Source organism: Microcaecilia unicolor, chromosome 3 (assembly GCF_901765095.1).
Source record: "Microcaecilia unicolor chromosome 3, aMicUni1.1, whole genome shotgun sequence".
In the NCBI taxonomy this organism is placed as follows: domain Eukaryota; kingdom Metazoa; phylum Chordata; class Amphibia; order Gymnophiona; family Siphonopidae; genus Microcaecilia; species Microcaecilia unicolor.
The window spans coordinates 297,289,833-297,361,921 of record NC_044033.1 but is presented as its reverse complement, the minus strand read 5'-3'; the positions used below and the strand labels follow the sequence as shown (position 1 = coordinate 297,361,921).

At 45.9% G+C, this 72,089-nt stretch overlaps 1 protein-coding gene across 3 annotated transcripts; it reads right to left on the bottom strand.

Annotated features, from left to right (window-relative positions):
• Positions 1–28,121: 28,121 nt before the first annotated feature.
• Positions 28,122–63,217, bottom strand: LOC115466737 (keratin, type II cytoskeletal 8-like). 3 transcript variants are annotated; one of them, XM_030198200.1, is made up of 9 exons: positions 62,778–63,217; positions 53,950–54,158; positions 42,331–42,391; positions 42,093–42,188; positions 41,211–41,375; positions 38,286–38,411; positions 34,093–34,313; positions 31,189–31,238; positions 28,122–29,222 (listed from the first exon to the last, which is right to left on the bottom strand). In XM_030198200.1, exons 1-9 carry the CDS (start codon positions 63,114–63,116, stop codon positions 29,005–29,007), a joined length of 1,485 nt encoding a protein of 494 aa, XP_030054060.1. In that variant the 5' UTR covers positions 63,117–63,217; the 3' UTR covers positions 28,122–29,004. The 3 variants fall into 3 exon arrangements, with proteins under 3 accessions (XP_030054060.1, XP_030054061.1, XP_030054059.1); XM_030198201.1 differs by lacking the exon at positions 62,778–63,217 and adding an exon at positions 60,165–60,575 and having other exon boundaries at positions 28,122–29,180; XM_030198199.1 differs by lacking the exon at positions 62,778–63,217 and adding an exon at positions 60,165–60,572.
• Positions 63,218–72,089: the final 8,872 nt, after the last annotated feature.

The following is a 72,089-nucleotide window of genomic DNA, read 5'->3' as shown; positions in this document are numbered from 1 at the left end:
AAAAAGAAAAAAATCCTTGATATTGAAAAAAGATGATATATGCCAATCTATCTCCGCATATCTATGTATAAGATATAGATTGGTGAGTAAAAAAACTATAATCTAAAAAGGACATATACATATATGTGCCCAATAGGTTTACAAAAAAACATTTTGTCATAAACGTATATATAAATATAAAAGTACAGAATAAATAAAAATACATATATATATATCTGTATATGCGCTCGTACATGCTCACGCATGTCCATGGGATTAAAACAGTGCATCCGTATATAATATCTGATAATCCATTTTGAGATGAAAAAAACAAAAAAGTAAATAATAAAAAAATAATAAAATAATAATAACTTCTCTATTAATGAGATGTTTCTAAGGGCATCATGCCTAAAAATTTCGAAGGTTAGAGAATTGTTATAGATTGACGGAAAGATCTAATTCACTATTGAGTCCTTCAGGAGCGAGGGTTTTAAATTCAAAAATCAATTTTTGTTCCTCTCTCAAAAGTTGAGTATCAATATTTCCACCTCTCTTGTTGATTTGTAATGTTTTAAAAACCAAAAATTTAAGATCGGTGATATCATGATTGGCAGTAAGCCAATGGGTGACCAGTGGAGCACTTTCAATTTTTCTATTGATACAGCTGCGGTGTTCTATCAATCTTGTTTTTATGGCTCTAACAGTCTTGCCAATATATAGCTTAAGGCACGGGCATTGTATAATGTAAATGACGCATGCAGTATTGCAATCTGAGGTGTGACGTAAATGGAAGGTCTGAAGGGTTGTAGGATGCAAAAAAATAGATGTATCCATGGAGTGTTTGCATACACTACATTTACCACAAGGGCGGTGACCGTGGTGGATTAGAGGTTCTCTTCTTTCTGGTAAAAAAGATGGTATTAAATGTTCTTTGAGATTTTTATTCCTTGAATAAGCCACAACTAAGTTTTTATCTTTAAAACAGTCCAGATTATCTAAAATATGCCAGTTGCGTCTTATGCATCTCTGTATGTCTTTTGCTAAATGAGAAAAGCGTAGGGTACATACGATGTCTGGTTTTTCTCTGTGCGTGGTGGATTGTAATAAAGCAGACCTATCTTTGGAGAGTGCTTTGGTATATCCGTCCTTAATGCATTTTTCCGGATAGCCTCTATTGGAGAATCTCTTGCTTAATTGTTCTGCTTGTATGTTGAAGTCATCGAAACTTGAGCAAACCCTACGTAATCTCAAAAATTGGCTAAGTGGTAGGTTTTGCTTCAAAGATGGGTTATGATAACTGGTGTAGTGCAAAAAAACATTTCTGTCGGTGGGCTTCCTGTAAATTGATGTCTGAAAAAAATATGTGCCTTTTGAAATATTCAGGTCTAAAAAATGGATTTGTTCTTCATTATACTCCATTTTGAATTTGAGATTGGGGTCTCGTAAGTTGAGCCAAATAAGGAATTGTTGCAGGGATTCAGTATTGCCTTGCCACAGGATGAAGATGTCATCAATGTATCTTTTATATATCTTAATATGTTCTGAAAAACAACATGCAGTTAGATGTTTCTTTTCAAAGTCTCCTACATATAGATTCGCCAAATCAGGAGCCATGGTAGAACCCATGGCTGTCCCTTTTACTTGTTGGTAAAAAGTATTCTGAAATAGAAAATAATTTTTGGTAAGTGCTAATGTCGCACATGTTAGAATGAGGTGATTTGGAATCCTTTTATGAGTGGTTCTTTTAAGGAGAGTCGATTCTATAATCTGTAATGCTTCCATTTGAGGTATATTCGTGTACAATGATTCGATATCCAGCGTAACCATAAGTGTATCTGTCAAGGTGCCTTCATAATTTTCCAGTATGTTAATCATATCAGTACTGTCACGAACATATGAGGGAATCAGAGGGACAAAAGGTCGAAGGAAGAAGTCTACAAATATAGATAATGGTTCTAAGACAGATCCATTCCCTGATACAATGGGCCTACCTGGTGGATTCTCTAAGGACTTATGGATTTTAGGCAACATGTAAATAGTAGGAATGACTGGATGCTTGACTTGTAGAAATTCTTTTTCTTTTTTTGTCAAAAAACCCATCTGTGAGGATATCTCTATCAGTTCTTTAATGTCATCTTGAAGGTCTGGAGTAGGATCCTTATCTAGAGGCACATAAAATTCCAAATCAGATAGCTGACGTAGGACCTCACTTACATATTGATGTCTGTCCATCACCACTATCCCACCTCCTTTGTCGGCTGGTTTAATTATTATGTCATGATTGCGACCCAATTGTGCAATCGCTTCTTGTTCTCTTCTGGTGGTATTGTAGTAGCGTAAATGTTTTTTCTTTTCGAGTTGGCGGACATCATTTTCAACACATGTGGAAAAGGCTTGAATAAGAGGATTAACTGGACCCGGTGGGATCCAGGTAGAGGTTTTTTTCACTATAGACATGTCATTGGACATAGTTGTAGTATTAGAAAAAGCTTGAATAATCTGTAGTTTTCGATTGAATTTGAATAGGTCAACCCTTGTTTGAAAAGCATTGTATTTGACCGTAGGTACAAACGACAGTCCTTTTTGCAAAACATCTTTTTCTATATGGCTCAACGTCTTACTGGAGAGATTGAAAATTGGGATTAGCTCCTCTAATGTCTGATCGTTACCTAATTGTGTGGGTATATTCTCCTCCGGTTCTGATAATGAAAACTCGTTTCTTGATATGGATGGTCCTGGTGATTGGGTGGATAATCCTGGCGATAGGACGATCCCCTGGGTCTGCCTCTGCCCCTGCCCCTGCCTCTTAGGGGAAAAGGGTGTTTGGTTTGATATTGGGATTCTCTCTCCTTGAAATGATGGTATGTGTTCCTGGAGTTGGACATCATCCTTGACTTCTTGAATTCTGTATCCTTGGTCCACAGCTGCTCTAAAAAAATACGTGTGTGATCACCTTGTTCATTTACTGATGATGGGTAATCTCCATCTGTTGGTAGGTCTGGTTCGTGGATGTTATTCTTCGATGGTTGTTGAAAGTTGGGAATTCCCGTAGGGCTACAGATGGGCGATGTAAATTCATCATCTGATTCACTCCTAATTCTTTTCCGTCTTTGTTCGTTAGATGCCACTGTCTTCGAAGGTCCTGATGCGGTGGGCAAAGTTCCTCTTCTTGTGTCTTCATAAGGAACTAGATGACTGTTCCTATTCTTATGAATTGTTATATCATCAGAGGAAACTGTATAATTGTTCTTATAAGATATTATGTTGTTTTTATCTCTATGATGGTACACCCTGGCTTGTGCAAAAGGATATACATTACCTCTCTTATAATCCAACTCATCTCTTGAGAATTTATGATTTTTGGTTTCTTTAATTTCATTTCTAAATCTGGACATCTTGTAGTCCACATCTTGAGAAATTTGTTCATGATTTGAATCTAGCAACTGAACATTACTAATTTTGGTTTCTAAAGTTTCTTCTAATTGGGTACTTCTTTGTTTAGATGTTTCAGCTAATAGAATCATGAGGTCTAAACTGCATTTATTTAATATACAGCACCACTTGTCTAAAAAAGATTGATCATCCAAAAACATAGTTGGTGCTTTTGTCATTCTGAGTCCCCTAGGGATTTTTTTAGCCTTTACGTAACTCAGCATAGTTTGAAAATGCATGTCATTCCTAATAACATTTTTCTTTAACTGTATAATCTCTAACCATAAGTCCATAGTGGTGGAGTTAGGTTGGGAAGGTTCGTCGTCTTCTTCTTGTTGTTGTTAGAGCACTGGCCTGGGAATCAGAAGGTGGCTGGTTCAAATCTCCCTTTTACTATTTTTTTAATTTGGACGTCCCCAACTGCACTTGCATGTTTTTTTTTTTCTTCCGATTTTTGCTCTCTGCATGGGTCCGGGCAGCACCAACTAAACTAAATTTGCTCGGGGGACCTGCATACTGCTGTCATGGAGCTTGGGATGATATTTGAGGCTGGCATAAAGGCTGGAAAAAAAAGTGTTTAAAGTTCGGGTTTTTTTGGTGGGAGGGGGTTAGTGACCACTGGGGGAGTCAGGGGAGGTCATCCCCGATTCCCTCCATTGGTCATCTGGTCATTTAGGGCACTTTTTTGGGACCTGTTCGTGAAAAAACAGGGTCCAGAAAAAGTGTCCTAAATTCTGGCTAAAAACGCCTTTATTTTTTCGATTATCAGCCGAGCGCGCCCATCTCTCCTCAGTCGATAACCACGCCCCAGTCCCGCCTTTACCATGCCTCCAACACGCCCCCGTCAACTTTATGCGTTCCCGCGACGGAGTGCAGTTGGAAACGCCCAAAATCGGCTTTCAATTATACCGATTTGGGCACCCACAAGAGAAAGACGTCCATCTCCCGATTTAGGTCGGAATTTGGGCGTTTTTCTCTTTCGAAAATAAGCTGGAAAGTTATTCAAAGTTGTTAACTCGCGAGAGGATTGTGAAAAATTACAGAAGGACCTTACGAGACTGGGAGACTGGGCAGCTAAATGGCAGATGACATTTAATGTGAGCAAATGCAAGGTGATGCATGTGGGAAAAAAGAACCCGAATTATAGCTACTTCATGCAATGTTCCATGTTAGGAGTTATGGACCAAGAAAGGGATCTGGGTGTCGTCGTCGATAATACACTGAAACCTGCTCAGTGTGCTGCTGCGGCTAGGAAAGCGAATAGAATGTTGGGTATTATTAGGAAAGGTATGGAAAATAGGTATGAGGATGTTATAATGCCGTTGTATCGCTCCATGGTGCTACCGCACCTTGAGCATTGTGTTCAATTCTGGTCGCCGCATCTCAAGAAAGATATAGTAGAATTGGAAAAGGTGCAGCGAAGGGCAACTAAAATGATAGCGGGGATGGGACGACTTCCCTATGAAGAAAGACTAAGGAGGCTAGGGCTTTTCCGCTTGGAGAAGAGACGGCTGTGGGGAGACATGATAGAGGTCTATAAAATAATGAGTGGAGTGGAACAGGTGGATGTGAAGCATTTGTTCACGCTTTCCAAAAATACTAGGACTAGGGGGCATGCGATGAAACTTTTACAGTGTAGTAAATTTAAAACAAATCGGAGAAAATGTTTCTTCACCCAATGCATAATTAAACTCTGGAATTCGTTGCCGGAGAATGTGGTGAAGGCGGTTAGCTTAGCAGAGTTTAAAAAGGGGTTAGACATTTTCCTAAAGGACAAGTCCATAAACCACTACTAAATGGACTTGGGAAAAATCCACAATTCCAGGAATAACATGTATAGAATGTTTGTACGTTTGAGAAGCTTGCCAGGTGCTGCTGTCTTGGACAGGATGCTGGGCTCGATGGGCCCTTGGTCTTTTCCCAGTGTGGCATTACTTATGTACTTGTGCAAACGACTTTCATTCCACCAGATATCAAAATTTGCCAGAGAATAAATTCTGTAGGCAGATTACTAGAAAAACAGTAGAGAGGTGTGGTAGCCGTGTTAGTCCACTCTTAAAGGTTATCAATAGAAATCAAACAAAATAAAACATGGAAAAGAAAATAAGATGATACCTTTTTTATTGGACATAACTTAATACATTTCTTGATTAGCTTTCGAAGGTTGCTCTTTTCCGATCTGACGAAGAAGGGCAACCTTCGAAAGCTAATCAAGAAATGTATTAAGTTATGTCCAATAAAAAAGGTATCATCTTATTTTCTGTTCCATGTTTTATTTTGTTTGATTTCTATTGATAACCTAGAAAAACAGTAAATTGGATTCAAATAGATTCTCTCTTCCAAACAGAATTCTAATTCAAAACTGATGCTTCAGAAACCAACATTGAATTTGGTAAAACAAAACCAACAAAATGAATAGAGAGAGATTTTCTAAAGGTTAAGCATATAGAAATAAATCAAAACATAGAAAAGAAAATAAGCTACCTTTTTTATGGTTCAACATTTTTATTGATGACAATTTAAAGGAAACACATCCAACAGTGAGTATATATAGGTGTAAAGTTGTAAATGTACTCAATAAAGACTAAATGGACAATCTGTCATCAAACTTTTAACATTAAATCCCCTCCCCCACCTTCTTATTGTATGAAAGATCGTTTTTATTCAAGACAACAGAACAACATATCCTTAACAGATACAAATAAAAAAACAAAAACCTTAATAGTTCCCTACAGTAGACCATCATAAGTCGACAATGATTATCCAATTTATTTAGCAAAATAGAAATTCTTCCAAGCAGAGTCCATTTATGTAGTCTGTCCTCCTAAACCTGCCCACCCCCATCTTCCCCTGCCTTCTCCTCAACACCCCCCCCATGTTCGTCCCTCTAACCTCTTGTCAAACCTCTCCGATCCCACAACCTCCCCCCCATAAGCTACCTTTTTTATTGGACTAACTTAATACATCTTTTTATTAGCTTTCAAAGGTAACCCTTCTTCAGATCGGAAATAAGCAAATGTTGACAAATTTCAGAATATAAAGTGAAACACAGAGGCAGTCCAATGACAGTCTCAGAAGAAAAGGGAAGGGTAGGTTAGGTGAGAAACAGGAAGAGCTGGGTGGATGAGAAAGACAGAGAGAGAGAGATGTATGGCAGATGAGAGTCCTGACTGGTGGGTGTCAAAATATTTCATCATTTTGACTTCAAAGGTCTTACGTTCCTGGATTGTCTTAAAATTTCCTTTTAGTGTTCTTACCATAAGATCATTTATTTATTTATTTATTTAGATTTTGCTCACACCTTTTTCAGTAGTAGCTCAAGGTGAGTTACAGTCTGGTACACTGGATATTTCTCTGTCCCAGGAGGCATTGATGCAATGTTCTGGTTTTATAAAGTGCTGTCCCACAGAGGTTGCATTCTGGTTGGCATTGGAGTGTTTAATATTGTGTCTGAAACAATTACAGTGATATCTCGGTTTTCGTCGATAATCCATCCGAAAACAATCGGCGAAATCCGAAACCGATGAAAACCGAGGCAATTATCACACAATGAGAAACAAGGCCACACTGAGCAGGAGAACGCATGGGTCGCCCTTTATTTTTGCAAAATTAGCAGCGTGGGCACGCCAACGAAAGCCGAGGCAACCAACAAAATCCGAGACAAATTTTTCGCTGAAAAAAATCGATGAAAACCGAAACCGACAACAACCGAAGTCAACGAAAACTGAGGTACTACTGTATATATATTGGATCTTCAGAACTACATGCACACCTCCATTTGACTAAAAACTTTAAGCCAAGCATTCAGTAGGAGAGGCATGTACTCGTCATTAATCCATTTTTACAAATTAAACTTAGTCCATCTTTTATTCTCAATTTTATATATATTTCTCAGTTTAACAAATAAGAACCTCTTTGATAAGAGGATACTTAGCTTTCCAGCTTATTGGGGTAGCTCTTCCACTTCAATCTGAGCACCTAAACAAAGTTGGAGACCATTAATCACCGATGTGAATATCCATGTTTCGCTCATAGCTGTTTCAAGGTAGTCTCCTATGAAGCCATAAGCATTCATAGTATTCGTATGTATTTTCAAAAGAAATGTTTTATAACCAAGTCACATTCTCTTACTGACTAGATTTTTTCCTATGACGGCTTCTAAAATGGTCGCCACATTTGTTTAAGCTTCCTTATATACTATTGTTAGCATCTAAAAAATTCTTTAATGAAAAACTGAGAAATATATATAAAACTGAGAATAAAAGGATGGACTAAAAGTTTAATTTCTAAAAATGGATTAATGACAAGTATAAATATATAAATATAAATAAATTGTTTCATGACCTTACTGTTAATGAATAAATCTGTAAAACTATATTCAGGGAAGCTGGGCATACGTGTGTGGTGATAGTTTGGCCCCCTTCATGTGATTGAATGTGGAGTAGTGCATTAAAAAACTACAGTTAGCGTGGTGGACTTTGGTCCTGGGGAACTGGGTTCGATTCCCACTGCAGGCACAGGTAGCTCCTTGTGAATCTGGGCAAGTCACTTAACTCTCCATTGCCCCAGGTACAAATAAGTACCTGTATATAATGTGTAAGCCGCATTGAACCTGCTATGAGTGGGAAAATGTGGGGTACAAATGTAACAAAAAATAAATAGTTTTGAAGTAAGACAGGAGAGAGCAATGAAGCTGCCAGTTTAGTTAGTCTGAAGACTTCAGCAGAGCATAGGTTTAGAAAGGGGGCTGGGTGGAATACTGTGTGAAGCATTTCAGCTGGCTGGGGGAGGGGAAGATTGGGATCCCCGTGGCATCAGAAAGGGGTGCTATGAGTGATGTGCCCCTGTGTTAAAAGAAGCAAAGGCTGGTCTATTTAGGTTTGGAGCTATACCTGGAGATAATAAAGATTGTTTAACTGCTTTAAAGAAGTGAAGACGTGTAGACTCTCAGGTTGTCCAGAGAAAGGGTGCATGGGAAACTTGGGGGGGGGGGGGGAGGGGGGGAATTTCAGCCCTACTGCTGGCAACCCAGGGGAGGTGCTACATCACACATAGTAATTGACAGCAGATAAAGACCAGCATGGTCCATCCAGTCTGCCCAGAAAGATGGCCAGGGTTGACCTTGCCACTATGTACAAGTTACCCCCTCCTTGCTTTCTTCTTTATTATGTATTGTGCGTGTATATCTGTTGAATCTGTAAATTGTACGTATGTATGTATGTATGTATATATATATATATAGTATAAAAACAAACAGGATCACACCATGTTCCTTCACGGCGACCCATTCACTACCACAGGTAAGAAACAAAACCCCAAACCTCCCACCCCCTCAATCTATTACAGTACTTCAATTTACAGATTCAGATATACAGGCACGATGGGGAAGATTGTCTTACACTGTTGTCCCACACTGGTATCAAAAGTTTGCTGAAAAGTCCTCCATGCCTCAGGAAATTCCCCTCTTTGCATCCAGCTGCTCCCATCTTAGCAACTAATACACTTCGTTTCTCCATTCCATCACTGATGGTGGATGGGGCTGTCTCCACCTACTGAAGAGGGCTTTAAACTAGAATCATTGGGACAGGGTGATCAAAACCCCAGCTAAGTACAAGCCCTCATGTAAATGAAGCATTGAGGGGCCCTTTGACAAAACAGCACTAAGCCCAACGTGGGCTTACTGCTCACAAAAAGAGAAGTACCACCAGGCTACAGCAGCAGTCTGGCGCTAGTTCCCACCCCCAGAGTGTGTCATTTCCGGCGCTACAAAAATGCACCTTAATATGCATTTCCTTGCCAAAAGGAAGCTTTTGTGCAAAAGAGCACTGGTGCCTTTCCCTGTACCCAACAATACAAATTTAGAAAACAATTGTATGTCTGCATGCAAGGGTAATCATCTACCCAGAATAGAAGCAAGGTAAGCCAGTATCCTCCTCCAAAAGATCTGTATCTCCTGATAGGACCAAAAAATGTGTCAAAGTTGCAGGAGTGACCCGGCATTTAGGGCAGCTTGCTGTATCCGAGATCTGGGCCCAATAAGGTGAAACAAACATCCGCAACAAGAACTTATATTATTGTTCCTCAAGAAGTGGCAAGCAAGTCTGTTTAAGATTCTTCATCAGGTTGCAAATACCAGTTGCAATTAACTACTCTGTAACTAGTTCTGCATTCCACACAGACGTCACCCACTTATTATCCCATGGTGGATCTAGGCTGACCAAACCAGCTTGATACAAGGAAAGACTGGCCTTGGTTTCTCTTGCCAAAATAAAAGTTTCTGATATCAAGTCAGCTGCATCCTCATTTAAGGTTTCAGCATCCAATGAATTAACATAATGAGACACTTGTAGGTAGGAATACCAGTCATTGCAATGCATATAGCCCTCAGTACATAAGGCCTCAAATGATTGCAAGCACCCCTCCTCTGTATACCAAGAGGGGCATAATCGAAAGGGGCGCCCAAGTTTTCCTGAGGATGTCCTCGCAGGACGTCCCGGCGAAGGAGCGGGGAAACCCATATTATCAAAACAAGATGGGCATCCATCTTTCATTTCGATAATACGGTCGAGCACGCCCAAATCGCAAAATTTAGGTCGACCTTAGAGATGGTCATCCCCAATTTTTGGCGATAATGGAAACTGAGGACACCCATCTCAGAACCAACAAATCCAAGCCCTTTGGTCATGGGAGGAGCCAGCATGCCAAGACACCAAACGTGAACCCTAAGAGGCACTGCTGTGGACTTCAGAAATTGCTCCCAGGTGCATAGCTCCCTTACCTTGTGTGCTGAGTCCCCCAAAACCCACTCCCCACACCTGTACACCTGTACACCACTACCATAGCCCTTATGGGTGAAGGGGGCACCTACATGTGGGTACAGTGGGTTTGTGGTGGGTTTTGAAGGATTCACATTTACCACCACAAGTGTAACAGGTAGGAGGTGGATGGGTCTGGATCCACCTGCCTGAAGTGCACTGCACCCACTAAAACTGCTCCAGGGACCTGCATGGAGCTAGGTATGATATTTGAGGCTGGCATAGTGGCTGGAAAATTTTGAGGGTGGCAGGGGGTTAGTGACCACTTGGGGAGTAAGGGGAGGTCATCCCCTATTCCCTCTGGTGGTCATCTGGTCATTTAAGGCACATATTTGTGGATTAGTCATAAGAAAAAAATGGACCAGATAAAGTCATCCAAGTGCTTGTCAGGGACGCTCTTCTTTTTTCCCATTATATGTGTTAGGCACGCCCCAGTCCCGCCTTCGCTACGCCTCCGACACGCCCCCGTGAACTTTGGCCATCCCCGCAACGGAAAGCAGTTGAGGATGCCCAAAATCGGCTTTCGATTATGTCGATTTGGGCAACCCTGTGAGAAGGACGCCCATCTTGCGATTTGTGTCAAAAGATGGGCGCCCTTCTCTTTCAAAAATAAGCCTCTCTCACAAATTGTAACCCTTGCTTTAAATTCAGTTTTGAGGATTTTTGACAAGATGGCGTCTAAAGAGGTCGTGTGTACCTGAGCTCCCGACTCTCAACGAACGAGTCTGAAGAAGCAGCACTCATTCCCCAGATTATTCATGGGGAAGAGGAAAGGGAAAACCAGGGCACAGCCCTCCTCCAACGCTGGAAGTCCCGCTCTTCACCAGCCAACGTTAGAGATGTTCGGCGTTCAGAAGCTGGAAGCACAGATGCCCGCATTGATTAGATCCGATGCAGTTCAGGCGGATCACAGCATAGAGGCGGTTTCGTTAAGCCCGCCTCTGAACACAGCTCCCCCGCGACCCAGAAGCAGTCTGATGCCAGCAGGGATGCAGCAGGAGTCGTCCAAAGAGTCGATTTCTCAAGCAGCTGGAGGAGGCCCTGCCGCGACTTTGACCCCAGAAACGCTAACATCAAGAAATACGAGGGTAAATAACCCTTTTTCTCTTTCTAATCTGGGAGCTGTTTCCAGGGGAACTGGAGGTCAACAAAAACCAGCTGTGGTAACGTTGGCGGCCCTGTGGGACACTATTCAAGGATTGAACACTATCCTTATCCAGGTAACAAATTCACTTAAAGAAGAAGTCTCTGAAATAAAACAATCTCAAGATTTTCTGTCTGGGAGAGTTCAAGAATATGAGGGAAAAACTGATTTACTAGGTGGAGAAATTAAAAAACTACAAAGTTTAACAGGGACAGTGATTAAGGACAGGGATATTCTGGCTAGGAAGCTGGAATATCTAGACAACCAAGGGAGGAGAAATAATTTAAGATTTCTTAATTTTCCAAAAGCACCTTTGATTCCTGCAATTGATTTGTTGAAAAAATATTTTGGAGAAGTGTTGAGTTCCGATGGAAGGTTTTCCACCCATTGTCAGAGCTCAATAAATAACTGGAATTAGAACTCGGACCTTGGAATCTGAACCTGAACTGAATATCACTGAATTCTTGGAAAGCTCCTTAGAGGTGGTAACACAACGAACAACTCTCCTGGAAACATTTGCACTTGAGCCAGACAGGAATAATATTTTTCGATTATACTTTAGACATATGAATGCAAAGTTCTTTGGAGCCAAGGTTCAAATATTTCCTGACTTAAATAAAGATACACAAAAAAGAAGACGAGAATTCATGGTATTAAAACCTAGAATACTCGTTCTAGGTGGAACATATGTATTAAAATATCCATGTAGATGTTTTGTATCTTTAAATGAGACAAATTATGTATTTCTTGACCCGAAGAAAATGCAAGATTATATAATATCTAAAGAAGAGGGTAGTTGTTCTACCTGAATTCTCACACAGGATAATATGCTGGTAATATCAGCTAGCGAGTATTTGTGTTTCCCCTCTCAGATTGATTAGTTGTTTCAGTTTTTGAATTATTTCCTTGTATCTTGTCCCATAATTGTGGTCAATGTTAGAAGTATATTTGCCTAACCTTGTTTAAGGGATAAATGTTTTATTTAGTGTTATATTCCTAATTTGTTTTGCATTTGTATATATATGAATGTAATATTGAGAAATCATAAATAATTATTTTTTAAATTCAGTTTTGAGGCATCAGAATCAAGCTCCCAACAAGCGAAGCAGCACTGTTGACAGGCAAAATTTGTATTTGTTTACACAGCCAGTTCCAAGCCTGTCTTGTCTTCAGAATAGGATGGTGTTTTGACAATAAAATGAGATGAGGTCTCTCAGCATGCATTAAGATAACAAATGGGCTGGTGCTACAAGCTGAGCTTCCAACCCTGTAGGAATGAAATGCTGTGTTCCCTTTATCCAGTCCACCATGTGTCTCATCAGGCAGGCAACATTATATCTGTGAAGATCCAGAAGAGTCAGACCTCTGCGGCCCAGTGACCTGGAAAGTTGCACGATGCATATAGTTTTTTTATTATTCCATAAGAATTTACACAAGATTTTATGGGCACTTGTCATATCCGTATAGGTTAAAAACATAGGAAAAACGTCTGCAGCACATAGAGCCATTTGGGAAATAGTATCATTTTGGAAAAGCATGATGCATCCCTGCAAGCTTAACATCAGTTTTGTCCATAATGTTAACATATCCATTGATTTTTTTCAGCAAGTCAGAAAAGTTTACCTTATAAGCATCGACTATATTTACAGTGAGATAAAATTCCCAGATATTTAAGTTTATGGTCCACTTTCCTATGTGGAAAGGCCTCTGACCAATCATAGTTATAATCCCCCAATGGCATTGCTTACAACTTGTACAGGTTAAGCACCAGTCCAGAAACTTCACCATGCTGATGAACCAGACTCAGCATCCGTTCCAGGGACCTCCTGGGCTGAGTTACAACCAGAAGCAAATCATCAGTAAAAGCCACACATTTTACCTCCTCTTATTCTAAGTGCTGCTGAACAGAGATGGTGTCAATCTATCAAAGAAGGGAAGAGGCGTTTTCAACAGCAGGCTGGCTAACCTACTGAAGAGAGCTTTAAACTAGAATCGTTGGGACAGGGTGATCAAAGCCCCCAGGTAAGTACAAGCCCTCACGTAAGTGAAGAATTAAGGGGCCCTTTGACAAAGCAGCGCTAAGTCCAACGTGGGCTTACTGCTCGCTAAAAGAGAAGTACCATCAGGCTACAGCAGCAGCCTGGCGGTAGTTCCCACCCCCCGAATGCGCCATTTCTGGCACTACAAAAATATTTTTATTTTTGTAGCGCCGGTGTGTACCCAGTGGTAATCAGGCAGTGCTGCAAACTGGGTAGCGCAGGATCTCTTACTGCCACCCAGGGGCGTATCTGGGATTCGGCGGTAGGGGGGGGGCCAGAGCCAGAGTGGGGGGGCACATTATACCCCCCCGCCGTCGCCATTGCCACCCCCCTGCCGCCATCACCACCACCCTCCCTACCGCCGCCAACACCTACCTTTGCTGGCGGGGACCCCAACCCCCGCCAGCCGAGGTCTGCTTCCTCTAAAAATATTCGTTGAGCTGAGGTCTTTTAAGTTGTTCGTCCTCGCTCCCACTCCTCCGTGCGGCTGTTGAAACTCTCCGGAATCCAGTTTCGGAGTCTGTCTGACGTCGCTGCAAGGTTAAACTGGATGAACAGGGAGGAGAATAGCAAGACAGGGTTTACCATCCCCACCCCCTCTTCCTCCCGTGAGCGGTAAGTAATATTGCGTTTTACTGGGTTCATCCTGTTGCCCCACAAAAGTTGAAAGAACACGCTGTACAACGAAGTGAAACAGCGTTCTGGTAAAAGGCAGATGTAACTCAAGAAGAGAAACATGGGGACTATCTGGGTCTTCAACAACCGGACCCTGTCCGCCATGGGCATCCGCCACCCCTTCCAACGATCCACCTTCTCCCTCGCCTCCGATATCTTTTGCTCCCAACTCTCCCGCCCGTAATCCCCCCCCCCCAAAAATACACTCCCAACACCTGCATTCTTTCAATCCCTGCAGGAAACCCGCCTCCTAGGTTAAACTGCCATTCCTCTGGACTCACCCTCAAGCTAGTACTCTTACCCAGGTTTACCCGTGACCCCGATGCCTTGGAATATTCTTCAAGGGTCTCCCGCAGCATCCTTCCCTCCCTCTGGTCTGCCACCCAGACGGTGACATCGTCTGCATAAGCGATGACTCTCAATACGTTCCCTTTGCCAACCTCTACCCCTCTGAGCCCTCCCTCCCCCCCTTCCCAGCCTCCGCACCAGGGGATCTATGGCGAAAGCATACAGCAGGGGGCTCAATGGGCACCCCTGCCACACCCCCGCAGTGATCCCCACCTCTGCCCCCCTACATCCATTCACCAGGGGAAAAAATCGCGCCCCAGCATACAACAATTGCAGTTGTGCGATCCACTCCCCCGGGAAGCCATAGTGATCCAGGACCTTCCACAAGAACCCCCACTGCACTCGATCGAAAGCCTTGTCCTGGTCCAAGGCCATGACCAACCTACTGTCTCCCACCCGGCTATGTTCCAAGCCCTCCCTCACCCAGGCTACTGCCTCCAGCACCCCCCGTCCAGGGACCCCACAACCCTGCGGGACTGCCAGCACTTCCCCGGAGACCTTCCTCATGCGAGCATGAAGCATATGGGGGAAGATCTTCCGGTCGCTGTTCAGTAGTGCTATTGGTCGCCAGTTCGCCACGTCCTGAGGGTTCTTGCCTTTGCTAAGGAGGACCAATGCTGATCCTCCCATAGACTCCGGCAAGGATCCCCCTGTTCGCGCCTCCTCCCAGTGTTCCAGCAAGAGCAGCACTAGCTGGTCCCTGAACCGTTGGTAAAACTCTGCCAGGAGCCCATCCGGCCCCGGCGCCGTCTTGCGCCGCAAGGCCCCAATGGCCTCCTCCACCTCACCCAGCGTCCACGGCTGCATTAAGACCTGAAGAATGAGCCCCCAGTTACCCACCCCCGGGGTCCCCTCAATGTATCTTCCCATGGCCTCTTTTCCCAACTGTTGGTCCGAGAAAACCCGCCCAAAATGTGTCCCCACCACCCACAAAATGCCTTCCCTGGACTCTTGGAGTACCGCCCCCTCATCCATAAACCCCACCACCACCTTCCTCTCCCTTCATTCCTTGCAGCAGTCATACGGGTCCGGACTGAGCAGCTTCCCGAAGTCCCGCTCGTAGACGAGGGAAGAGTACCGGTTGTACTGTACTCTTTCAACCTCCTGCTGCAGTACCTCAATATCCTCCCTCCTCCCCCCCCCCCCGGGAAATTAGATTATCCCGTTGCTTCCTCAGGGCAATCCCCAACCAGGTGGCCTCCCTTCCCTGCCGCCTCACCTGATGGAGAAAGAACTCTCTGGTGCAGTGTTTCAGTACTTCCCACCAGTCCCTGAGGGAAGGGAAGACACCCTGAATGGACACCTGGTCTGCTAGGAACTCCAGGTACTCCTGGTGCAACACCCCCTCCTCCAACCATTTGAGATTCAATCTCCACAACCCTTTTCCTAGCTTGTGCACCCCCCCCCCAACTCTATCATCACCATCTTGTGGTCAGAGAAACCTACTTCCACCACCCTATGTGCCTGCCCACATGCCCCTTCCTGAACTATAAACCGGTCAATTCTGCTCCTACAGGTGCCCTGTGAAAAGGTGAAACCCTGATTCCCACCACCAAGTGCGATATGTGCATCCACCAGCCCTGCTCCCTTCACAATCCCCGCTAGTCGAACCCCATCATACCGTACTTGTGTTGCCCTCCCCCCACTATCCTCTTTCCGTAAGATAGTGTTGAAATCTCCTCCCCACACCAACTGCCTTGAAGTGTATAGGTAAGGCTTAATTTTGTTAAACAATGCAGACCTTCCCTGCTTGCTTTGCGGTCCAAACACATTAATCACCCGCAAAGCCACCCCCCACAGTATTACGTCCAACACCAAACACCTACCAATACAGAGCTCCTCCACCCTCTGGATCTCTACTTTATTGGTCTTAAAAAGGATGCCTATCCCCCCCATACCTCTCCCCGGCCAGACCCCAGATAGAGGGTCCCCATCTCCAGGCCCTCTTTGCCCACCAGACGTCCTCCAGTATCTGCAACCGGGTCTCCTGGAGAAGGAAACAGTCCGCCGCCACGGTGGAGAGGCCATCGAACGCCAAACATCTTGCCGTCTGGGAGGCGACACTAGCCACATTAAGTGTGGCGAATATCAATAGCAGTCCCACCATCAGTCCTTGCTACCACACCCCCCACCTTCCTGGCTGCCTTCCCTCCTCTCCACACCATCATCCTGGGTCCCTTCCCCTCCCCCTTCCTCTAATCCCGGATCCCTAGCTCAAACATCCCTCCCCCCCATCCTTGCTTTCTTCCTCCCTATCTTCTTTTTGTCTTCACCCACCTCCCTCCCTCCCTGGAGATCATCAACCGACCTGGCCCCCTCTCCCCCCTCTTCCACCCCTACTACCTCCTCTTCTTCCCCCCTTTCCATCACTCCTGCCTCCGACCCTTCCTCCCTCCCCTCGCTGACCTGCATTACTACATCCTTTCCTACCTTCCTTCCCGCTCCCGCCCTCCCTGCATCAGTCGTCGCCTCCCCCGATTCCCCACCTCCCCCACTACCATTCCCCCCCCCTCTGTCCCTCAAAACCCTCCCCCCCATTTCTCTCCTTCCTCTTACCCGCCGTTCCCCTCACTCCCTCTACCCTGCCTCCCAACCCGTCCTGCCGGCTACCCCCATCCTCTACCTCCTCACCAGCCAGTTCCTCAGCCCCTCCCTCCTCTTCCAAACCCTTGAATCTATTCCTTACTGCTATCCCCAATCCCGCCCCCCTCCCCCTCCCCCGTATCCCCCCTTTCCTTTCCGCTGTTTCTTGGACACCCGCGTCCAGCCCTCCTTCTCCCCTTCTTGCCGCTTCCAACCCTCCCCCAAGCCCCCCCTTCTGCCGGTTGTTGTCCTTCCCCGGACCCTTTCCCCCCCCACCCCGGGAACCTGATCATGACCTGCTTCCCCTCCCCCCTCCCCCTGACCGGAACCATCCCTACCTATCTCCTCCTCTCCCCCATTATGGGAGGCCCAAGGGCAGGCTCGAAATGCATGCCCCAGGCCCCCACACAAGTTGCACTGGATAGACATACAAGACTCCGTGGGATTACTACTACTACTTAGCATTTCTATAGCGCTGCCAGGGTTACGCAGCGCTGTACAAGTTTAAACATGGGGAAGGATGTGGGATGCTCCTTAGACCCACACTTTCCACACTGCACTACCGGGCGTGACATATTAAAATGTCTAAATGACCCGCACTTGTGACTCTGCCGTGGCTGCCCCTTATAGAAGCAGAGGATCCGATCCCTGCCGATGAACGCCGCGGAGGGAATGTGCTGGGTGACATGCCCTGCTTGCCTCAGCCTAACCTGCGCACCCTAACCTCCCGTCCACACCCTACTGGGGTCCGGGAGTTTGGACAAGGGGGTACGCAATTCTGCATACCATTGTAGCCAGAAGGCCAGGTCCACCCCTGATAGAGACTCATTTCGAACGAGCAGGGTTACCTGCACCAGGTCAGGTCTGCTGATCAGTACAGCCCGGTAGTTCTTCCAGTCCCCTCTCCCCCGTACCCTCTCGTATCTCTCCCAGAAGACCTCCATGCCTCGCTGGGTTAGAAAGCTAATATCGTATTCTGGTATATTCATCAGGTGGATACAGGCATAGAGGTCCTCTGGGAGGAATCCTAGACCCAGGATCAATCTCAGGGCCGCATCCCTACTTGGCATCCCCCCTCCCCCACCCATCTCAATTGTACCACATTCCTCCTTTTGGGAACCTGGCCTCCCCCCCCCACCCACCCCCATCCTTCCCCACTGCCCCTACCCCCCCCCCCCCCCAGTTCCCCTGCACCCGCCTCCTCCACCCACCACCACTGCAAAGGATAGGCCCCCCCACTGTCCCCCCTCTCCTGCGCGGGGACCCCCCACTCCTGATACACCATACCCCCCTTGCCTTCCCCCTTTCTCCGCCTCCCTCCCCCCAACATGCCATGTAACCCTTCAACCCGCAAACCTTGGCCCCCTGCACCTCCCACCCCCAGAGCACTCGCATCCCCTGCAGTCCCCATGTCCATCAGTTCAATGTCTCCTGCAGCAGAAACCCTGCCTGTCTCCCCATCAATTTGGTCAGTAGGAACTTTGAGAGCAAGTTCCCCTATATAACTGGTCCCCTCCCGGTGCCCCTGCCCCCCTCCCCCTCCTGTCGAACCAACCCCTCCCCCCCAGAGCCAGCCATCACCCCACCCCCCGTGGCTCGCCCCCCCCCCCCCCCCCACTGCCTGGCCTGAATAAGAGTCCCTGGTACTGCCAGTTAAGTTTACTTCTGGCGCGCATGGCAAGGCAAGCACCTCCCCTCCCTCCTGCCCAAAACCTGCTCTCTGGACCGGGTCCCTCTGTGCCTTGTGCTGCTCCAATCACCCCTGTTCGGGCCCGCTGGCTTCCTGGGCACAGTCCCCCTTCCAACGTCCTGCTCTGTCAGCTCCTCCAGCCCCGCTGTTTCGCCAGGCGGGCGGGGCTTCCCGCACTCCAGAAGTGCCTGCCCTCTCACACATGGGGAATCCCCTGGTGCTGCAGCTATCTCCCCTGCCAGCCCTTGTAGCTGTTCTGCAGCCTTTCCTGCTTCAACATCCCGTTCCAAGCCGGTTTGTTGAAAACACTCCTGATCCTCCTGTGCCTTCCTCATCGATAGCTGCTCCTTTTCGCCTGCTTTTTGTCCAGCACTCTCTTTTAACCAGTTTTCCTCTGTAAACCATCACCATTCTCAGTCTTTGGCAGTGCTGCAGCCTGACTGGCCATGACCTCCAGCCCCTCAGTGCTGTGTGGGTGGGGCCTCCCCAACTGCAATGGAGTCAGTGTTTTTCTCCTGCCCTCTACTCCTGCTGCAGGCAATGGGCACAAAACAACCTGTGGCTGCAACTGCCTCTGCCGACCTCTTGCTTCTTGTTCAAGTAAGTTTTCTACTTCTGCTTCCACCATCACTGGTGTAGAAAAGAGTCTCTCTCCTGAACTTCCATCCCCTGTTTCTACAAGATGAAAAGTCTGGGTTTTAAAACTATTTTCCTGTTCAGATTTTCCACCCTCAGGTTCCCTTAACGAGGATGCCTCTCCAGCCCCACTTCCAGTCCTGCTTGCTCCAGAAGCTGTCAGAAGGGGCCCCGACTGACTAGCAAGGTACTGCATATACTGTAATGTCTTTTGGGTGCTGGGCCCAGGGAGCTCCCCTGACGCCTGGGTGTTTTGGGGTCTAAGGTCTGAGCTCCTACTCTCCTTCTCTGTTTGCTGTTGTGACTGTTTGGAGGTTGTCAGGGCCTTCCCCCCCCCCCCCCCCCCCCCAGAGGCCATCCTTTCCCGGTTGATGTAAACTTCTCTCAGAGGGTTCCCAGAGCCCTTTTTCAATGCCCCCAGCGGCATTTTTGACAGAATCACCACTTTCCTGTAGCTTCACCGGCAAAAGTTCAAGGGGGCGTGTCGGTAGATTAGCGAAGGCGGGACATGGGTGGGCATGGGCGTGGCTATCAGATGGCCGGGTTTCGCTGATAATGGAAAAAGAAAAGTGGCGTTAAGCAGTATTTCGCCGGGTTTACTTGGTCCTTTTATTTTCACGACCAAGCCTCAAAAAGGTGCCCCAACTGACCAGATGACCACCGGAAGGAATCGGGGATGACCTCCCCGTACTCCCCCAGTGGTCACCAACCCCCTCCCACACTAAAAAAATAAAACTAAAAACCTTTTTTGCCAGCCTGTATGCCAGCCTCAAATGCCGTACCCACCTCCATGACAGCAGAATGTGTTGTATCCTCCGACAGCCTTTCCCTGGTTACAATGTGGCTCTCGGGTGAGTGTGACACCTTTTCTGTTAGGTGCCCTGCAGAGTCACATTAGCAATGCATTGTGGTGGGTGTAGGGTACTGGGCTCTACTCCCATGGTGCTTTTCCCCCCTGCTAACTGGGTCAGAATGTGCCCTGTTTTGTTTCCTGTTGTAGTCCATGCGGTAGTGGCCATTTTTGTAAGCCAGTTTTAGTTCCCTTTCCTGTGCTACCCACGTTAGAGAACGTAGTTCTTACCTTGAATGGTCCTGAAAGAGGGCATTGTACACCATTATGCCAGCTCTGACCTACTGCTAATCTTAGTACCAGGGGACTCTTTGCCAGTGGGGCACAACCTCTGATCTGCAGTTAACTGTGAGTAAACGTGGTTATTTCAAGAAAGGACTTTTTCAGAGAGATTAGTCTTCAGGTGTGAACTGGTGTGCCAAAGTTATACAGCAGCAATAAGTCCTAGAGGCTGTATGCAGGTCCCTGGAGCAATTTTAGTGGGTGCAGTACATTTATGGGTAGTGGGTTTGGGAGGGGGGAGTTTGGGGGGCTCAGCTCCCAAAGTAAGGGAGCTATGCACGTGGGAGCTTTTCTGAAGTCCACCGCAGTGACCCCTAGGGAGCCCGGTTGGTGTCCTGGCATGTCAAGGGGCCAGTGAACTAAAAATGCTGGCTCCTCCCACGCCCCAATGCCTTGAATTTGGCCGGGGTTTGAGATGGCCGACATAACTTTCCATTAGCGCTAAAAAACGAAGCCGGCCATCTCAAACCCTGGCCAAATCCAATGCATTTGGCTGGCCAGAACCGTATTATTGAAACAAAAGATGGCCGGCCATCTTTTTTGAAAATACGGGTCTGGCCAGCTGTTTGCGGCGCCGCCAAAATACATTGCCGGCCATGTATTTCACCAGCGCCGTTCGATTATTCCCCTCCACGTTAATATATACAAGGAGTGGAGGAGTGGCCTAGTAATTAGCACACCACGCTTGATATCCAGAGGTGGCTGGTTCAAATCACACTGCTCCTCCTTGTGACCTTGGCCAAGTCACCTAACACTCCATTACCTCCAATACAAAATTAGATAATGAGCCCTCCAGGGACAGAGAAATACCCAGTGTACCTGAATGTAACTCACCTTGAGCTACTACTGAAAAGGTGCAAGCAAAATCTAAATAAATATACCCAGACCAGTCAGTATTTACACCAAATTTTACTTGGCATAACCACTCGCAACTAAATTTAGTCCTGCGGACCGGCACTTGGCATGTCATATATAATAAAACGCATCTCCAACGTTCTGAAGCCGAGAAAGTGAAACCTTCAAGCCTTGAAGCATTCCTGCAACGTTCCGGAACTATGGCTTCAGAATGTTGGAGGTGCGTTTTATTATAAAGGATGTGCTCGGTGCTTTTCTGTAGCACATGGGGGAATTTAATATATGCTGATTAAAGTGGAGGAGTGGCTGGAGGGGGGGGGGGGCAGGGGAGATAAGACAATTGCTGGGTGGCTGGAGGGGGGGCAGGGGAGAGAGGAGAATCGCTGGGTGGCTGGAGGGGGGGCAAGGGAAAAAGGAGAATCGCTGGGTGGCTGGAGGGGGGGCAGGGGACACAGGTGAATCGCTGGGTGGCTGGAGGGGGTCAGGGGAGATAGGACAATTGCTGGGTGGCTGGAGGGGGGCAGGGGAGAGAGACTCGCTGGGTGGCTGGAGGGGGGCAAGGGACAGAGGAGACTTGCTGGGTGGCTGGAGGGGGGGCAGGGGAGAGAAGAGCATCGCTGGGTGGCTGGAGGGGGGCAAGGGAAAAAGTAGAATCACTGGGTGGCTGGAGGGGGAGCTGGGGAGACACACTCGCACCCAGCAGTCTCACTATCTCTCTGTCACACACACACACTCACACATTCACACTCTCTCACACACACTCTCTCATACACACTCCGAGGAAAACCTTGCTAGCGCCCGTTTCATTTGTGTCAGAAATGGACCTGTTTTACTAGTTCTATATAGGCTTATTCTGTAAAGTACACCTAAATTAAGGTGTACTTTATAGAATACACTTAGGCAAATTTCATTTTGGTGCAGATTTTTAAGCGTGATATATAGAATCTAATCCTAAGTGTTCCTGTCTTAACTCTGCCTTATCCAGTTGGGCACATGCTAATCAGAACACACTAGCTGGATAAAACAGGAATGCCCATTCCCTGCCCCTCAGAAAAAAATTCCAAAATTATTAATGCAGTGTTTAGCATGCAGAAACAGGGAAAATGCCACAAAACACTTTAATGCATTTGTACGGTACCCTCTTTTCACATGCTTAGCACTTGTTAAGGGCTTAACAGGTCCCCCAGTGACTTAGAAAGAACCTCAACATTTTTTTTTGTTACATTTGTACCCCGCGCTTTCCCACTCATGGCAGGCTCAATGCGGCTTACATATTAAATACAGGTACTTATTTGTACCTGGGGCAATGGAGGGTTAAGTGACTTGCCCAGAGTCACAAGGAGCTGCCTGTGCCTGAAGTGGGAATTAAAGTACTGCTTTGGGAAGAACTAAGAGGCGCTTTGATGGATGAGGCAAGAAGTGCTCTGAGATTTTCCTCAGAAATAGGGAAGAAGCATAAGCGGAAGACTAGGGTTTTCCCCTCTAAAGCCCAGCAAGCTCTTCCCTATAGACAATCAACTATACCAGAGCTTCTTACCTCTAAATCTGATTCACCGCAGACAAGCTGTGCTGTGACATTTGAAGCAGTGTCTCATGGAGTACTCAATACCACCTTCAGTCTGGAGCCACAGATCATTCTCTTCCACTTGGGACGGTATCGGTTTGGGAGTGGCAGCCAGGAGGATCGTAAGACAGTGTGTCAACTGCAGAAGGGAGTCGCATACCGACTGAAGGAATGCCACTGGAAGAGGTTGCAGCTGGAGGCGGCTTCAGGGGATACGCTCGGGACAGCAACTATGACAGGGCTATCTTGACCTCCCCAGGAATCGGGGCAAGAGCAGAAGCCTTTAGTGCTAGTATCTCCACTGGCTAAACCACAGATATTATTACCTTGGGTTGTAATAGGATGCAATTGTTGCAATAGCATAGCCAGCCCTGCAATTTTGGGGGTGCCCTGGGGTACAGTGGAGGGCAATACATTCCACTCCCACCCACACATGCCAAGGCCCCACCAGCCAAATAGATATAGTGCCGCCACTCCCCTCCTCCTCGCACTGCTTCCTTCCTGCTCTGAGCATGTGCAGAGACTTCTCGTTCATGCGTGAGAATTACCGGCACATGTTCAGAGCACGAAGGAAGCAGCATGAGGAGGAGAGTGGTGGCACTGTATTTATTTGGCTGGTAGGGCTTTGGCATCCCCACCAACAAAGGTAAAGGGGTGCTGCAGTTCTGGAGGGGGTTCACCCAAAGTGGGGAACCTAGCCCCCCCCCCCCCCCCCCCCCCCCCCCCGTGGCTACACTACTGTATTGTTGTGATGCTCAATTCCAGTAGCATAGCCAGACAGCTGATTTAGGGCAGGCCCAAGATCAAAGTGGGTGGACCAAAACTGTCATGTCCATTGCCCCACCCCCACCCAAAGTAAAATCCAAATGTACCTTCTGTCTCCCCTCCCTCCTACCCAAAGTAAATAAAATACCTGTGCTGGCGAGGATCCCCAAGCCCCGCCAGCCAAAGACCTCCTTCCCGCCAAACAAGTTTTCTTTTTGGGCAGCCAATACTGTTCCCAAACCGCTGCTGCCAGATGCTAGCCTCTGCCTATGCTCACTTTTGCACATGCGTGAAAACTGAGCATACGGTAAAGGGGCTTGTGGCTGGTAGCAGCAGCTCGGGGATAGTGCTGGCGGCTACTAGGACTAGGGGGCATGCGATGAAGCTACAATGTAGTAAATTTAAAACGAATCGGAGAAAAATTTTCTTCACTCAACGTGTAATTAAACTCTGGAATTCGTTGCCAGAGAATGTGGTAAAGGCGGTTAGCTTAGTGGAGTTTAAAAAAGGTTTGGACGGCTTCCTAAAGGAAAAGTCCATTGACTGTTATTAAATGGACTTGGGGAAAATCCACTATTTCTGGGATAAGCAGTATAAAATGTTTTGTACATTTTGGGGATCTTGCCAGGTATTTGTGACCTGGATTGCCCACTGTTGGAAACAGGATGCTGGGCTCGATAGACCTTTGGTCTTTCCCAGTATGGCAATACTTATGTACTTATGTAAGAAGTAAGCTGATTTGGTGGGAAGGAGGTCTTCTGCTGGCGGGGCGTGGGGATCCCCGCCAGCCACATTAAAGGTGATGAAATTTTGGGTGGGCCTCAGTCCAAATTGGGTGAGCCCCAGCCCACCCATGGCTACACACTGCACAATTCTATTTCCACCTTAACTGTAGTGGTTCTGTCAAATCAGGATATTACTAAGACCACAACTGAAAATTTGATAAGTGTGCAAGCTAGGGGGGCAGACTACTGACTTGCAGAAAGCTCAGTCAGCCATTATGAAGAGTGAAATGCTGATTGCTAGACACCTTGAAAATTTGGGAAAACTCTTCATTTTGTTGAACTATCCCCCTCTTGGCTAAAGCTTCTTACATTGCTTCTAAAAAAAATTACCTGAAGGAAGAACAATTCTAAGGCAGGATATCAATAGAAATCAAACAAAATAAATAAATAAAATAAAACACACCTCTCTACTTAAGGCAGGATATAATTTGACTCAAGATAGTTTGCATTGAAAGCTCTGAATCCGAAATAGTCAGTCAAGCCTCTCTTAGGGTTACATTTATATTTCCCCAAGACAGTGGTCATGTTCTAAGACTTTTCTTCAAATGCAAAAATGTGGAATATATGGGACATAAGATCTGGGTTTTCCCAGATCTTGCTAAATCAACTCGAGAGAAGAAGAAGTTTTTGAGATATAGACAACAGGTCTAATGTTGGGAAGCACTTTTCAACTTCGGCTATCCATGTAATGAAATGGTAGTTTATCTTCTACTGAGAATATCTTCTTTGATCCGGATCATCTGCGTTTTTGATAGAAGCTAAACAACTGGAAAGGTCTTAATTATTTTTCATTGGAGTGATAAGAATTCTTGTTTCATACTGTATCTACCCTCAGTGTTTATTCCTATTATGTTTCTCTACATAATGCATGTGGCTTCAAGGGACATTTTCTTTGGTTCTCTTGAACGTTTTGGACCAAGTAACACATATTATTGTGGTATAATGTTTTTATTCCTCCTTTCATTTATTATTTCTATAAAAAAATAAAATAAAGTACTGCTTTGATGAAGAATAAGTTTGTTCTTGTGTGAGATTTGTCAGTTCTGCCTGTTCCACTGACAGTAAGAGAATTACACACCAATACAACCTATAGGAAAACATGTTAATGTGCTCCACTGCAAGCTTTAGCTCCAGGTTTCAGTGGCATAGCAAGGAATTTTTTTTTTTTACAAGGGGTGCATTCCCCCCCCCCCCCCCCCCCCCCCTGGTCTCATCCCCCACATACCTTAAAATCCTCTCTGCTGCAGTCTTCACCTGGGCAGCAGCAGTGCCACTCATAGGCCGCCTGCAACCTGCACCAGGCCTTCCTCCCTGAACCTTCCAGCCCTTCACAAAACAGGAAGTTAATCAGAAGAGACAGGACAGTTCAGGGAAGAAGTCCTGGTGCAGGCCATAGGCAGCCTATGAATGCTGCTACCTGGGTGAAGACTGCAGCAGAGAGGATTTTAAGGTGGGGCCGGGTCTGACAGAGGGTGCATACGCAACAGATGCGCCTAGTTTAAATACACCACTGCCAGGTTCTCTACTGTACCTTGGCACAGCAGCCACCATGCTCCTACCTAAAATGAACAGTAGTTTGGCTTTGAAGTCCTCTTAAATAGGAAAAGGACTCCCATCAAGCCAGACTGTCATTGACACCCACAAGGTTTCACTTATTGGGATCCAATCATTCACACCACATGTGGACCAGCTTGTCACATACCATTTAACTGAGACCAGCTCTATATACTTTTACAGCTGTAAATACAGCTTACCCACTCTGGCCTATTGTTTCATCTGTGGGGTCCAAAATTCAAAAATGCTGAATTTGTACATTTATGCTCCTAACTTAGGGATCATTTTACTAAGCTGTTGTAAAAATTGACCTTAGTGCGCTCTTGCATGGGTTTTTCCCATGCGCTGCTATTTTTACCAGTCACTAAAATGGCAGATTTTTCAATAGCACGTGGCCATTTCAATAAATCAGTGTTTGCACTTATCAACACCTATTTTGTAGGTGGTAAGGGCTCACGCACTAGTCCTGCGCTAACTCTCCACCCGCCCAGACACGCCCCCTCCAACAAAAATGTAAAAATATTTTTTTAGCGAATGCCAATTTGAAACTTACCATAGCTCAGTAAAAGGGCCCTTTAGGCTCCTAAATTTGTGATCTTTAGTTCAGCCAAAATTGGGAGCCTAAGTTTTCAGCTAAAAATTAATCTTAATTTAGGCGCTTAAAAATAATGAATTTTGACCTGCCTAAATTTTATGAGCCTATGTTGAAAATCAGTGCTAAGCTCCTCCCCCCACACTAAATCCACCCTAGTTATTACTCACTTTTTATGATCTTAAATTGAAGAGTTCAGTGAAGTTTTGAGTAAAAATGTAGGCACTCAGCCCTAGTAAATTTCCAAAGAGGCCAAGTTATGAGCATAACTCTCACAGGGGCCCTTTTACTAAAACATGTTAGGAAATGGGCTCAACAAGGTTTAAGGAAGGACGTTCCCGCGTGCTAAGCCCATTTTTAACACAGAAGTACTTAAGGCATTTTCCAAATTTTTTTTTCAGGTCATGCACTAATGTTTGCATTAACATGCACAACCTGAAAAACTTTACACAGGAGCACTTACCGCCTCCTATTTAGGAGTCACTAAGTGTGCCCATGTTAACTCTGCGTCAGACATTTCTAATGTGCTGCCCCATCTACATTAGATGAAAGTTCTGAAGTGCTGCCTCTTCTTCTTTTTTCAACGTGTAATTAAACTCTGGAATTCTTTGACAGAGAATGTGGTAAAGGCGGTTAGCTTAGCGGAGTTTTAAAAAGGTTTGGACGGCTTCCTAAAGAAAAAGTCCACAGACCATTATTAAATGGACTTGGGGGCAATCCATTATTTCTGGGATAAGCAGTATAGAATGTTTGGAAACAGAATGCTGGGCTTGATGGACCTTTGGTCTTTCCCAGTATGGCAATACTTATGTACATATCTATGTTAGGTAGCACATTAGAACATTTGTCTATGTATTCTGCTCCCATTCTATCATCTTTCAGATATATGAATGTTTTCCTGTGTTGTTTAAATGTGTTCAGTACTGACACTGTATCATTACTGCTATTACTAGGATTAAATTTGCCTATCTCACTATTCTAATTATATTACACTGACATGTTGTAGCTTCCTGGCTAGCTGATCACTAAAGCCTCTGAGTTTAACTAGCAGTACAGTTGGATTAGGAGAGATATCTTAGAGTATCTATATAATAATTGGTCACTCTGCTTCCCTGAATGGCTGGCTGGGTTCGTAACAGCATGCAAATGAGCTGAAGTCAGCTCGCCTCCAGCGTTCCCTTCCCTCTCGGTGTCCCGCCCTCGCAGAAAGATGAAATGACATCAGAGGAGGACAGGACACTGAGAGAGAAGGTTGGAGGAGACGCGAGATGAGCCTGCCGCCACTGCGACCTAAGGTAACATGAATGACTTAAAGGCAGGGCGGCAGGAAGGAGAAGAGGGCAGGGGAGAATCGCTGGACATGGATGGGGAGGGGAGGGCAGGGCAGAGGAGAATCACTGGACATGGATGGGAGAGGAGGGGAGAGAGGAGAAATCGCTTACACAAGAGCCTTTCTAGGGCCCGCATTTTTCATGAAACGGGTTTTGTTGCTTGTAAGAAGATATTTCTATACACACAAAAGAAACTAGATTCTTAAAACAAAAAAAAGGTTTATTTAGTTGGACAGTGGATGCTTTGTTACAAAATAGAAAATGAGACATGGCCTGTGACCACCCATTCCAAGTCAGCCACAACAGAAGGAAAAGGGGGGATGAATACCCTACGGCTGCAAACAGCTGTTTGTCTGTACTCCAAATGGATTCTGTTTCTTTGGTACCATTGCTGAAAAAAAGGTGTTGTATCTGTTCGGAGCAATTTGGGGTATTTGTGCAGCCTACAGCATGTCTCAGCAATATTTGCCAGAACTGATCAAGTCATATGCTTGTCTCCAGTGAATGCTATCACACAAATATCCCAAACTGAGATCTTTGGATAGCTCTAGTTATCTGAAGCAAAGGAGAAACAAAGCCATGAGATGTCTATGGTGCAGAGGATCAGTGAGGAAAATTCACATCCCATCCTGTCCTAGAAGGTAATCTAAAACACGGGAAGAGCTGTTCAAGTGACTCTCACTACAGAAAGCAGAAAATTGGGTTCCTCTAGGCAGCAAGCCCACTGAATTTCATTAATGATCCAACAGAAATCACAGGTACAAAAGACTGTAGCTCAGGACTTTCCCAAACCAGTCCTAGGGAACTCATAGCCTGTCAGATTTTTGGAATATCTACAATAAATATTCATGACCTAAGTTTCCATAGACTTGGTTTCCAATGCAACTAAAAGTATCTCATGCATAATCAGTGCAGATATTCTGAAAACTTGACTGGCTGTGGGGTAACTACGGCTGGTTTGGGAAGCCATGTTGTGGGTAGAATGGCTCTCCCACATCTCTGCCCAGTTTGAACGAGATTTCTAGTGGCTTAGCACTAGGAGGCTGAGCTGTTTGAAAGCCTGTTGCAGAGTGTCAGCCAGCTGTTCATGGCTTTGAGAAGACATCAGAGGATTCAGACAAGACTCTGCCATCTTTGGTCTCCACCGTCTTCACCACAACGGTGCGTTTTGTTGTTTTGGTGCTTTCCAGAGGAGAAGAGTTGACGATGTAGTTATTGGTTGGAAAATATCCACCACTGCCGAATGCACTGCTCAGTCCACCTGAAACATATCCACCACTGCCGAAAGCACTGCTCAGTCCACCTGAAACATATGACCTTCCTGCTCAGCTACACCATCACACAACAAAACGCCAGTTTCCTTCCTCCCACTATACTCCCACTTGTACCAGCGTCAAATTGCTGAAAAACTAAGGGCTGATATTCAAAGCAAGTTATATGTTTATCGATGAACATAGAACTGGCCTACTGGTGGATTTTCAGCCACTATCCCCCTCATTCTATAAACTTGCATATACAATTTTACACTTAGCACGTAAAGCTGTGTGTGGAAGTTACAGAATAGTGTCAGTTACACTTGTAACTTAATATAAGAATTAGCTGCTGACAAGCATTATCAACCATTTATGTTAATTGGTGGAAATTAGCACTAATGTGAGTTATGGAATACTAGCAGCTACATACCAGACAGCAGTTAGATGTCAGCCATTTACACCAACCATTTGTAAGTCCACCTAACTTTAGGTAGTAGGTGCTTGTGCCTAAATTGAGGTGGACTCAAAAGGAGTAGCCTAGTGGTTAGTACAGTGGGCTGAGAACCAGGAGAACTGGGTTCTATTCCCACTGCAGCTCCTTGTGACCCTAAACAAATCTCTTAACCTTCCACTGCCTCAGGTACAAAACTTAAGATTGTGGACTCACTAAGCACAGAGAAAGTGCCTGCACAAAATATGTAAGACCACTTTGGTTGTACCGCAGAAAGGTGGCATATCCAATCCGTGACCTTTTACTTTCAATATTCTATAACTGCAGTTATAAAGCTTCCAGTTATCATACATCATCCCAGCGCCTAACTTCAGGCGACCTGTAGAGAATTGATCCTCTGAGGACAGTTCTCTAACGAGGTGTCTAGTAAGAGCCTATCCTATAAAGGAACGTAGAGGTCTGTCTACTTTCCTGTATAGAATATTAGCCTAACTGGATATATATGCACTTAACACTTAAATGCAACACCAGCCCCAGGGGTAAATTCTCAAAAGGTCGCTGAAATTTAAGTGCCAGGATGATGCACGCAAAGCACAAATTCTATAAATAGCAATTATGCGCACAACTGCTGTTATAGAATACTAGTGTAAGTCCACATTTACAAACCTAACCTACCCTAGCTCAATGACTGCCATAAATACTGGCACTAAACTACAGGCAGCTAGTGCATAAATTATAGTATTCGATAACCCTAACTGCCTGACATGCCCTGACCCACCCAGGCCCCTCCCTGGTGCATGACCCCCTTCCCCCTTGAAGATGCACATACTGGAATTTGAGCATGTAACTCAGAATAGCGAATAAGGGCAGTTGGCACATAACTGCTAATTTGTTTCATATTAATGCCAATTATAGCCAATAATTGTCTGTTAATTGGAGTTAAGTTACATGCACAATTGACCTTATTCTATAACTTGCATGTTTAAATTTGCACACTAGTCTGAAATTTGTTGGTTAATGGATAATACCCAACTGAAAGTTCCTCAGAACAGCCTATTACTATCCGTATAGTATAGAGTCGGGTCTGGGGCAAAGTGAGGGCAGGCTTTCCAACTGTCGGGCAATATCAGCAATTTTCAGTCACCATCTGCATAAGTTATATGCTGCACAGAGGCCTGCTGAACAGTAGGCCTACCCAAACCTATTAGCAGCAGTACAATGACTATAAAATATGTATATTGATTGACACCGACAATATTCAGCAGTGCTGAATATTTATATTAATTGAATACTGGCACTGATGATTATATTAATACAGTCACTGCCACCACTAAAAACTGCCCCCCCCCCCCCCGACTTGATACAAAGGCAATATAGTTTATCACCAGGAAATAAAAGCCATCGCAAAGACTACTGGTTGTGTAAAGGCCCAGCATTCCCATTTATTGTGAATATCCAAAAGACTCTAAAGATAACTCTCCCCCTCCCTCTCCCCCACACCACTAACCAAAACCACCATTTCTTCTACTGTGTACCTGCTTGACAAGAAACATGAAAGGGCTTACCTGAATAGGTCTTCGTCTGGACATTCATTGTTTGCATGCCAGATTCCAACCTGCCAGATCAAAAACATTTTCTTGCATCACAATGCAAAATTCCTATCATCCATCAGTTCTTCCATACTACATTCTGTAGCATATTAAACGCAAGAGACATAGCAGAGAAGTTCACAGACCTTATTACAGGTACTGTTCAGGTAGAATCGAATAAAGCAGTTCTTCAATGTAAGGTCCAGGGAGCCAATGGCAGCCCCCATTGTCTTTTTGTTTTTTTTTTCCCTGCTACTCTGCCTCTCTACCCAAGCTCAGGACAGAAAGTGGATGGGGGGGGGGGGGGGAGAAGAACCGCATGCTTGAAGGACAAGGACATTTCTCAACAGACAAAAGAGAATGCATTTGGAAATGCTCAGAACCCTGAGGATACCCCCCCCCCCCACACTGAAGTTTGAATGTGGGCTGGTGGGGATTGATGTCATTGACACACACTGGTCAGCAATGTCATGGCCTACATGGGAAAATATTTGGCGGCTCTCCTTCAGCTCCCAGTGGATGGAAAGGGAAAACCTAACCACTGTCCCCTACCCATGGCAGATTCACCTAAGGGAAAAGCACCTTAAGAAACATTTTGCCAAGAATACCCATCACCCATTGCTCCTATCACAGGGTAGAGATCTGGTGCAGAACATCAGTGCATTGCAAAGGGCTGGTTATTTATCATGGCTTACAGCTGATTAGAAGGGGAATAGCAGCTCTGATGTGTCCAGACAAGTAATGTGGGCTCAGACTGTGCACTGATCCTCGTTCCATGGCTGCCCCATGCTAACAAAGCAGGGAAAGGCATAGGGTATGAACAGGGAATCAGAACAGATAAGGGCTTTTGACACCACACAAAAAAATCATGCTTAGAGGAAAAGTGTAGGGAATGGAAAGAGAAGCACACAGAATAGGTATATTAATGGGCTCTCCTTCACTACAAAAAGAATAAGCCATCAGAGGCTAAGGGAGACGTTAATAAGCTGTGTTATGGTTTTAAGTCATGTTAACTGTCCCTTAACACAGCTTAAAAAGCCCTAATGCAGTTTGGCTTCTCTTACTGTTGTGATATTTAAGTCACTACAGGCTAAACAGTAGTGAGATGCAAACATGCAAATGTATAGAAAGCAGCTCATTACTATGCAAAAACCAGCTGGGGCTATTTTACTGACAGCAGCATCAGGCCCAAAGCCATGACCCAATGCTCCCAGTGTGGAGACTGACAGCCAATGACATGCCCCCTTCCCCCGATCATGTCTCCCCCCCCTCACTCCCAAAGGACCTACTCATGTGATTCCCTAGTCTAGTGGTAGTAGTCCAGTGGTAATCGGGCAGAAGCAATCTGCAGTTGCTCCTGTCAGACCTGTGAGTTCTTGTACCAAGTAGAGCATTGCCGAGCCTGGTACTCGGACCAGGTTCTGCTTCGCGGCCAGACAACCCCGGGTTTCACCTGCGCTGACCGCCGTTTCCCAGAGGTTGAGCCCCTAGGTGCGGGCGGCCTGCAGGGCTTACGAGATGGAGCATGAAGCAGGATGATGAACGTGACGGCCAGACAGGCAGCAGGCAAGAAAGTGATCCAGGTACAGGCAGAGTCAGTAGGCAGGCAGCAGACACGAGAGTAATCCAGGTACAGGCAAGGTCATTAGGCAGGCAGCAGACACAAGAGTAATTCAGGTACAGGCAGAGTCAGTAGGCAGGCAGCAGACACGAGAGTAATCCAGGTACAGGCAGAGTCAGTAATGAAGAACAAAGTAGAGGAGAAGCACACTACTGAGCAAGTAACACCTACCAAAGTAGAAGCCGAAGCAAGGAGACTAGGGAGAGCTCAGCTGATAAAGTGCTGGTATTTGACATCAGGAGGGAGAAGGGGCACAGCCATAGGACAAGAGCAGGGGAAGGAGGAACCTGAAGACCAATAGGAGAGAAGCAAGGGAAGCCAGGCAGAGGAAAAGCAGATGGAAGGAAAGCAATCAAGGAGCCTGCAGCCAGAGAACTACACACACATGGCTCAGGGCTGTGCCAGTCAAGTGTGCGTGTCAACGGGACTCTGCGCAGCCCGAGGACGCCGCTTGCATTGAGGTAGGGGACATGGCACTGCCTTTGCCAATGCTATATCCAACATAATGCCAAAAGCTGGGGCTATTTTACTCACAGCAGCTTCAGGCCCCAAAACCATGACCCAATGCTTCCAGTGTGGAGACAGAGTCAATGCCATTCCCCTTCCCCCGATCATGTCTCCCCCCCATCCCCTCTCACTCCCATAGGACCTACCCATGTGATTCCCTACTCTAGTGGTAGTAGTCTAGTGGTAATCAGGCAGAAGCAATCTGCAGTCGCTCCTGCCCTGGCCAACACTATATCCAACATAATGCCCCTAGCTGTAGTCTTGTACTACTATCACTAAGGGGGTCATAAGGAATTACTCCCTAGGCTACAAACAGGGGTGCCTTGTTGATATGGTGCCAACCAGGGCAGGAACAACTGGGGATCACTGTGCTCCTGCCCAATCATCACTGGACCACCAGGGAATCACATGGAGTGCAGGGGGAGGGGGAAGCTCTGACAGTTTAGACAGATGCCCAGGAGCATTAGGCCACAGCCTTGAGGCCTGATGCAAGCAGCATTATTTTTTCACCATGGGAAACAACAATCCATGGGACTGTTATCCCACAGGTTGCTGAATCCCATGGTAAATCAAGATGCAGTAAAGCTAACCTTTTACTGCACCTTGGTAACTCCTCCCTTACATCTGTAATAATCATTATGCAATAGTGATCATCCACTTCATTTATTATCCCTGCTTTACACTGAAGCTGAGGGTTCATCTTTAACCAAGGTGGGATGGTCATAATTGTTACCACAATGCTTTGCACCCACCTGTTTTCCTCCCCTTCCAGCAGCTTTTTGTAGGTGGCGATCTCAATATCCAAGGCCAGCTTGACATTCATCAGATCCTGGTACTCCCGTAGCTGGCGTGCCATGTCTTGCTTGGCCCTCTGTAAGGCAGTCTCAAGTTCAGCCAATTTTCCTCTGGCATCTTTCAGGGCAAGCTCCCCTTGCTCCTCTGCTTCCTTAATGGCCTCTTCAAGGTTAGTGCGCTGAAAAAATAACATTAATTAATGGTCTTCTTCTAATTTCCTTTCTTAACTGCTGGATATAACAAACTAGCAGGGACTAGGAAGTCACTTAAAGCAGGGTCAGTGATGTCCCAAGTGCTCTGTGACCAGTGTGGCCATACAGGGTGCAAGGCAGATGGAGGTGCTAAATCCCATCCATCATTTCCCCTACATTGGTGGTGGTGCAGTGGATCCTAGGGGGCATATTGCACAGGGCATGATTTCTAGCTTGGGACACTCTTGGCAGGCATGTGGAACCGGTTGCACAGAGACCCTCCTCCCAGCACGTTGCTTGCTCTTGAAACTTGGCACAACAATTTAAAACAAAAACATAGGCTAGCTGTGTTAAGTCTTGAACGCTTAAGCTTAACCCACAAACTCTGAAATTGCTCAGTGCCAACATCTGAAAGCATGGAGGGAGGATGGGTGTGTGGCCCACCATGCCCAGATCCCATTTGATATTTTTTAGTGTGGGATTGGCATGTGGTGATCCAAGAACTACCACAGGACGCCTGAGCGTGTCCCATGGAAGTGCCTTTTCAGCGTGCAGTAAGCATCGTTAGTGCTCACAGTCACTTAGTAAAAGGGCCCCTAAAAGCATTATTGCTAATTTTTGGCATCTGGCCAGAAGATGTTGTATATGCAAGATATTTTGTGGCCTATTATGCCTTTTAATGGATCTGGGAAAAGCAAAAGAGGGGGGAGAAAAAAACAAACCCTCACGAACATGTAGGCATCAAACAAAGTAGTGAAGCGAATACAAAGAGGATTTCCAAAATTTAAGGACCTTTATTGTAGTAACACATCTAAGACCCAACACAGCCATGTTTCGGAATGTGAGCCTGCTTCAGGGGTCATCAAACCTGTAAACATATGTAGGTGGAAATATAGGTAGCGTGTGTAAGTAAAATAAGGTCCTGTTTTAAATCAACTGTAGTGCTCATGTATAAATTAGTCGCTGCTACTCTGCTTTGCATAAACTGCTCCTGGACACCAGTGACGTAATGCATGCAAAAAAAAAAAAAATGGTAAACCTGCATGGGAAAATATTTGGCGGCTCTCCTTCAGCTCAGAATCCAAAGTGGACCAGTGGATGAAAAGGGAAAAACTGGATGGAAGGAGACAGAGGGTAGTAGTAAATGGAGCTTGCTCTGAAGAAAAGGATGTTGTCAGTGGAATACCGCTGGTATCGGTCCTTGGGCCGTCTCTTTTTAACATCTTTGTGAGCTATATTGCGGAAGGGCTGTCTGGTAAGGTTTGTCTCTTTGCGGATGATGCCAAACTCTGCAACAGGGTAGACAACCTGGAGGGTGTGAATGACATGAGGAAAAACCAAGCGAAGCTGGAGGAATGGACCAATATTTGGCAACTAAGATTTAATCCCAAAAAATGCAGGGTCATGCATTTGGGTTGCAAGAATCCAAGGGAACAGTACAATATAGGGGGTGAAGTGCTTCAGCATATGAAGGAAGAGCGAGACTTGGGGGGTGATTGTATCTGATGACCTTAAAGCTTCCAAACAGGTAGAAAAAGCGACGGTCAAAGCCAGAAGGATGCTTGGGTGCATAAAAAGAGGGATGACCAGCAGGAAAAAGGAGGTGATAGTGCCATTATGTAAGTCTCTGGTGAGGCCCCATTTGGAGTACTGTGTGCAGTTCTGGAGACCACACCTAAAAAAGATATAAACAGGATGCAGTCGGTCCAGAGGGCGGCTACAAAATTAGTAAGCGGTCTTGAACACAAAAAATATAGGGACAGGCTTATGAACCTAAACATGTATACACTGGAAGAGAGGAGTGAGGGAGGAGACATGATAGAGATGTTTAAATATCTCAAGGGCATTTATGTATAGGAAGTAAGCCTCTTTCAACTGAAGGACAGCTTTGGAACGAGGGGGCATACGATGAAGTTAATAGGGAATAGGCTTAGGAGTACTCTAAAAGTATTATTATTTCACGGAAAGGGTGGTGGAGGCATGGAATGGCCTCCTTGTGGAGGTTGTGGAGTCGAGGACTGTGTCAGAATTTAAAAAGGCATGGGATAAGCATGTGGGATAACTTAGGAAAAGGAAGAGTTAGGGGTTACAAAGGATGGGCACACTGGTTGGGCCATATGGAGGGGCATAATCGAACGTCGCCGGCCAAATAAATCGCCGGCGATCTATGTTGGCGGCGGCGCTACAGCTGGTCAGAACCGTATTATCGAAAAAGATGGCCGGCCATCTCTTTTTTCCGATAATATGGTTTAGCCCAGCCAAATGCCATGGTGTTCGCCGGGTTTGAGATGGCCGGGTTTGTTTTTCAGCTATAATGGAAAGTTATGTCGGCCATCTCAAACCCCGGCCAAATTCAAGGCATTTGGCCGTGGGAGGAGCCAGCATTTTTAGTGCACTGGCCCCCCTGACATGCCAGGACACCAACCAGCCACCCTAGGGGTCACTGCGCTGGACTTCAGAAAAGCTCCCACGTGCATAGCTCCCTTACTTTGGGAGCTGAGCCCCCCCAACCCTCCCCAAACCCACTACCCACAAATGTACTGCACCCACTAAAACTGTTCCAGGGACCTGCATACAGCCTCTAGGACTTATTGCTGCTGTATAACTTTGGCATACCAGTTCACACCTGAAGACTAATCTCTCTGAAAAAGTCCTCTCTTGAAACAGGCACGTTTACTCACAGTTAACTGCAGATCAGAGGTTGTGCCCCACCGGCAAAGAGTCCCCTGGTACTAAGATTAGCAGTAGGTCAGAGCTGGCACAATAGTGTACAATGCCCTCTTTCAGCACCATGCAAGAAGAACTACGTTCTCTAACGTGGGTAGCACAGGAAATGGAACTAAAACTGGCTTACAAAAATGGCCACTACCGCATGGACTACAACAGGAAACAAAACAGGGCACACTCTGACCCAGTTAGCAGGGGGGGAAAAGCACCAGGGGAGTAGAGCCCAGTACCCTACACCCACCACAATGCATTGCTAATGTGACTCTGCAGGGCACCTAACAGAAAAGGTGTCACACTCACCCGAGAGCCACATCGCAACCAGGGAAAGGCTGTCGGAGGATACAACACATTCTGCTGTCATGGAGGTGAGTACGGCATTTGAAGCTGGCATATAGGCTGGCAAAAAAGGTTTTTAGTTTTATTTTTTTAGTTTGGAAGGGGATTGGTGAACACTGGGGGAGTATGGGGAGGTCATCCCCCATTCCCTCCAGTGGTCATCTGGTCAGTTGGGGCACCTTTTTGAGGCTTGGTCGTGAAAATAAAAGGACCAAATAAAGCTGGCGAAATACTGCTTAACGCCACTTTTTTTTTTTCCATTATCGGCGAAAGCGGCCATCTGGTAGCCACGCCCATGTCCCGCCTTCGCTTATCTACCGATACGCCCCCTTGAACTTTCGCCGGCGAAGCGACAGGAAAGCGGCGATGCAGTCAAAAATGCTGCTTTCGATTATACCAATTTCGCCGCTTTTAAAAAATCGCCGGCCATCTCCCGATTTGTGTCAGAAGATGGCCGGCGATCACTTTTGATTATAAGCTGGATGGCCTTTATCTATTTCTAAACCTCCAGCCATTACTTTGATTTTTGTGTTGAAGAGGATTATTTTGAACTTTGAATAAGAGTGCTTTTGAAAATTATGGGGCTTATTTTGAAGCTATAAATGGATTATTTTGACCTGTGATAAACAAACGCTCCAGCCTTCTATATCAAAGGCTCTTTAGCATTTTTGATTGAAGGTTTTTTTTTTCCCCTCCACATTTCCTAATGACCACAATTTATTTACTCATTCCCTGACAACACAAAAACATATTCTTTTGAATGGTAAACATTGTACAGATTTTCATGGTTTATTTCAGCTTCATCTCTTTCATGGTTTTGTTGACGATAATAGAGAAAGAGCCCATACATGGAAGTACACCCAGCGGGTCAGCCCTTTTCATAGACGGTCACTTACCTGGCCTTTCAGAGCATCAATCTCTGACTGCAGTCGAGTTATCATGCGGGTCATCTCAGCTATCTGGCTTTTGGTGTTGCGAAGGTCATCGCCATGCCTGCCAGCAGACACTTGTAATTCTTCATACTGGAGGGAGAAAAAAACAAAATAAAAACTATGTGGCTGTGGAAATAAGGCAACATGTACAACATTCTGCTTGGTCCACAAAACATATCCAGAGGAGGAGGCAGGGAGTAGTAGTAGAGTGGAATGACCTGGGAGCATGGAGTCCACTCAGAACCAGTGCTACTAAGGTGCACACAACTGCCTTGAGCCCTGATGCTACAGCCTGTTGGTGGGCTTTGAGGCCCTCTCCTAAATTTCTATTCAGAGACCCAGCATGTTTAACAGCAGGCCTGAGTCAATCCAGATTCTCATTGATTTCCCCTGTGATCATGAGTGGGTCACTCTGAGCAGAATTTTAGAAAGGACGCACAAGCCTGATTATAGATGTTCAGGTCGCTACATCCACAATTAGGCAAGTATTTTATAAAAGGATCTCCCAATGTAGATCCTCTTCTAAATAAATGCCTGCATGGATGTCCCTGCAGCCATGATGTACAGCAGGAGCACACATTTCACACATTCAGGCATGCAGAAAACAAACTCTGATAATCCCGCTATCTGGACATGTCAGACTACCGCATCCTGGTGGAAACTTTACACCACAGACATGACAGTACCAAAACTGCACATCCATTACATCATTTGCACTTATCCCAAGTTCCCCAATCACAGTACCCTCACCCTCCCAGAATTATTTGACAAGGCTTCCTCCTGGAATCAACTGTACTCTCACTTTCTGGCATCACTCAACAAGGATCCCCCTCCCGGTATCAGCCAAACCCTCACTCTCCAACATCACATGATAAGGCCCCCCCCCCCTCCTAGCATCAGCCAAAACCCTACCCTAGAGGGCACAGCCACCCTCCCCCCCCCCCTTGATAGGGGAGGCCCTTACTTGTGGGCATAGCCCTTCATATGGCAGCCTCCCTCAGACTTCCCCTTCCCTACAGGGCCAAAGCCCTCATGCTGCAAGTCTCCCAACCCAGATCCTGGTATTACCGCGGGTCCATGGTGGCTAGTGGGGCAGGGATGTCATTTGCTCCTGTCTTTTGTCCTCCTGGCCTTCAAAATGGTTGCCAAGACCTCTAGTGGTAATACCTCAATATTACTGCTAGGGGTCAGGCTTTTTCAACAGATCACTCATAAGTACATAAGTATTGCCATACTGGGAAAGACCAAAGGTCCATCAAGCCCAGCATCCTGTTTCCAACAGTGGCCAATCCAGGTCACAAATACCTGGCAAGATCCCACTCAATGATTTCCTTCTTTGTAAATTGTATCATGCACGTTCATTATTTTCAACTGTTGATGGGTGATATTTTAACATTCATCCCAAAATCCACAAAGCTAAATGTGAAGGCGGTTAGCTTGGCAGAGTTTAAAAAGGGGTTAGACGGTTTCCTAAAGGACAAGTCCATAAACCACTACTAAATGGACTTGGGAAAAATCCACAATTCCAGGAATAACATGTATAGAATGTTTGTACGTTTGGGAAGCTTGCCAGGTGCCCTTGGCCTGGATTGGCCGCAGTCATGGACAGGATGCTGGGCTCAATGGACCCTTGGTCTTTTCCCAGTGTGGCATTACTTATGTACTTATGGCAGAATCTAGCAACTACAGGCCTGTAGCCAACATTCCACCGATCACTAAACTAGTTGAGTCTTTAGCTCTGAGGTGTAGCCAATTGTGCAATTTTGGGTGGGCCTGAGCCCCAAGTGGGTGGGAACAAAACTTTTTTTTTGCCCCACCAGTGCTCTCCACACTCTCCTCCCCCTGACCCCTAACTCAAATTATAAATACCTGAGCTGACAGGAGCCCCAAACCCCTGCTAGCCCCCCCCCCCCCACGCATGCTCAGTTTTTGCGAATGCCTGAAAACTGAACATGTGCAGGGGGCCAGTGTGGCGGCCCATAGATAGTGCCACTGACTGCAAAGTGTTCTGACCACAAGATGAGGCCCTCTTCAGCTGGATGACCTTGGGGATCCCTGCTACCAGACATAGCAAGGGTGTGACAGTTTTGGGTGGGACTGATACTAAAGTGGGTAGGCCCACTGCTTTAGTAGGGCAGCAGTTGTTTAGATTTCTGGACAAATGTGATATCCTGAACTCTTCTCAGTTTGGCTTTAGAAGTCTACATAGCACAGAGATATTATTAATAACTTTAGTCACAGAAAAATAAATTATAAAATGTATACTCATTCCAGTGTTAGTGAAAACTATGATACCAAAGATCACAATTTCCCAGAATCCACCTCATAGAACATTTCTGTAGGACAAGCAGCTAAACCACAGGAAGCTCTGGGGGTAATATTTAGCCAGGGATGGTCAGAGTTTTTGAAAACACCAACTGCCATAGTTTAAATTATATAAAAAATTCGGTGCTGGTATCTGCATACTGGCCAGTGCTAAATATCTAGTTTCTGTGGTAACAAGCAGTGCTATCCAACTTGTGTCCATATTCAGACTGCTAGTCGGACAGCCAACTGGATAAAGCTAGGACAGCCTTTTTGCTAAGGATAGTTATCCAGTTAGCAATCTGAATATAGCTGCTAACCAGATAATCTCCAACTCCGACAGACCGCCTCAGCACTGTCCAGGTAGTACCAAGGCAGTCAGAGGACATATTCAGTAGCACTATCTGATTACTGCTGTTGAATATCTCTCTCACCAGCACTTATCTGGTTGTGCTTGCTAACCAGATAAGTGCTTTTGAATACTGGCACTTCTGTTTTAAGACTGTATGATTTGGTTTAGTAAGAAATTTACTGTGGCGCAAAGCCCCCAACAGCATGACCAAGTGAAGAGCAGTTCCTGCTTACCTTAATTTGATACATCTTCTCAGCTTCAGCTCGGCTCCTGTTAGCAATGTCCTCATACTGGGCCTTGACATCAGCAATGATGCTGTCCAGGTCCAGGTTACGGTTATTGTCCATAGAGAGGACCACGGCAGTCTCAGAGATCTGTGACTGAAGCTCACGTAACTCCTGGGTAATAAGGAGACAACCGTTACTGCTGGTCTCTCAAAATGGCCGCCAGCCAAGATGATCTTTGGAGTGTCAGAACATAAAAAGTATTTACTGTACCCCAGGGGTGTGCTGGTAAATTTTTAACAACAGGCTCTTTCTCCGGACGTAGCCAGCTCTGCAGTTGGAAGGGCCAGGAGTAGCCAGGGTGGGGGGGGGGGAGCAACACTTGCCTCTCTCTCCTCCCTCTCTTCGTGGGGGCACGCTAGGCATACCTTTGCTGGCAGCCAGTAAATGGACTGCCACCACTCCCAACGTCTTGCTCTGAGCAGCATGCTGAAACTTCTCACACATGCTGGAGAAGTCCCAGCCTGTTGCTCAGAGCTGGAAACAAGGAGTGGGGAGCAGCAGCAGTCTATTTACTTGGCTGGCAGGGCTCAACATCCCCACCTGCAAAGTAAAAGAGAATTCAGCAGGGGGCCCAAGCCTACATTTTGGGAGCCAGTTGTTAAAATAGCCATGGAGGGCCCTACTTTAACAACCGGCTCCCAAAATTCTTAAAAACTTAACAACCGGCTCTTGCGAGCCTGTGAGAGCCTGCTCCAGCACACCACTGCTGTACCCAAATAAGAACATGTTCTTCCAAAAGTGATGGCTAGCAGTTCTGTAAGAATACTATATGATAGTTAAAGATCATGGAGGAGGAGAAAGGAAGACAGACAAATGACATTTCCTTACTTCTTCATAAAGCTGTCGTAAGAAGTTGATCTCATCTGTTAGGCCCTCTAGTCGAGATTCAAGTTGTACTTTGTTCATGTAAGCCTCATCCACATCCTAGAAAAAACCCAGTTCACACTTCATTCTTTAGTTTTAACAGACTTTAGGCCTGACGGGTTATGGGAAAAAATGCTGAGCACCTAAGTGCCTAAAAGTGAATAGAGAGGGACAGCAGGATGCATATATGAAATTTTAATACCTTCTTCAGGAGGACAAAATCATTTTCCATCTCAGTGCGTTTGTTGATTTCATCTTCATACCTGATAATGGGAAAGAGAAACATCAATTCTCAGACGAGTTCTTGATGAGAACCAACATTTGAGGTCAACATCCTGAGACTAAAGAAAAAAAAAAAGGATACTCATCCTACAAGAACTAATTTAGATGCTATTGCACTAGAGACTGAGACACTGGTCATTATGTGTAAATTAACTATACTGGAAGTTTAATAGAAGCCATTGTCATATTGATGGCATTTTACAGGCAAGTTCAGTGACCCTCCTCTCTCCCCTGCCCCCCCTGCAGCCACCCATGTCCAGCGACCCTCCTGTCTCCCCTGCCCCCCCTGCAGCCACGCATCTGGTCTCAGGACCCCTCCCCACCTCCCTCTCACCTGCCCCCCTCCAGCCATCCATGTCCAGCGACCCTCCTCTCCCCCTGCAGCCACCCATGTCCAGCGACCCTCCCCTCCCCCCTGCCCCCCTCGGCGCATCACCCAAGCCCCTCCCCCCCCGGGCACATCAACCCTCTCGCCACCCGCAGCTACCAATGGTAACGCTGTCCGGCCGCTACTGCTTCTCCTGTTGAGCAGCAGCGGCCACTACAAAAAAGAAAAAAAAAAACAAATGTTTTTAAGCCTGAAACGCGACACCGTAGACAGCCATCTGGCATTGGCTGTCATCTCTGCAGCCGCTCCTCCTCTCCACTCTCACATCGCTGCGCTCCTCCGGGGTCCTACTCCAGGGGCAGTGACGTGAAGGCAAGAGGAGGAGCGGCTGCAGAGATGACAGCCAATGCCAGATGGCTGTCTACGGTGCCGCGTTTCAAGTTTAAAAACATTTTGGTTTTTTTTTCTTTTTTGTAGCGGCCGCTGCTGCTCAATAGGAGAAGCAGCAGCGGCCGGACAGCGTTACCATTTGCAGCTGCAGGTGGCAAGGGGGTTGATATGGGTGGGGGGGGGGGGTTGTCTGCGGTGGGGGTGGGGTTTTTTGTAGCGGCCGCTGCTGCTCAGCAGGAGAAGCAGCAGCGGCCAGACAGCATTACCATTTGCAGCTGCGGGTGGTGAGGGGGTTGATGTGCCGGGGGGGGGGGGGGGGGGGTGATGTGCTTGGGGGGGAGGGGCATGGGTAATGCGCCACTCCTCCCCCTGCCTGGGAATCAGCTGTGAGTGACATCAGCCTGGCTACGGGGCCTAGCTCTGCAACTGCAGGAGCCACGGACACAGGAAGCTACTTTAGAACGTTGGTGGTGAGAATTATTATAGAGGATATCTTTGTCCTGGATCTAAAGTACAGGTAAATATATTTACCAATACTTTAGATCCAGAATAAAAAAAGTTAAACCCTAATATCAGTAGGAGTTAGAGAAGGAGCTGGATAGTAGAAAAACAGAGGAGTCGAAGTCGACTCCACAGCTCTGTTTTTTTTCTGTTCTGAACCTTGTCTAAAATGTAAATTCACTTATGTTACCACTTTCAACTCCTGTGCAAAAGCAATGGGGGCGGGGGAAGTTTTAAAGTGTTACCAGCCGACTTATTTAGATAGCACAGAGCAAGATACAGTAACCTATATATAATTTCATTATCCCTTACTCTAGTCTAAAGAGATAACTTAATAATAATATTTTTAAACTATTATAAACAAGAACAAAATACACTGACAGCAACAAGCTTACCCTAAAGATCCCGTCCTGCCTCTGTGATTCCTGGACTCCAACTCCTATAAAAGATCTTGTGGACTTAACTACTTTCTCTTAACCCTGAACCTTTCCGCCCCACATATCACTTTCCTTTAATTGTACTTTCCTGTTTGTTAACTAAATGTTGTAAGCCACATTGAGCCTGCCAGTGGTGGGAAATTGTGGGGTATAAATGATATAAAATAAAAATAAATAAAATAAAAAAAAGTCTACTGTATTGTTATGACAGACCCTTCCCCAATCTCCTTCCCACTCCTGTGTGACCAAGGCCAGTGAAATTATGAACATGGAAAAGTTGGCAGCATTAGCACAAGAAAATACACAAACATAGGAAAGACCTTAGGGGCCCTTTCGGGATATGAGGTGACAGTTTATAAGCACAGAGGAGTAAATTTTACCCAGCACAAATAGATTTGAAAAATATTCCTGGACCTACAGATAGAGACAGAGAGAAACAGATGATGAAGTTGTATTGGTTGCCAATTCAGGCTAGGTTGTTTTTTTTTTAAGGTAGCCTGTATGGCTTTAATATTTTTGAATCTTTTAAAGATTTATCTAGAGCAGATGTTTTCAAAAGGCCAGCACACAGAGCAGTGGGGTTTTTGTTTTTAAGTTACAGCCTGGTTGCTTTCTTCCCTTCCTTCCCCGGGTCCGGCATCTGTCCTTCATCCTCTCCCAGCCCCACGTCCGTCAAACCTCATCTGTGCCAGCAGCAGCAGCAGCCACAACACACTGCCTGGGCCAACCCGAAGTCTTTCCTCTGCCGTGGCCTGCCTCTCTGATGCAACTTCCTGTTCAAGTGACAGCAGGCTGTGGCAGAGGAAAAGCTTTGGGTTGGCCCACGCAGCATGTTATGGCTGCTGCTGCCAGCACAAACAAGGTTTGATGAACTGGGGGGAGGGGCTGAGTGATGATGAGGGACAGGTGCCAGACCCGGACTGGGGAAGAGGGGGTTGAAGGAGGGAAAAGTTCTGAACTTACAGGGGGGAGGGGCTGAGGGTAGAAAAGAGGTCTGAGGGGGCAGAAGGAAGACGGTGGACATGGGGAGGGGCAAAGGAAAGAGGAAAAGGGTTTTGTTTAATAATGTTTTTTTTTTTAATTTGTTCTGGACTTGCAGGGGGAGGATGAAAGAATAAGAGGGAAATGCTGGACTCAGAGGTGGGTCTGAGGAAGGAAGACGGAGAGCTGCTGGACTCACGAGGTGGTGTCAGAGGTACTGGATTCACAGAAAGGGGATTTGAGGAAGGAAAAAGGAAAGGCTGGATTCAAGGTTGGGGGGGGGTTGAGGGGTGGTAGACAAAGAGGATGTTTGAGGGAAGAAGGAGAGGTTCTGGACTTACAGGGGGGTCTGAGGGAGGAAGAAGGAGAGGTGTTGGACTCACAGGGACGGGGTTTGAAAGAGAAAGAAGAAGAGCTGCTAGACTCATGGGGGGGGGGGGGTTGGACTCATGGGGGGTATAAGGGAGGAAGAAGGAAAAAGAGGTACTGGACGCATGGGGAGGGGCTGAGGGAAGAAGACGGGAAGGTACTGGACTCACTGGGGTGAGGGAAAAAGAGGGAGAGGGGCTGCAATCACGTCAGGGGGTTGGTAAAGGAGGAGGGCAGAGAAGTGCTGCACCTGTGATGGGGAGGAGGGAAGGGGAAAGGAGAGAGGGGTAGATGTCAGACTATGGAGGGACTGGGGAGAGAAAGAGATGCCAAACCATAAAGGGAGGGAGGGAGAGAGAGATCCTGGACTGTGGGGGATGGAGAGAAGAGAGGGAAAGATGCTGGCTACAGAAACCCCAATACCATGCTCCTTCCCACCTTGTGTAGGTGGTAAACCACATTTAAAAGGCTTTCACTTCTGCTGAGCAGCTTGCCACTTACACAACCCAAGAAGGAGCACAGAACTGGGATTTGTGTCACTGTCTCTTGTCCCCAGGCTGAGCTTCCTGCAGCCACTTTCCCCTCCAAGATACTGCCCTGCTGAGCTTTGAAGCGGCTCCTTTTCAAGGGAGGTGAGGGGTAGGGCGAGAGAGGGGACTGGAAATTGCTGGACCATAAAAGGGAAGGGATAGGGGACAGGGAGTTGCTGGACCATAGAAGTGGAGGGGAAGGGTGACGGGATAAGGAGTTCCTGGACTATAGGGGGACAGGAGAACAAGAGGGGACAAGGAAATCCTGGATTATAGGGGTGGATAAGAGAGGGGGACAGGGAGACGCTGGGCTACAAGGGTGTGACAAGGGGGGAAGGGAGATGTTTAGCATAGTGGAACCATGTGGGATAGACCATGAGGGTTCTCAAGGAGATGAGTGAGAGGAGGATGGGGAGTACAGAAGGTAGTAATAATCAGCAGAGGGGAAAAGAGAAAGAAACAGGAGGCCGGGGAAGGAGTGAGACAGGAAAGTTAACGGGTGAGAGGAGATGGAACACTGACAAGCAAGTGAAATAAATAAATGAGGATGACTGAAGAGTGAGAGGCTGAAATTTAAGTGAGCAGACATTAGAGAGAGAGGAAATATAACAGGTAGATGAACTATGGGAATGGAAGAAGAAGGGGAAGTGGAGAAAGAACAAATCGCCCACTGGAAAGAGAGCAAAAACAGACAGGAAAGCTGAAAAGAGAAACTGGGACCAACATACTTGGAAAAATAAAATGTCCAGATAACAAAGGAAGAAAAAAAAAGTGTTTTATTTTGAATTTATTAGATGAAATATGTTAACTTTGGGAAATGTTTATCAAAGATGTTTTAGTATTTTGTTCAGTGCAAGAGGAAATGTATTTGTTTTATTTCTCCTATGTTGTGGTACACACTTAGTTTGACTTCTTGGGGTTCCCAATTCAATTTCTGTCTTCATATTTCTTTCCTTTTTAAGTATTTATTGATTTTTTTATGTTAAGAAATGCACAATACACAATTAACAGTTCAAACGTTTCAGGTAAGCTATAAAGAACTTCAACAACTCCCACCACCCTTTCCCTCCTTCTCCTTCCCCCCCTTCTTGAAATCATTTTCATACTTTATTTCTAATTTGTGATCCCTTGTGGGTATTTGGTGAAGGTCTGTTTGTATTTTGCGTGTGACCAAAGTGTGGTTATTGTTTGCAAGTAGTTTCTGAGTAGAACTCTAGTGGTCTACTTGTTCTGTTTTATCAGTAGTTGGTGTGTTGTTGTTCCAGAGCCCCATGTAATATTTGTACTGCTGCTTGTTCTTAGGTAGGGTTAATGTTTGAATCATAGGAATTAGTGCTACTGTTGTATGGTTTAAGACTGCTACATATACTTTGAGTTAGAATTTTTGCAGGTTTTGTATTTCACAATATGTGAAAGTGGAGAGCGTTTATGTTGCTATGGAATAAATGTGCCAGCTAAGATCTGTACCTTTTTTTTTTGGGGGGGGGGGGGGAGGCACAGTTTTTGTGGATGCAGAGCAGAACAAAGAGCAAAGAAAGACCTTAAGGAGCAGGACAATGGGAAAAGACCCAATTCTTTATTAGAAGGACCCGACCCGACCTGCAAACTAATGCGATTCCATAAGGGGTTGCATAAGTTTGCAGAACTCTAACAAATCTGCCAATAAAAGGGCTAAGTTATAAATAAGGACATGCTGCAAATACAAGCCTGCTGGTAATATCAAAGTATATGCTGTCAGGGCATATGAAAAAGGTAAGTGTCTCAGTCCAGTGGATGCTAAAAATGCTCTAAAAAAACCCCACCAACGGCTTATTTTTTTCATACTCCCTGACAATGTATATTCTGATATTACCAGCAGGCTTGTATCTACAGCACATTCTTCTGTATAGCTAAGCAGATTTGTTACTGCTTTGCAAAGAATTCTGCAAACTTATGCAACCCGATGCAGGTGTAGTCACAGGTTCTGTCCCCGCCCCATCCCCGTGGGCTCTGTCCTCATCTGTAGAAGCCTCGAACAAATAATTCTATATTTAAATATTTTTATTAAAGTATAAAAAGGATCAATATGCTGTGCAACTGTTGTTTATAAATCACAAACAGAAAACTAAAATAACAATGAGCAACTTATAATAACCCCCCTCACCACCACCCTCTACCCTTCCAACCCCAACAATAGCCGATTTCTACTACCCCAAAGAATCCTAATCCACCCTGTTAAAATGTCAAGGGGTACAAAACACAACCCGTTCTGTATAGAAATATGCCCTATGAAGCACTGTAATGATTTTTTAATCTGTGGATGAATAAGAAGTCATCAACAATCTCAGGATTCAGTCTAGCTCTCCTGTCTTCCACAGTCCTCCCTGCAATAGAAGATGTCTTCTTAGATAAGTACATAAGTACATAAGTAATGCCATACTGGGAAAAGACCAAGGGTCCATCGAGCCCAGCATCCTGTCCACGACAGCGGCCAATCCAGGCCAAGGGCACTTGGCAAGCTTCCCAAACGTACAACATTCTATACATGTTATTCCTGGAATTTTGGATTTTTCCAAGTCCGTTTAGTAGCGGTTTATGGACTTGTCCTTTAGGAAACCGTCCAACCCCTTTTTAAACTCTGCTAAGCTAACCGCCTTCACCACTTTCTCCGGCAACGAATTCCAGAGTTTAATTACACGTTGGGTGAAGAAAATTTTCTCCGATTTGTTTTAAATTTACTACACTGTAGTTTCATCGCATGCCCCCTAGTCCTAGTATTTTTGGAAAGCGTGAACAGACGCTTCACATCCACCTGTTCCACTCCACTCATTATTTTATATACCTCTATCATGTCTCCCCTCAGCCGTCTCTTCTCCAAGCTGTATAGCCCTAGCCTCCTTAGTCTTTCTTCATAGGGAAGTCGTCCCATCCCCGCTATCATTTTAGTCGCCCTTCGCTGCACCTTTTCCAATTCTACTATATCTTTCTTGAGATGCGGCGACCAGAATTGAACACAATACTCAAGGTGCGGTCGCACCATGGAGCGATACAATGGCATTATAACATCCTCACACCTGTTTTCCATACCTTTCCTAATAATACCCAACATTCTATTTGCTTTCTTAGCCGCAGCAGCACACTGAGCAGAAGGTTTCAGTGTGTTATCGACGACGACACCCAGATCCCTTTCTTGGTCCGTAACTCCTAACGTGGAACCTTGCATGACGTAGCTATAATTCGGGTTCTTTTTTCCCACATGCATCACCTTGCACTTGCTCACATTAAACATCATCTGCCATTTAGCCGCCCAGTCTCCCAGTCTCGTAAGGTCCTCTTGTAATTTTTCACAATCCTGTCGCGATTTAACGACTTTGAATAACTTTGTGTCATCAGCAAATTTAATTACCTCGCTAGTTACTCCCATCTCTAAATCATTTATAAATATATTAAAAAGCAGCGGTCCTAGCACAGACCCCTGAGGAACCCCACTAACTACCCTTCTCCATTGTGAATACTGCCCATTTAACCCCACTCTCTGTTTCCTATCCTTCAACCAGTTTTTAATCCACAATAGGACATTTCCTCCTATCCCATGACCCTCCAATTTCCTCTGTAGCCTTTCATGAGGTACCTTGTCAAACGCCTTTTGAAAATCCAGATACACAATATCAACCGACTCCCCTTTGTCCACATGTTTGTTCACTCCTTCAAAGAATTGAAGTAAATTGGTCAAGCAAGATTTCCCCACACAAAAGCCATGCTGACTTGGTCTCAGTAATCCATGTCCTCGGATGTGCTCTGTAATTTTGTTTTTAATAATAGCCTCTACCATTTTCCCCGGCACCGACGTCAGACTCACCGGTCTATAATTTCCCGGATCTCCCCTGGAGCCTTTTTTTAAAATGGGCGTTACATTGGCCACCCTCCAATCTTCCGGTACCACGCTCGATTTTAAGGATAAGTTGCATATCACTAGCAGTAGCTCCGCAAGCTCGTTTTTCAGTTCTATCAGTACTCTAGGATGAATACCATCCGGTCCAGGAGATGTGCTGGTAGCAGGAATGTAGAGGATCCCCTATGCAAATTTTGCTAGTTCTGGCCAGCAGGTTTGCTTCTTTTTCCAAAAAAATCAAAATATCGTTGTCTGCATTACTCAAACAGTCCAGTTCATTCTGTCCCATGTCATTCTTTAGTCCTTCTAATAAAGAATTGGGTCTTTTCCCATTGCCCTGCTCCTGAAGGTCTTTCTGTGCTTTTCGTTCTGCTTTGATTGATTGATCTACTTTGGACCCTCTCTTTTTCTTATTCCTTTTTGTGGATGCAGAACATCTTTACATTTAATTCATAAGAACTGCCATACTATCCAGCTTATTTTCGAAAGAGAAAAATGCCTATAGTGCGACCTAAATCGGGAGATAGACGTTTGTCTCGCAAAGGCGCCCAAATCGGTATAATCGAAAGCCGATTTTGGGCGTTTCCAACTGCACTCCGTCGCGGAAACGAATAAAGTTGATGGGGGCATGTCGAAGGCGTGGTGGAGGCGGAACTGGGGTGTGGTTATCAGCGGAGGAGAGATGGGCGTCTTTAGCTGATAATCTAAGAAAAAAAAGGCGTTTTGACCGCGATTTTGGGTCACTTCTTTTGGACCCATTTTTTTTCACGAACAAGTCCCAAAAAAGTGCTCCAACTGCCCAGATGACCACTGGAGGGAATCGGGGATGACCTCCCCGGACTCCCCCAGTGGTCACTAACCCCTCCCACCAAAAAAAACCCCACTTTAAAAACTTTTTTTCCAGCCTGTATGCCAGTCTCAAATGCCGTACCCACCTCCATGACAGCAGAATGTGTTTGATCCTGTCACAGCCTTTCCCTGGGTCAGATGTGGCTCTCGGATGCAGTACAGGGTCACATCAGCATTGCATTGTGGTGGGTGTAGGGTATTGGGCTCCATGATTTCATTAGCTTGTGTTACAGTCTCACGATGTTGGTAGATGGTAGGCTCTTCTCCCATGGTGCTTTTCCCCCTGCCTACTGGGTCAGAGTGTGCCCTGTTGTGTTTCCTGTTGTAGTCCATGCGGTAGTAGCCATTTTTGTAAGCCAGTTTTAGTTCCCTTTCCTGTGTTAGCCACGTTACAGAACTTAGTTCTTCCCTTGAATGTGGCTGAAAGAGGGCATTGTACAGCATTCTGCCAGCTCTGACCTACTGCTCATCTCAGTACCAGGGAGACTCGTTGCCAGTGGGGCACAACCTCTGATCTGCAGTTAACTGTGAGTAAAGGCGGTTATTCCAATAAAGGACGTTTTTGGAGAGATTAGTCTTCAGGTGTCAACTGGTGTGCCAATGTTATATAGCAGCAACAAGTCCTAGAGGCCTGCAGTGTATGCAGGTCCCTGGAGCACTTTTAGTGGTTACCGCAGTGCACTTCAGCCAGGTGGACCCAGGCCCACCCCACCCCCCACCTGTAACACTTGTGCTGGTAAATGGGAGGCCTCCAAAACCCACTGTACCCACTTGTAGGTGCCCCCTTCACCCCTAAGAGCTATGGTAGTGTTGTACATTTGTGGGTAGTGGGTTTTGGGGGAGGGGGGTTGGGAGCTCAGCACCCGTGGTAAGGGAGCTATGCATGTGGGAGCTTTTTCTGAAGTCCACCGCACTGACCTAGGGTGCCCAGTTGGTGTCCTGGCATATCAGGGGGGTGAGTGTACTACGAATCGTGGCCCCTCCCACGACCAAATGGCTCGGATTAGGATGTTTTTGAGCTGGGCGTTTGTTTTTTTTAGCGATAATGAAACTAAAAACGCCCAGCTCAAAAACATCCATTTTTTTCGAAAACACGGTTCAGCCCGCCCATTCATGGACCCGTTCTCGGAGATAAACGCCCATGGAGATAGGCGTTTCCGTTAGATTATGCCCCTCCACATCAGACCAAAGGTCTGTGGGAGTCATGTATACAGTATTGTGTATGCGAGCAACATCCATCAGATGTGTCCAGACTGAAAAATAGGTTGAGAACTACCTGAATTATTGTCTGCTTGAACACCTGAATTGTTGTCTACTTGAATTCCCCCTGATTAGAGGAATCACATTTAAAGGTTTTTTTTAAATCTTCTTTTAGGTTTCAGGCAACTAAATTCTGGAATGGCTTCCCATTCAAAATTAATCAAGTTTCCTCTTTAGGTTTTCATCATGTTTGACGACATTTTGTTTTGTTAAATAGTCCCCCTAGTGAATAGGTTTGATCTTATCATACTTTTTCTTTGTTTGAAATTTTTAAAAATTGGAATTCTCAGGGAAAGCACTGGTTTCTTGCATGTCACTTAAAAGCTTCTTTAAGGGACTGGGTGACTATCAAATGTAGGGGCCCTTTTACTAGAAGGCATTAAGATCTGGGCTTAATGAGTTTTAACACGGGAACTTCCTGTGCGTTAAACTCAGATTTTCCACGGCAATATTTAGGGCTTTTTAAACAATTGTTCATTTACAGGCCCTATGCTAATTTTTCTATTAGTGCATGGGACTTGCAAAACTTAACGTAGCTGCACTGCCCATCTCCTATTTATGAGGCGATTAACTGAATTAAGTTCAGTTATTCAATTATTGTGCACTAATCAGAAAACTGTTGTTCCATGTCCATGGAATGCCCCGTTTGGGTTTCTGCCAGGTACTTGTGTCCTGGACTGGCCACCACTGGAAGCAGGATACTGGGCTTGATGGACCAGTGCTTTGACCCAGTATGGCAATTCGTATGTTTTTAAAAATTAAAAGGAAAATAATTAATGCATACTAATAGGCAAATTACAGCAAAATTCAGTAAGCCTTTTTTTGGCGCACTAACCGCGCATTACACCTTAACATTCTTTAGTAAAAGGGCCCTGTAGTGAAGAGATGGATTTACAATGCGAAGCACCCATATTCTATAATTCTGCGTGTAAGAAAACCACACCCCCAATCCACTGCAAAACACCCATGACCCTCCCATTTCCATGTCCCCTTTTTGGCCATGCGTAAACTTTAGGTGCAGATCCCATGACTAAATTTATGCACGCAAGTTCTAATTAGTGCCAATAATTGCATGTTAAAAAGCCAATTATTGGCACTAATTGGCTCGTTATGTAATTAAATTATGCGCACAAATTGGGTGCGTGCCCAAATTTGCTTGCGCCATTTTTATAGACTTTGAGGGATTGTCACATGCCAAGCAAGTTAGGTTGTATTGTCCTTGCTTGTACTGTGTTTATTCATTTATTTAAAAGTTTTATATACCATTTAATTGATGAGAATCAACATTGAAGAAGTTTAACAAAAGCCCATTACTTAGGGCTGGTCCTCCACCTCAGAAGTCCTGGGGCAGAATTTGAGTTACTGTAAATTCCTGGCTGGGGTCTTTTGTTCCCCAGGTTAGCTAGGATTAGCACAAAGGCAGCGTTCAGTGTCCAGGAGGTGGAGAAGGGAAATGGTCAAAGCACAATGGTAACACCTAGCAGCTGGATTTATGACCCAGAACTGTAGAGTTTTGGAAGGAACTCTGGGGCATGGTTCCCAGCCAAGGAATGCTGCTGGATTAAATTAAACTGGGAGGAGATATAAAATGGGGGAGGGGGGAGAGAACAACTCTTTATCCTTAAAGGTTATGGTGCTAGATCCCAGCGCTGCTGCCAACTGAGCTGGAAACATTTAACATTTGCCCAAGTCAAACTGAAGAAGCATGTGGCACACTCCACAGCCTTGTGAAACCTGCACAACTGGGATGTAAATCTAACCTGTCACTGAAATAAAGATCATTAACTCATATCTTCCAAGTTACCCAGCTCCAGAAGGGAGATTAAAAACCAATACTGGATTTCTGATGCCTTTTGGGAGCAGCAGCACTGATTTCAAAGGGTAGAATCAGAAACTACAAATCCTACACTGCTTTGGGATGTAGGTTTACATCAAAGACTGACAAAATAATGTACCTCCTGGAACTGAGTAACTTGGCAGTTCTGTAAATTCTGACAAACCACTGCTTGAATTCTGAACTCACTTGTTCTTGAAGTCTTCAACTAGGCCCTGCATGTTACTCAGTTCAGCTTCCAATTTGAATTTCTCCTGCCCCAGAGCATCCAGCTGTCTCCTGAGGTTGCAGATATAGGCATCAAACATGCCATCTGTGTTGCTCTTGGTGACCTTCTGGCTCTGCAGGAGGTTCCACTTGGTCTCCAGCATCTTGTTCTGTTGCTCCAGGAAGCGGACCTATGGGAAGAGGTAAAGATTTCAGCCTGTAGCATCCAGCATTTTCATTACAAGGTGGATTGAACAACTAGTCACCACTACACAAGTCACTTCAAAATGAATAAAATTCTGGGAGACTGGGTTAGATTGCCAAACCTGGTTTTTGGGCCCACCAGGAATGCTGGGGTTCTTAGTGTTTATCAAGCAGGGTGAAGGATGTCATTGGTGTTCCATGTCTCTTTATTTGAAAAGGAGGAATTGATCTATTCATTCAGTAGATCTCATTGAATGGGTAAGAAAGATCTTGGTGGGAAGAGGAGTCTTACAGGGCATGCCTGACAGTAGTCGGGCATGAATTTTTACATCAGCCTTTGGCTGGTGTAAGTGCTCACGATTAAGCTAGGCGCAAATTGCATACTAAGCTAGTATTCTACAAAAACAGTCCACGAAGACCTGCCTTTATAGAATTAAAGCTTAATACGCCATCATCCCAGCGCCTTTACTGAATTCCCCCATAGGACTCAATTCTATAAATGGCACCCAAATCTTGGCGCCAACAAAAATTAGTGCCATTTATAGAACAGCATTTGGCACTGGGATTCGCGCTCAATTTTGGGCATGAGGATTTACACCAACTAAAACCTGGTGTAAATTCTCATGCCTAAATTAGGCGTGGATCTCCCTTATCCAGTAAAACTGCATGCAAATTCCAGGAATGCCCCTGATCTGCTGATGACCCTCCCATGGCCGTGCCCCCTTTTTGGATCCACGCATAAATCCTGGCACCTAAACATGTGCATGCAAATTTAAATTAATGCCAATTAGCGCTGAGAATTCAGCGCTAATTGGCTCATTTATCAATTAAACTGTGTGCGCAAATTGGGTGCATGCTGATATTTGAGCAAGCAATTTTATTTATTTGTTACATTTGTACCCCACATTTTCCCACCTATTTGAGTGCCATATATACATTTAGGGTGTTAACATTCACTGAATGGAAGATGTGATTATTAGTTGAGGGAGATCTCAGTCCTGGATAGACAGGAGCTGGTGTTTGTTAGGCAAGGGAAGTTTTGTGTTCATTTGGTAAAACAAGATCTACACTGTTCAACAGAGAAGAGTGTAATAGGCCTTGTCATTTGCAGATATACCAAGTCACACACATTCGGACACATGCATTTAGCCCCAGACTCCAGCTCACACACCAAAGCCCCCTCTTCTCACATATTGGAGTTCCCAGACCTACACAAACGATGCCCTTGTGGTCTTGAGTATGTTGGACAGCAGTGATCCCTCCAATCGCTGCTTCTTGTGCCGGGTCCATGGTTCTAAATGAGGCCCACGAACTCTCATGAGATACCATGAAAGGCTGCAGCTGCCATTTTGATCCTCGGAGCCGGTACGGGCAGCAGTGACTAGGGATCGCTGCTGCTAGACCTACCCTAGAACACCAGGGCATTGTAACTGGAGGGGGGGAGATGTTGCATCAGAGTGGGCAAGGAGGGATACAGGTGCTGCATCGGTGGGGGGTGGGGAGCAAGGAGGGAGAGAGGTGCTGCATCAGTGTAGACAAGGAAGGAGAGAGGTACTGCATCGGGCTGGCGGGGGCCTAGGACAGGTAGAAGTACTTTAACAGAAAGATCCAATGAGGGGGGTGAGGAAGAAAGAGGATGCAGAGAGGAAAAGAGGTGCTGGACTTTGGTGGGGGGGGGGGGGAGAACATGTGGGGAAAGAAGGAAGAGGGAGAGGTGCTGGTCCTGCAAAGGGAAGACAGAATAGGAGCAAGGGAAGAGAGGAACTCTTGCTGGACCCCTGAGGGGGGGCAGGAGGGAAGAGAGGGGGAGAGATACTGGACAGGAGAGGACATGAGGGCAGGAAAAGAGACAGATGGTGGCATGTGAGGAGGGGGGAATAGAGACACAGAGATGGGAGATGCTCAACATGGCGGGAACACAAGAGTGATGCTGGGTCAGATAGATAGGGAGAATATGGATGGTGGAGATAGAGAGTAATGAACTGCCAAATGGGCAATGACACTCTGACAAGAGAAGAAACCAGAGAATAGGACCAATACAATAAGAAAAATGAAATGACCATATAACAAGGGTATTAAAAATAATTTTAATTTTCTATTTATTGATTGGAATATGTCAGTTCTTGGAACGAGTATCTTCCAGAACTAGTTTTAGACACGGCTGGGGCCCGAGAGAAAAACCTCACACATTGGTCTTCAATCTCCAGCATTGCGGTGGTAAGTCTCCAGCACTGGGATGGGCCACCCTTGGCGTCTCTGCATTTGCTGGGTATCAGGAGGTGTTCAAAAATGTGACTTCTGTATACACAAAAAGTCATCATGAACACAGACAAATTGTGAAACTGATAACTTACCATTATAATAATTGCACCTAATGCTGACAAAATGTCATTTATGAGCCAGGCTTTAGAAAATAAATATCAAGCTATCTTCTGGTTGTGGGGCAGAGCAAAATTAAAGGAGGAAATGGAAAGAAATTGGTCAAATTTTCCTTCAAAAAATATATATTTTTTAATCGTATGTACCTTAAGCAGCCAGTTAAAACATGTAATAATTTTTTTTTTTTTTTAGAACAACACTCCTTCAACTGGCCCCTACCACACTTTAAGTACAAACATTTCAGCAGATCAGTCCTGGGACATCTCAATTTTGGGTATCATTTTCATTTTAAACTGCATCCCCTCCCCCCAAGTGCAGGACTGCCCTGTTTTTCATGCAAGGAATAGACAACAGGTATTACAGTATAGCACCATAAGCTCCACAGATTGCAAATATCATAGAACCAGTCTGGAGTGAGTTTGCAAGTTCCAGCTATCGGTAAGAATGGGCACATCAATGCACAAAATCCATCCCAGACTACTACAATCCAAGCCACAGCTTCCATCTTGCCCTACCCACCAAGCAGGAAAAGAACTACAGGGTTGGCAGCCAGCAAGGAATGAAAATCTCTTGTACAGGTTGTCCAGGACCAGTAAGCAGGGCCCCTAGTCCACGCTGACCAGTCTTTACTGGAAACCACAACCTAGGCTTTCTATCCATCACTCACATAAAACCCAGCAGCAGTGGAGAAAGGGTCGATGGCATGTTCTGATTTCAGTGTCACTCCTCCACACCAAACCATCAAGAAGCAAAACTGAAAATGTTTGTTTTAAACCATTCCTTCCCTGATCCAGGCAACTTCCTAAAAATCTCTGCACTTTGGACTGAAATATATTTATTTATTAACTTTAAAAATATTACAATTCTGGAGGGACACAAATTAGATCTTGTGGGATCATTGGTGATCACTGATCCCTGAGATTTCAGGGTGCACTGGGGCTACTAAAATATGTTAAGGTGAAGAGAGGATGGGGAGGCGACTACCTAGACAGAAGCTCTGTTTCACAGTAAGGCAAAAAATGAGCTTGTGAGACAGCTCCGTGGCCAGTTTCAACTCCTGTTGCATGCTTTAATATGTATCAGATTTTCAGTTTCCTAATGGCTGCCTTTTCGATGGATTATTTGTTAAGGATAGGCCTGCTCTCCCTTGTAGTTTCAGAACAGCTCCTATGCATGGAGAGTGCCTGGAACTCATCCCAAGCAAACTATTGCAAACTTTGGTCGACTGCCTATGGGTGTTAAACAAGGTCAAAGCCGTGTTTAAAAGAAATAAGTCATCTGTCACACTCCAACATGGATAAAAGCCTCTGTTCTGTGACATCCATCCTTGTCCTATTGTTAAATGTGTTTTATGTTTTCTAAAAGTTTTAACTTAAAAATCAGCAGGCATTAAGACATAAAGAATGGGTTGAATTCAAAGTAAATAGGCCAACTCATTCCACCAGCACTATGCACAGGGCCGGTCCTAGGGTATCTGGCGCCCCCCTGCAGACTATGTTGGCGCCCCCCCTCCCAGCATCTCCTTTCTCTCTTCTCCCACCCTGCTCCTGTCCAGCGATTCTCTTTTGCCCCCCTCCCCCTCCCATTTATGGCCACCTGCCCGCCCTCTTCTCCCCCCCCCTTTTTCTTCTTGCCACCCTGTGTGGTTTAAGTCTTTTTTAATTTACCTCCGTCCCAGCGGCCGCGTCATTTCAAAGCCCTGCCTGTCTCTAGGCTTCCCTCCGTGAGTTTGTTCCCTCAGAGTCCCGCCCTTGAGGAAATGACATCAGGCGGGACTCTGCGGAATGAACTCACGAAGGGAGGGAAGGCTAGAGACGGGCAGGGCTTTCAAATGACGCGGCTGCTGGGACGGAGGTAAATTAAAGATTTAAACCCCCAAGGGCAGCGCGGTATGGCGCCGCAGCGGTGCCCTTGAAGGCAGGCGCCCCCCTGCGGTGCTTACCCCGCTTACTGGGTTTGACCGGCCCTGACTGTGCAATCCCTTTACTTTCTACTACAAAGGGCAATTTGAACCCCTATGAAAAAGTGGAAAGCGGGTCTCTCTCCTAACAACTCTTGTTGGCACTGTACCAAATCCGAAGGTACATTAACCCATATGATATATTTAGGTTCAATGATTAAGTTATTCTGGATGCAAATTTGGAAATACATCCAAGCTATATTTCACTGTCAAACCAAGCTCTCAATTGATACACCAACCTTCCACACAACCTCAGTTAGATGTGCAAGAATCAGACCTCAAGCTTTTTGATATTTTAATCTCCCTTGCCCTGCAGATGATTCTAGGCAACTGGAAAAATGCAAACATGTTAGATTTTACATTCTGGTGGAACACAGTATGTACGATTTCAAAATTTGACTTACAGAGGTGTGGTAGCCGTGTTAGTCCACTCTTAAAGGTTATCAATAGAAATCAAACAAAATAAAACATGGAAAAGAAAATAAGATGATACCTTTTTTATTGGACATAACTTAATACATTTCTTGATTAGCTTTCGAAGGTTGCCCTTCGGGCAACCTTCGAAAGCTAATCAAGAAATGTATTAAGTTATGTCCAATAAAAAAGGTATCATCTTATTTTCTTTTCCATGTTTTATTTTGTTTGATTTCTATTGATAAAATTTGAATTAAAATCTGCTGGAAAAAAAAAAAAAAACAAGTAACCTACAAGCCATTCTTCAGACATGGAAACCTTTGGACAGGGCCGGTCTTAGCAAGTGCGGGGCCCTGTGCAGACCAATTTGGTGGGGCCCCATCCTAGCCCCACCCTAGCTCCGCCCCACCCTAGCTCCACCCCATTGATAAGATTATTCCATTTTTAGAAAAATTTTTTATTTATGAAATTTCAAATAAAGACAAATGGCATTGAGCCTGCCATGAGTGGGAAAGCGCGGGGTACAAATGTAATAAAAAAAAAAAAAGCTAAACTTGTACAAAAAAACTGATTGAAATAATAAGCACAATGCTATCATGAAACCTCCCTTCCCCAGAAGTGGAGTGGCCGAGCCGCGAGATCATCATGAATGATGCGGACGGTCATCTGAGGCGAGCGGAGGTCGGAGCGGAGGCAGAGCGGGGCCCCCTTAGGCGCGGGGCCCTATGCGGCCGCCTTGGTCGCCTCTGCCTAAGACCGGCCCTGCCTTTGGATACATATTGACATTATATGTGTGGATAGATAAAAGGCTCAAAGCAACCAGTGTCTTACATCTACTCATATACTTTGCTATTTACAGAAAACTACCAGTTTATTATGTCTCTACATAGCATCTCCCTTTTTTACTTAGTAATGTTTTTTCCATAACTTTATTTTATAGTTCTATTCATTTGGCGCATGTAATGTATTTCTTTGATGAAACATTTTGTATACATGTTTTGTTACTTAAAAAAAAAAAAAAAAAAAGAATGGGTTGCAACATACTGGTAACTCAATTGCAAATATAGTTGCTGCCGACATTATTCCAGACTGAACCTTGTTCAACAGGGTTGTAAGGCAATAAATAAAGCCAGAAGAGGAAGGCCACACCTTCGAGCAGCTACTCTATCCGTTAGGGATAACCATGAGTTTGCACGCAGTGACAGGTGCAAGGTTACCCCACCCCCTGCCCCGCTCCTACCTTGTCAATGAAGGAGGCGAACTTGTTGTTGAGGGTCTTGATCTGATCCTTCTCCTGGGTCCTCACGTGCTGGATGGTGGGGTCGATCTCCAGGTTGAGGGGGGCCAGCAGGCTCGGGTTGACGGTGACCGCCGTGATCCCCCCGGCGCCCGCAGCCGGGCCACTGTAGCCAAGCCTGTAGCCGCTCCCATACCTGCTGCCAGCGGTGCTCAGGGCGAATGGGGCCGTGCTGACCCTGCTGCCGATGGCCGGGCTGGACGAAAAGCTGCTGAAACCCCCGGCGGGGCGCGGACCGCTGCTGCTCATCCGGTACTGCACTTTCTTGGTGACCAGAGACATGCTGGAGAGAGAATAGACTGAATTCGGTGACTGTACGGGGGATCGGGCGCTGTAGGATACCGTGCGTGCACTGTAGGGCTGGGAGAGGTCTTTGTACAGAGGGAGGGGGTGGTGAGGGGTGATCAGATGACTGCCGCACCTGAATGGCCGAGGCCGGGCGGGGGAGAGGAGGAGCTGCCCGGCTGGCACCTGCTGCTCCACCCGTTTAACCCTTTCCTGGCTCAGCAGCCAAGTACTGCGCTCTCGCCTTCCTGTCCTGACCTGAGTTAGTCCAAATTTTAAAAAAGAGAACTGTTTTTCTACCTTTATATCTTCAATATGGAGAGGGTAGCTGTGGGCTGTTAACAGGTGGGGGTATTTGGTATGAAATACTCGCCACTTGTAAAATAAAATCCTGTGTTAGCTGTTTACTCGGCTTGTGGGAAAAAGTGAAAGTACTAGTCTAGGATCAAGAGGGCTGAGGGAGTACGGTCGCTTGTCATTAATTTATACAGCGCTATAGATTTCACCTCAGCATTTACAGTAAAGTGGCAGAAGATAATATCTGCAACAGGTGACATAAGAGCTCGCATAAAAACGCAAAGCAAATGAAGTGTGAAAGCACAAAGGACAGTCAAAGACGTGTGGTTGATGGGGCAGGCAGCAGTCTGTCTGTCAGTCACACGGTCCCACCTCCCCCAGAGAGCCATGATCTGTGCTTGACTAGGCGAATTAACATTTCGCTTTCAGTTACTTTTGCTGTAAGGCAGGGAAGCCACATTGGTGCAAGCTGCAAAGAGACTTCCCTATAATCGAACTTCTTCCCAGAGCGGAAGCTGTATTTGACCCATCAACTATATAGAAAAGAAAAAAAATCAGCTAACATGTTTGAAAGTAAAATAATTTTAATGGGCAATACGAAATCTATCTTCCTTTTATAGCCTTTTTAGATGTGCGCTTTAGAGACGATACACACACTGGTGACAGCCTCTACTAGTTTACAGCCTAGTCAAGATAAACAGGAGGTTTCAGGACATACCCCTATATCCAAAATGGCTTATAGGTTTACTTGAGAAGAGGAAGATTATATACAGGTCACAAATTTTCCTTGAAAAATTGTGTTTAATCTTTTCTACCTTAAGAACACTAAGCAGTCAATTACACCATGTCATAAAACTTAATAACGCTCCTGCCCCTGTCCTTATCCCGGACTACTGAACTCCAAGCCGCAGCTTCCATTTTGCCCTACCCACCAAGCAGGAAACGAACTGCGGGGTTGGCAGCCAGAGAAGAATGCAAATCTCATGTACAGGTTGTCCAGGACCAGTAAGCTGGGCCCCTAGTCCATGCTGACCAGTCCTAAGTTCTAACTGGAAACCACAACCTGGGTAAGTTACTAGCTATCACTCACATAAAAGCCAGCTGCAATGGAAAAAGGCAAGCTCTGATTTCAGCTTCACTCCTCCTACTACTTATCATTTCTATAGCGCTACAAGACGTACGCAGCGCTGTACCCTTGAAAAGCACAACTGAAAATGTTCGTTTTTAAACCATTCCTCCAGGCAGCTTCCTGAAATCTCTGCATCTTGACTAAAATATATTTATTAAAATTATATATTTATGGTTAGGGACGACACCAATCAGAATAATTGGTGTTCACTGATCCCTGAGATTTCCAGGTGCATAGGGGCTGCTCAAATATGTTAAGGTGAAAAGAGGATGGAGATGAGACCAACCAAGCTGTTTCACAGTAAGGCAAAAAAATCACCCGAGACAGCTCCCTAGCCTGTTTCACCTCCTGTTGGCATGATCACGTCTGCCGTTTGCTAATGGCTGCCTTTTGAAAGGATTATTTCTTAAGGGCAGGCCTGCTGTCCCATGCTGTAGTTTCGGATCGGCTCCTCATCCCAAGCAAACTGTTGCAAACTTTGATCGACTGCCTATGTCATAGGGAGTCTGAGTTTGAACAAGGTCAGAGAGCCATGTTTAAAAGAAAGAGGGAAAAAAATCTGCCACATTATGGATAAACATTTAAGTTCACTAGCAAAATCAGCGGGCATTAAGACAGAAAACTGGAGAATGGGTTGCACCAACATATTGGTAACATTCAACTTCAAATATAGTTGCTCCAACTTTATTCCAGACTGAACCTTGTTCAACAGGGTTGTAAGGCAATAAATAAAGCCAGAAGAGGAAGGCCACACCTTCGAGCCGCTACTCTATCCGTTAGGGATATCCACGAGTTTGCACGCAGTGACAGGTGCAAAGTTACCCCACCCCCTGCCCCGCTCCTACCTTGTCAATGAAGGAGGCGAACTTGTTGTTGAGGGTCTTGATCTGATCCTTCTCCTGGGTCCTCACGTGCTGGATGGTGGGGTCGATCTCCAGGTTGAGGGGGGCCAGCAGGCTCGGGTTGACGGTGACCGCCGTGATCCCCCCGGCGCCCGCAGCCGGGCCACTGTAGCCAAGCCTGTAGCCGCTCCCATACCTGCTGCCAGCGGTGCTCAGGGCGAACGGGGCCGTGCTGACCCTGCTGCCGATGGCCGGGCTGGACGAAAAGCTGCTGAAACCCCCGGCGGGGCGCGGACCGCTGCTGCTCATCCGGTACTGCACTTTCTTGGTGACCAGAGACATGCTGGAGAGAGGATAGACTGAATTCGGTGACTGTACGGGGGATCGGGCGCTGTAGGATACCGTGAGTACACTGTAGGGCTGGGAGAGGTCTTTGTACAGAGGGAGGGGGTGGTGAGGGGTGATCAGATGACTGCCGCACCTGAGTGGCCGAGGGAGAGGAGGAGGAGCTGCCCGGCTGGCATCTGCCGCTCCACCCGCTTAACCCCCTGCTGACCCGGGAGCCAGGCACCGTGCTCGCCTTCCTGACTAGTCCAATAAAAAAAAAAAAAAGACCTTCTACCTTTATCTGCAATGGAGAGGGTAACTGTGGGTTGTCAGGAAGTTGGTGTGGGGGGAATATGGTATGAAACTCCTGTTAGCAGCTCGTAGTGAAAATGGAAGTAGTGCTGAGTTAAAATATCGTATAGAGGGGGTTTCAGGAGTCCGATCGCTTCTGTCATTAACTTATACAACACTGTGTAGACAGTTTTGCACCTCGGCACTTATAGTAAAGTGACAGAACACAGCAGGTAAAATAAGAGCTCCTATAACTGTGCAAGGCAGATGAAGTAAGTAAGTGTGAAAGCATAAGGTGTGGTGGATGGGGCGGGCAGCAGTCTGTCAGTCAGTCTCTCGGTCCACCTACCCCTGTGATCCCTGATCAGAGCTTGACTTGTGAACTAATAGTTCAGTTACTTTTGTTGTAGGCAGGGAAGCCACATTGGTGCAAAACTGCATTGAGACTTCCCTGTAGCAGAACTTTTTCGTAGAAGGAAAACTGTGTTTAACTCATCGAATATAGAGAAACGATTAAAAAAAATCAACCAAACAAGTTTAAAAGTAAAATAATTTTAATGAGCAATGTGAAATCTTGCTTATTTCTATAGCCCTATATGTGTGCAAGGGTTTTCAGGGTGTACTCTAGGGTACTGAGTACCAGTTGACTCATGTTCACCAAGATTAATCAGAGTCCAGGGCAGGCTCTGCACACCAGTTCTGCCTTTTCATAGATTTGATGGCTGATTGCAGGGGGCCTGACTATTGTGGGGCGGATCCCTCAGTGATCACTTCACCCTTGAAGAATGACCTGGCATTTGAATACTGGTACTTTTTTGGCTTAGAAAAAAAATGCGCTGGATGTGCACTTTCAAGGTGATACACACAGGTGACGGTCCCTGCTCCCTGGAGCTTACAGTCGAGTCAAGACAAGCAGACAAGATAAACAGGAGGTTTCAGGAAATGCCCTTACATCCAAAAGGACTTATGGGTTTACTGGGGGGGGGGGGGGGGGGGGGGGGGGTTGTCCACTAAAAGCATAGCTGGTTAAGCTGATATTCATCGGCTGACCAGCTAAGTTACAGTGGCCAAAGATAGACCTGCTATTTATGTGCATCTATCTGGCTGCTAAACTTAGCTAATCAGCGGATGAATATCGGTGCTAACTGGCTATGTTATTCGACAGGCTGGCTGCTAAGCACTATTATTAAATCAAGATAGCAGCTATCTCACGCTTAATATTAGTGCTTAGCCAGCTTAAGGCTATTTAACTGGCCAGGAACCATTCCTGGCCAGTTAAATAGTGCTGAATATCAGGTGGACTGTTTATAGAATAGGAGCATAAGTCTGTTAAGTGTTCAAATGCAAATTTTATTTATTTGTTACATTTGTATCCCACATTTTCCCACCTGTTTGCAGGCTCAATGTGGCTTACATAGTACCGTATCGGTGTTCGCCAATTCCGGTATGAACAAATACAAGGTGATGATGTGGTAGAATAAGGTTCATGTGTGACAGACACATTAGGGGATCTTAGAGAGGGAGAGTTGAGTTATGTCCATTACGAGCTTTGGTTTCATTGTGTAGCAGATATTCAGGCTTTTATGTTGGATCGGTGGGGTATGCCTTTTTGAACAGGTTTGTTTGTAGTGATTTCCGGAAATTTAGGTGGTCATACATTGTTTTTACGACTTTTGGCAGTGCGTTCCATAGTTGTGCGCTTAAGTAGGAAAAGCTGGATGCATAAGTTGATTTGTATTTGATTCCTTTGCAGCTTGGGTAGTGGAGATTTAGGTATGTTCGAGTTGATCCTATTGTGTTTCTGGTTGGCAGGTCTATGAGGTCTGTCATGTATCCCGGGGCTTCGCTGTAAATAATTTTATGAACCAGGGTGCAGATTTTGAAAGTAATACGTTCTTTGATTGGGAGCCAGTGCAGTTTTTCTCGGAGGGGTTTGGCGCTTTCAAACCGCGTTTTTCCAAATATAAGCCTGGCTGCTGTGTTTTGAGTGGTCTGAAGTTTCTTTATTATTTGTTCTTTGCATCCCGCGTAAATTCCATTGCAGTAGTCTGCGTGGCTTAGTACTATTGATTGTATCAAGTTGCAAAATATTTCCCTCAGGAAGAATGGATTCACGCGTTTGAGTTTCCACATTGAGTGAAACATTTTCTTTATTGTGGATTTCACTTGCTTCTCTAGTGAGAGGTTCTGGTCGATTGTGATGCCGAGAATTTTCAGGCTCTCTGAGATAGGAAGGGTGTATCATGGGGTGTTTATGTTTGTGGGTTTGTAGGTATTGTATTGGGATGAGATGATGAGACAGTGTGTTTTTTCTGTGTTGAGTTTTAGTTGGAATGCATTTGCCCATGAGTCCATGATGATCAAGCTGAGCTTAATTTCGTTGGTGATTTCTGCCAGATCGTGTTTGTAAGGGATGTATATTGTGACGTCGTCTGCATAGATGAATGGGTTAAGGCCTTGGTTGGATAAGGACTTGACTAGTGGAGTCATAATAAGGTTGAAAAGGATCAGTGATAATGGTGATCCTTGAGGTACTCTACAGTCTGCTTGCCACGGTGATGATATTGTTGAGCTTGATTTCACTTGATATGTTCTAGTGGTTAGGAAACCCTTGATCCATTTAAGTGTGTTTCCACCAATCCCGAAGTAATCTAGGAGTCTTAGTAGTATTTTATGGTTGACCATGTCGAACGCACTAGACATGTCGAATTGGAGGAGAAGTATGCTTTTACCTGTTGCTATTTCCTGCTTGAATTTAGTTAGGAGAGTAATTAGTACTGTTTCAGTTCTATGTAGGGGGCGAAATCCTGATTGTGATTCATGTAGTATTGTGAATTTGTTTATATAATCATTAAGTTGTTTGGTTACCATGTTTTCCATTAATTTAACTACCAGTGGGATAGATGCTGCTGGGCGATAGTTGGTGACGTCAGTCGTTTTTTTCTTGGTGTCTTTTGGTATAGGGTGAGTAGGATGTTGCCTTGTTCTTTAGGGAAGAGACCTTGTTGAAGCATGTAGTTTAAGTGGGATGTGAGGTCTACTATGCAGCGGTGGGGCGCGGATTTTAATAGATAACTGGGGCAGCTATTCAATTGATTGTGAGTGTTGAAGAACCTGTTAATCGCCTGGGTTACTGTATTGGAAGTGAGGAGAGCAACATTTGACCAGGTTCGGTCCACTGGGTATTCACCAGGGGTTGGGTCCAAACCACTAATGAAATTTTCGGTATCCGTGTTGTCCTGAGGTAGAGTTTGCGTAAATTTGCAATTTTTTCGTTGAAGTATTTAGCAAGATTGTCTGCAGATTGGTTGTGATGGCCGGAGTTATATCTAGTAGTTTGTTCACGAGTTGGTATAGTTTCTTCGTGTCTTTGTAGTCCGGCCCTATTGTATTTATTTTATTTATTTTGTTGCATTTGTATCCCACATTATCCCACCTATTTGCAGGTTCAATGTGGCTTACATTGTACCGTAATAGCGATCGCCAATTTAGTTTTATATTATGACCTTTTGGTCTGTCTTATTGCGTATTTGTATTTTCTTTGTATTTGTTTCCATGCGTTGAGTGTGTGTTCATCTTTTATTTTTTTCCATGCACGTTCGAGTTTCCTGGATTGCGTTTTTAATTTTTTCAGTTCTTCATTGAACCATGGTATCGAATTGTGTCTGCATGAGGTTCTTGTTCGTAAGGGTGCTATTTCATCTAATTTACTTCTACATCTTTTATCCCATTCTGAGAGGTAGTATATAGAGTCTGTTTGAGTTGTCCAATCATTATTGTATGTCTGTTGCCAGAATGTTTCCGAGTCTATTTGGCCTCTTGTGCTGTGGGTTGTCTGTTCTCGCATGCGAAGAGAGCCCCTTTTCCGCCATTTTCGGGATAGGTTTAGTTTGTAATGATCAGTCCATGGTGTTTCTGTTATTATTAGGTTCTGGTCTGTGGACAGTTTGTGTGAGATGAAGTCAAGTGTGTGTCCTTTCACATGGGTTGTTTGCATGTGTGGATATTTAAGATCCCATAAGTGAAGGAAGTCTTTGCATTCTCATGCGTTGGTAGAGTTTGGGTCTTCTAGGTGTAGGTTAATGACTCCTAATACTAGTATATTGGTGTTGGATACACAAGTATTTGAAATGAAGTCCATGAAGTTTGGCTGGCTTTCATTCCAATTGAATGGTGGTCTGTAAAACAGGATGCAGTTTAGGTGGTCAAACAGAGTTTTGTGGTGGATTCTGATTGAGGCTATTTCGAGTTGGGTTGTTATGGACTCGGCAGTGGTTTCTATGGTAAAATGGGATCGATATATTAGTGCTATGCCTCCACCTCTCTTTTCCTTTCTGGTCCAGTGAGTGATTTTGTATCCTAGAGGGCACAGGTTTAGGATTATAGGGTCCTCTTGATCATGGATCCAGGTTTCGGTGATGAAGAGTAGATCATGTTTTTCTGACATGATCCAGTCTGTTACTATTGTTTTGTTTACCACGGATCTGGCATTGACATAGCCTACTTGAGATTTTTGGTATGGGTTTTCTGTGTTCAGTGTTATGTGGGCTTTTGTCAGTTGAAATTACATAAGTTCATAAGTTTTGCTGTACTGGGACCAGTGGCGTAGGAAGGGGGGACGGTCCGCCCCGGGTGCACGCTGCTGGGGGGTGTCGGCACTTCGCTGGTTTCTTGCTCTCTCTGCCGCTGAACAGGTTACTCGGCGGATTGGCTCTCCCGCCCGCCCCTCACCGCCTTCCAGGTATGTTCTTGGGGGGGGGGGGTGCGCTGCACTACACCCGGGGGGGGGTTGCGCAGCGGTGACCCACCCTGGGTGTCAGCTGCCCTCGCGACGCCACTGACTGGGACAGTCCGAAGGTCCATCAAGCCCAGCATCCTGTTTCCAACAGTAGCCAATCCAGGTCACAAGTACCTGGCAAGATCTCAAAAGAGTACAATACATATTTTTCTGCATTTTATAGAAATAAGCAGTGGATTTTCCCCAAGTCCATTTTAATAATGGTTTATGGACTTTTCCTTTAGGAAGCCATCCAAACCCGTTTTAAACCCCGCTAAGCTAACTGCTTTTACTACAGTCTCTGGCAACGAATTCTGGATTTTAATTACACATTGAGTAAATAAATATTTTCTCTGATTCGTTTTAGATTTAGTGCCAATTATTAATGCTTATCACCAATTATTTGCCAATTTAGTGCCAATTAATTGTTACATGCGCCATTGACCCTATTCTATAACTGCATGCCTAAGTTTGGGCACCATTTATAGAATTGGGGGTAAATGTATTTGTTCACTGGCCACTGATTTTCAGTGGCATTAAGGGTGCAATTCTATAAGTGATGCCTTCTTTTAGGCACCCTGATGGGGCGTGGTGAGAGCCCATTCTGTAAGGGCATCTTGACACCTGGATTTCATTATAGAATCCTATTCTAACCCGTCATGCTTACATGTACATGCCTGGAAAACACCAGGCAAGACCACAGGAAAATTTAGGGGCCTATTTTCTAAGTAATTGGCATTAAAAAGCTAATTCACATCAATGTTCCCAATATCACAAAAAGTCAGGTAATATGAGGAAACTGTTAATGAGCTGTATCACATGCATCTACATGCAAAAAAGCTCATGAATATGAATATTGTAGTGATTTTGTAGATTATAAACTTACTCTTCAAGAGATGTAGTTAAGTTTTACCCCACCCTTCTTACAGCACCTGCTGATACTCTGGGGGTCCATACAAAGACACAAAGCATGAAAGCAAAGGTAAAATTATGTATCATACCTGATAATTTTCTTTCCATTAATCATAGCTGATCAATCCATAGACTGGTGGGTTGTGTCCATCTACCAGCAGGTGGAGATAGAGAGCAAACTTTTGCCTCCCTATATGTGGTCATGTGCTGCCGGAAACTCCTCAGTATGTCGATATCAAAGCTCCATCCGCAGGACTCAGCACTTAGAGAATTACACCCACAAAGGGACACTCTGCCCAGCTCACCACCGCCGAAACGGGGGAGGGGAATTAACCCAGCTCATCCCCACACAAGTGGGGGAGGGGAATCCGTCCAGCTCATCCCCGCGGAGCGGGGGAGGGACACCACACCCGCCGATGCGGGGGGATCTGGCTTATCCTGCAACCGCAACCGCGGGAGGAGCTGACTGACCCTAACACCGCCGAAGCGGGAGGGGTACAAAGCTGCCCTACAGCCGCACGAAGCGGGAGGGAGTGCCGGCAGAATTTAAGTCTCAATCCAGCCCCGTAAAACGGAGGGGAGAGGAATGCAGCAGCTCACTGTAACACAAACTCGTCTCAACTCTTGAAGAATCCAAGTGAAAAAACTTGAACACGAAGTCCTCCTGAAGTAACTGAAGACTAAACTTGAACCTAAAATTCAACCAGAATATAAACAGTACAGATATCTGGGAGGGGCTATGGATTGATCAGCTATGATTAATGGAAAGAAAATTATCAGGTATGATACATAATTTTACCTTCCATATCATCAAGCTGATCAATCCATAGACTGGTGGGATGTACCGAAGCAGTACTCACCCAGGGCGGGACATTGAAATCCCTGACCTCAACACTGAAGCTCCAAACCGGGCCTCCGCCCGTGCCGCCACAGTCAAGCGGTAATGCTTGGAGAATGTATGGGCCGATGCCCAAGTTGCCGCCTTGCATATCTCTTCCAAGGAGACGGACCCGGCCTCTGCCATCGAGGCCGCCTGAGCTCTAGTGGAGTGAGCCTTCAGCTGGATAGGCGGCACCTTCCCTGCGGCCACATAAGCCGCTGCAATGGCTTCCTTGACCCATTTTGCCACTGTAGGCTTAGCAGCCTGCAGACCCTTACGAGGACCTGCAAACAGGACAAACAGATGATCCGATTTCCGGAAATCATTGGTCACTTCCAAGTATCTGATGATGACTCGTCTCACATCCAGATATTTAAGAGCAGAGTATTCCTCTGGGTATTCCTCCCTACGAAAGGAAGGGAGACAGAGCTGCTGATTCACATGGAAGCGAGAAACAATCTTGGGCAGGAAGGAAGGCACTGTGCGAATAGTCACTCCTGCCTCAGTGAACTGCAGAAAAGGCTCTCGACATGAGAGCGCCTGGAGCTCGGAAACTCTTCTGGCTGAAGTGATAGCCACCAAAAAGACTGCTTTCAACGTCAGGTCTTTCAGAGATGCCCTCGACAAGGGTTCAAAAGGCGGCTTCTGTAATGCTCTTAGCACCAGATTGAGATTCCACGCAGGCACCACCTGCTTCACACCACGCTGCAAAGGTACGCCAAACTCTGGCGTAAGCAGTAGAAGTAGAGCGCTTCCTCGCTCTCAGCATAGTGGCGATGACCTTGTCTGAGAAGCCCTTCTTCCTCAGATGCTGCCGCTCAATAGCCAGGCCATAAGACCAAAGGGGGAGGAATCCTCCATCACCACGGGACCCTGATGCAACAGGCCCTGCTCCACTGGCAGCCGCAGAGGATCGTCGACTGAGAGCCTGATCAAGTCCGCATACCAGGGACGTCTGGGCCAATCCGGACCCACCAGGATTATCCGGCCTGGATGCTTTGCCACCCGGTCTAGCACCCTGCCCAGCATGGGCCAGGGCGGGAACACATAGAGAAGCTCTTGTGTCGGCCACTGTTGGAGAAGAGCATCTACTCCCAGGGATCGAGGGTCCCGTCCTCTGCTGAAAAAGCGCGGCACTTGGCAATTGGCCGATGACGCCATCAGATCTAGGCTCGGCTGGCCCCAGCGCTTCGTGATGTCCAAGAACGCCTGAGCAGATAGCTGCCACTCTCCGGGCTCCAAGGTATGGCGACTGAGAAAGTCCGCCTTGACATTCATGACTCCGGCAATGTGGGCCGCTGACAGCTGTTCAAGGTTCGCTTCCGCCCACTGGCATAGACTCATAGCCTCCTTGGCTAGAGGGGCGCTCTTGGTACCTCCCTGGCGGTTGACATAGGCCACAGCCGTGGCATTGTCCGACAGGACCCGTACTGGCTTCAACGCCAGTACCGGGATGAACTCCAAAAGCGCCAACCGAATGGCTCTGAGTTCCAGGAGGTTGATAGACCACTTTGCCTCTGCAGGAGACCAGAGCCCCTGCGCTGTCCTTCCCAAGCAGTGGGCTCCCCAGCCCGACAAAGAGGCGTCCGTCGTGACAACAATCCACTCCGGGGTCACCAGAGGCATTCCCGCAGACAACTTGTCTGTCTGCATCCACCAGCTCAGCGCCTTGCGCACTGCTGGGTCTAAGGGAAGGCGCACAGCATAATCCTCCGACATCGGAGTCCAGCGCTGCAACAGAGAGTGTTGTAGTGGTCTCATATGAGCCCTGGCCCAGGGCACTACTTCCATCGTGGCCGTCATAGAGCCCAACAGCTGCACATAGTCCCAAGCCCGAAGAGGAGAGGCTACTAGGAACTGGTCCACCTGAGCCTGAAGTTTGACAATCCGATTGTCTGGCAGGAACACTCTGCCCACTCCAGGGACTGAGTCGGACGCAGCTGGCTTTTCTCCCAGTTGATGATCCACCCCAGGGAGCTCAAAAGAGCAACCACCCGGTTCACAGCTTTGCCGCACTCTGCATAAGAGGGGGCTCGGATCAACCAGTCATCCAGATAAGGATGGACTTGCACTCCTTCCTTCCTCAGGAAGGCCGCGATGACCACCATTACTTTGGAGAAGGTCCGCG

Excerpts from the sequence above, each read along its gene's own strand:
- LOC115466737 (XM_030198200.1), bottom strand. The coding sequence starts at position 63,116 with ATGTCTCTGGTCACCAAGAAAGTGCAGTACCGGATGAGCAGCAGCGGT. Across the intron at positions 42,392-53,949 it reads GTTGAAGACTTCAAGAACAA|GTATGAAGATGAAATCAACA; the intron begins GTGAGTTCAGAA and ends TCCCATTATCAG. Across the intron at positions 29,223-31,188 it reads CCAGACGAAGACCTATTCAG|GTGGACTGAGCAGTGCTTTC; the intron begins GTAAGCCCTTTC and ends CATATGTTTCAG.